The sequence below is a fragment of the Aegilops tauschii genome, chromosome 3, assembly GCF_002575655.3.
Source record: "Aegilops tauschii subsp. strangulata cultivar AL8/78 chromosome 3, Aet v6.0, whole genome shotgun sequence".
NCBI classification, from domain to species: domain Eukaryota; kingdom Viridiplantae; phylum Streptophyta; class Magnoliopsida; order Poales; family Poaceae; genus Aegilops; species Aegilops tauschii.
The window spans coordinates 623,858,567-623,930,655 of record NC_053037.3 but is presented as its reverse complement, the minus strand read 5'-3'; the positions used below and the strand labels follow the sequence as shown (position 1 = coordinate 623,930,655).

Here is a 72,089-nt window from a genome sequence, read left to right as displayed (position 1 = left end):
ATCAGGAGACGCCTATGTTATGTACTGCACTTGTTGTTGTTTTTTTAAGGGAAATGTACTGCACTTGTTGATGACTTTGGTCTCGTTGGCTTGCATCAATTTAATAAAGATGGTTGTGTGTATCGTATTGATTACAGCCTCTTTTTTGGAACAATAAAAAGAAAACAGATAGACCGGGACTACAACCTCCTTTTTGCAACAACAAAAAGAAAACAGAACTTGCTTAAAATCAAACCAATAATTTGTCAAAGGCGTGGAAGAAGAGAGGGAGAGAATGTTCGGCCGCGCGTGATCGGGAGAGGACGCTGCATGCACAGGGTGGAGAAAGCATAACGTGTTGCAAGCATGGCGCCAAATGAGAGATTCTGCTTTCCACTTTGTGCATAAAACAATCGCAGTGCATATGATTCTGTGTTTGCCCACGTCCGCGTCCGGCAGCTCAATCGCTTTCATCTTATATTAAACTGATGCAAAGTCCACATGCCGTGCCAGCACGACGGATACGAATCAAATTTGGCAAGTCGTGCCAGCAGGCCCGATATGGCAATGGGCAATTATGAGACGTGCCATAAAAGGAAACTCTGCGCCCCTCCTTCAGCTAAGAAACTCAAATGGCCATCTCACTCGCCTCGGAGCTCCTCTCCCTGCCGCAACAATGGCAGCTCATCCTCCTCCCCCTCCTCCCCATCCTCCTCGCACTCATCTTCTTGACAAGGAGACCGAGCTACAAAGGGCTCAGGCTGCCGCCGGGCCCAGCCCAGGTGCCGATCTTGGGGAACCTGCACCAGCTAGGCCTGCTACCGCACCGGAGCTTAAGGGATCTGGCGCGGCGGCACGGGCCAGTGATGCAGCTGCAGCTCGGCACGGTGACGACCGTGGTCGTGTCGTCGGCACAGGCGGCGCGGGAGGTGATGAAGACCCATGACGAGGATTGTTGTACCCGGCCCGTGTCTCCAGGGATGAAACGGCTGTCCTACGGCCTCAACAACGTCGGGTTCGCGCCGTACGGCGCCTACTGGCACGCGATGCGCAAGTTCCTCGTCGTCGAACTCTTTGGCGCGCGCCACGTCAAGGCCGCATGGCACGCACGCCAGCACCAGGTATGGCCACTACTATTTAATTTAGAATGAATGTGACTGCTCGATCGAGGAAGACCATATAGTTATGGATCCTATTCATGATCAGGTGGAGAAACTGATGAGCACCTTGAGCATCTTGGCCGGAGAGCCGGTACCGCTCAAGGAGCACATCTTCAGCCTTGCCGACGGCATCATCGGCATGCTGGGGTTTGGCGACATGTACAACAGTGACAAGTTCCCACACCACAAGAACTTGGAGCACGTGCTCGAGGAGGCCACACACGCGCAGGCCAGCTTCTCCGCTGAGGACTACTTCCCCAACATCATTGGACGCCTAGTCGACCGAATCACCGGCCTCGCCGCTCGCCATGAGAGGATCTTCAAGCAGCTTGATACCTTCTTCGAGATCATCATTGAGCAGCATCTTGACCCTCGGCGCGTCGAGCCTCATAATGGTGACCTCGTCGACCGCCTTATCGGCCTTTGGAAGGACAATAGTGGCACCCTCTGCATCACGAGAGACCACGTCAAGGGCATCATCTTTGTATGTTACATTATTTGTTTCTACATCCTGTCCTGATCAACGAAGAAAAGATCAACTAACTGACGTCACTCACCACCATGGATACATGCAGGGCACGTTCATTGGTGGATCGGACACGGCCTCGGTGACGATCCTATGGGCGATGGCGGAGCTGATCCGGAAGCCGCCACTGCTGAAGAAAGTGCAAGATGAAATCAGGGCCGTGGTGGGCAGCAACGAGAGGGTGCAGCCAGATGACCTGGCCAAGCTGGGGTACCTCAAGATGGTGGTGAAGGAGACCCTACGGCTGCACCCACCAGCGACGATGTTGCTGCCAAGGGAGGCCATGCGGGACATCCAGATTGGCGGCTACGACGTGCCAGCCAAGACGCGGATCTATGTGAACGCGTGGGCCATTGGCAGGGACCCAGCAAGCTGGCCTGATGATCCGGAGGAGTTCAAGCCAAAGAGGTTCAAGGAGAGCAAGGTAGACTTCAAGGGTGCACATTTTGAGCTAACGCCATTTGGCGCGGGGCGGCGGATATGCCCTGCGCTGTCTATGAGCATGGCTACCGTGGAGTTCACGCTGGCCAACCTGTTGTACTGTTTTGACTGGGCGCTCCCAAAGGGGGCCGTACTGAGCATGGAGGAGGAAGGCAAGCTTATCCCCCTCCTCAAGACCCCGCTCGTGTTGGTGCCCACCCCATACCGGAACATGGAAGCACAGTGGGGCGTGACATGACACACCCGAGAGAGATCCACTCCAAATTAATTTGCCCCCATGTATGGAGTAAACATGCATGTAATCTTGTAACTATATTAGTATTGCACTTTTTTTTCGATACAACCCCTTTGAACACTTCAATGGGCGAGATATATTCATACCTCTTCATAATAAAGGGTTGGATGGTCTTTCTAGAAAATACGCCGCGGAGATCTGTCACGTTCTAAGTCCACCTTGGGCCGGCCCATTAGAGAGAGTATGTGCGGTAGCACGGATCGAAAATCCAAAAAATAGTGCAGTTGTTAGGCATCGAACAAAGGACCTCCAGGGGTTGGGAAAAAGCTAATAGCCACAAGAACCATCTTGATTTGGTGATACTTATGTAGTGCAGTTATTTATCACCTAGACAGGCCGTAGGTTTTTTTTTTACTAAAATCACTCTAGCAGATCAAAATTGGTACTGTCCAACTGGGCCGGACAGCTAAAGCGTTTTTTATAGCTAAAAATCCTAATGTGTTTTTCATCTTTTGGAATATTTTTCAAAAACATGAATATTTATAAAAATAAGAAACGTTTTTCAAAATTTGGACTTCTTTTGGAAACGCGTTTTTTTTCAAATTTCTGAACTTTTTTTATGAAAGATACTTTGATTTTGTGAAATTTTTGAAATTTTAAGAACAGTTTTTCAGAATTGTAAACATATATCTGAAACTGCAGACATTTTATTGAAAATATGAATAATTTATCACATTTGTGAACATTTTCTTGAAAACATAAATAATTCTTAAATATCTGAACATTTTTTAAAAGCAAACACTTTTTCAAATTGCCGAGCATTATTCAAAAACACATTTTTTTTTAATTTACGAACACTTTTCCAAATATACTAGGGCCTAAGCATTTTTTGTCGCAATTATTTTCGTTTTTCTCCTTTTTGTTAATTCATTTTTCTACTTTTGAACTTTATTATTCCTTGTGAAACATGTTCAAAATTTGGAAAAAATGTTTGGCATAACATAAAATGTTCTTGTTTTCAAATATTGTTTAAATTATAAAAAATATTCTGGAATTTCATAAAATGTTCCAGTTTTCGAATTTTGTTGTTCACAAATTTAAGAAATGTATGTGTTTCAAAAAAGTTGACAATTTTTTTAAAAAGTACATGGTTTGCCATTTTTGTTCTAAATTTTCATCATTCTTTCGTAATTTTTTAACAATTTTGGAAAAAAGTGTTCAAGTTAGTAAAATTTTCATACACACTTTGAAATTCCAAAAAAATTGACAATTTTCAAGAAACTAGTAAATGCGCACGTGCAACGCATGTGTAATCTTAGGATTTGTTTTTGTTTATTCTAGTTAGAAGTCATATATTTATCATCGTGTTGAGGGTCTAATAATGTAACGAAATCCCACTGGCCGAAATTCATGCAAACATAATGTAGTATACTACTTGACCTACAATTCTCAGTGTAAATTTACAAATACAGTATGCCGGCTACTATAGTAAACCTTGATAAGTTTAAACTACTGACATAGTGACATATATATATAAGACATAAGCAACATCTGGCTCTAAGTAATGAATACACAACAATTTAAAACATCAAGCAAGAAAATTAACCATTATTGCTAGATTAATCTACCTTTTTATTAATCCAGCACTGATTCCTCTTAAACCTGAAAAATCATCAAAATCTTCAGTGTCTGCATCCCCTATTCCTATTTGTCGCTGTCGTCAAGCTATGGTGTTTATGTCCTCTTCGTGGACCAATGTTGCCAAAACCTCCCATATTTTCATTTACTGAGTTGTGGTGTTTGCAGACCAAAATTATGGCGGTAGCTGCGTTTGCATTATGGGCGCAGAAGCAGTAGCAGCATGAAGACAGACCTGAATCCTCTTTAGAAAAGTAGCACCAAAAGGCATTATCTATCTCACACCACCAGCGGCAACTCCATCTCTTCATACAAATGGGTTTAAAATTATACTGAATCCTATGTGGTTAATTGTATAGGCAAGTAACCAGATGAGAGGGCACATACCTCGTCCTCAAGCTGCGAGAGGGCAAATTTGAAAATGTAAGCACAATACATTCAAATTAGTTCAACTGATCCACGACCCAGCTGCTACCAAAAGTTCCAATTCGGTGCTTAAAGTTGGAAAATATGTTTTAGAACACCTGCACCCAGGCCCGTCTATCCTAGCCATCCATTTTTCGCATCGCGATTTGTGCAAGCACATTTCTCTTTTTTGTTTCTCTGACATAGAACATGTTTTGAACTTCAAACCTCCACAGCACAGCACAGCAAAGCTTTCTATCTAGAATCTGGGATAAAACTTTCAGATTTTTTCGTCCAATATAAATATACGAATTAAGATTTTTTGGTTAAAAATCTTATTTTTAGAATTTATGCCGGACCAAAAAATATGAAAGTTTTATCTCACGTTCTAGTTAGGAAGCTTTATTGTGCTGCAAAGTTTGAGATTCAAGACATGTTCTATATGAGAGAAACAAAAAAGAAAAATTTGCATGTAAAATGTTAGTTATGTTCATAGATCTCAAAGCAATATTGGAAAGCTAAGATAGATGAGCGTGGGTGCAGGTGCTCAAAAAATCTGCGTCCGCCTAAAGTTCTAGTTTTATGGAGCATCATCTATGAGAAACCACTAATTCTGCAGCCGTGGTCCCCTTGCACGGCCAAGTAATTAGGCTAATGGTACATAAGATATGATTCGGATCAAACCTGAACATGCTAAAATAAAATGAGCACACCTCCAGATCACATTCAGTCAATGAAATAAATATACTACCAAAATAAGCCTGTAGAGTAGAATATTTGGAGTTACATCTTCTGTAAAATAAAAGGGAAAAACATGAACGAATTGTTTTTCAACATCTATTAGCCTACCTTGACGAACATAGTTACCTCAATCATGGGTGGCATCGAGCTGCTGAGGCGACGGCGATGTCTAGATCGTGGCATCGACGTGACGGCGATGGTATTAAGGCCACCACATCAGCATCCAGGCGGTGGATGTCATGCGGCCCGACGACAGGCAAGGCGTTGTAGGCGGCGTCCAGGCGGTGGATGTCATGCGGCCCGACGACAGGCAAGGCGTTGTAGGCGGCGTCCCCGAGGGCTGGCTAGGCAGTGTAGGAGGTGGCTTCCCCGACGGCCGGCTGTACGGAGATGTGTCGTTCCCGACGGCCGACCAGGAGGAGTAGGAGGATGCGTCGTCCCCGACGGCGGGCCAGGCGGTGTAGGGAGGCGGCGTCGCCCACAGCGAGGCGAGGCGATGGGTTGGAGCGACATGGAGATGTGAGGGGGACATCTTTCAAGGTGCGGCTGCTCGAGGCGATGGGGGAGAGGTCCTCAAGGTCCGACGGATCGAGGCGATTGGTTGTGGAGCGATGGTGTGGCAGTTCCTTTCCTTTCGTATGTGGCATTTCCTTCCCTTTTTTCTACATGGGCGTTACCTTTCTTTCGTGCCCAAGGAAGGGGATCATCGGGAAGGGGTAAAATTATTTAGCGCTAAACGTGTTTAATCGCTCACCATCAGGACAATATGGACGGTTGGATTAACACAAATGGATGACCGAGATCGGTTGGATCTGCCTCTTTGGGTCTTTTTATATTGGTATAGATTGTTAGGAAAAAAATAAAATGTTTATGTTGAGTGATAATGGCGGGAATTACAAATAAACTCATCTAACTTGTATATTTTAGGCTATCGATAAATGATCCCACATTCCTGTAAGAGCCTGGCATGGACATATGAGGCATCCATGCCAGGTTTGAATGACTTCCGACACCCTTTACATGTTGTGACACGTCCTACTATAAAATACAAAACTTTTCAAAAATCTAAACAATTGGCATTGTGCCTTGAATTGGTCATAGAAGCTCGTGAAAAATATTTGAGGTTATTTGACGGATGTCGATAAACAACGAGCTTTCCAACGGAACCTTCTGCCCTATCAGAACACTCTCCGTTCAACATAGTCTATTTTTGGAAATCCTTAAAATGAACCCCACTTTTGCAAGAAGGTATGCATGCCCATGGTAGGCACATGCCTGGTTTGGAAGATTTTCGACACCATATGCAAATGGTGACACATCCGGTCATTTATCGGCCTTCTTAACCAAGAAAACTTCAGAAAATGCAAAATTGGACGAAACCAAAACAATTTGTGGGGTGCCTTGAGTTGGTCATACAAGGCCATGAGAAATGGAGCTCCCAAACTGATCCTTCTGGCCTATTCGAACACTCTCCATCGAACATGGTATTTCTTTGGAAATATGGACTGCCCCCAAACTTTTGCAACCAAGTGGGCATGCCCATGTTAGGCATCCATGCTTGGTCTGAATGACTTCCGACACCGTATGCACGTTGCGACATGTTCTGTCATTAATTGTTATTTTTTCACCGACAAAACTCCAGGAAATGCAAAACTTGTTGAAAACCCAAACAACTTGCCATGATGCCTTGAATTGGTCATACGAGGTCCTTGAAAAGAATTGGAGTAATTTCAAGGATGTCGAGAAATAAAATGCTCTCAGAGGAGCCTACTGCCCCGAGAACACACTTCGTTCAACATGGTCTATTTTTATACATCCTTGAAATGGTCCCAACTTTTGCCACCAGGTGGGCATGCCCCTCATAGGCATCCATGCTAGGTTTAAACAATTTCTGACACCATATGCAAGTTGCGACACGTCCTGCCTTTTTTCTGCATTTTCTTATCGAGAAAACTCTAGAAAAATACAAAATTTGTCGAAAACCAAAACAACATGTCATGGTGCATTGAATTGGTCATACGAGGCCATGAAAAAATATTGGGGGCATGGATGCCTACCATCGGCATGCCACCTGCTGTCAAATGTTGGGGTCATTTCAAGAATGTCCAAAAACAAATACCATGTTCAATGTAGCATGTCCGACTAGCCATACATGCCAGGTTTGAAGGAAAATGTATTTAAATCATAATTTATATAGATACTTAAAACTGTCATTTTAAGTTTCTAACATAACTAATAAATACTAAATGATGGAATTGAAAACAACAGATGCTTTTTTAAAAGCATTTAAGAAATATTGAAACAAAAAGAGAATTAAAATCATAATTTAGAATAGTTACACAAAACTGTTATTTTGGTATTTCAATTTTTTGAACAACTTAAAAAACAATAAAGATTAAAAAGGAGAAAAGATAAATTAACAAAAAAGAGAGGAAAACGAAAAAATAGAAAAGAAAAAAATTAGGCCTTGCCCAACTAAGCGACGGCATCACTCCTGTCGGGCGACTACTGGAATTTGTTCGGAATTTAGAAAATGTTCTCGTTTTCAAACAAATTGTTCACAAACTGAAAAAATGATCGTGCAAATTTAGAACACTTTTTTGATGTCATTTATTTAGTCTCATTTCTGAAAAATGTTTTGGAATTTAAATTTTTGTCCGTGCTCTGACAAAATGTTCGTTTTCACAATTTTATTTGTGCTTTTCAAAAAATTATTCGCATTTTGACATTCGGAACATTTTTTTAAAGACACAAATATTTTTTCAAATTACCTTACAATTTTCGAAAATGCAGATATTTTTTAATTTATGAATTTTTTTTGGAAATAATGAACCGTTTGAAATTTTGAACAACATTTTGAAAGCGTGACCATTTTTGGAAAAGAAAGAAGAAACGTAGCAGGAAAAGGAAAATAAATAAATAAATAAATAAAAAGAAATTATGAAAAAAAGACCAGTTCAGAAAGTGTTACTGAAATCTTTTTAAAATTCCCAGCCTGTCAATTACTTATTGTTTCTAACTTTAGATCGTTCAACAAAGGCATGCTGTCGCAGTGGTTTTGCACGCAGTTAAAGTTTGAAGTGGTCGTCGGTTCGATTCCCTGCTTGATTACCCTTTATACGTATTGCGAGGGTGGTTGTACCGAAGCGGGACTCATTAGTATTACCACTTTGTATGCCCTATCTATGAGCACGGCCACCGTGGAGTTCACCCTGGCCAACCTGCTGTACCACTTTGAGTGGGCGCTCCCAGAGGGGACAGCTGTGAGCATGGAGGAGGAAGGCAAGCTCATCCCCCTCCTCAAGACGCCACTCGTTCTGGTGCCCACTGCATACCAGCAAGCAAAGCAAGTCTGATTCAGTAATGTGTCCAATGGTGGCTTTGTAATTATACTTTTAAATTGGTCAGCAACAGATATTGTCTAGCCATTGATACTGAATTGTGTATTCATCACGTACTGTTAATTTCATAGGTGGAACTTGAAGCATGCACCATCACAGATTTTCAAATAATACCTGAAAAATGAAGTGTGGCAGAAAGGCGAGTTCGTGGTTAATGAATAGTTACCGTAAGGTCTGCATAGGTCCTGTGAACACCCTACTCCACAGCTACGCATGTGAGAAGCAGGACTTCATCTAATTGTTTGGCTTTGAGCCTTTGACTGGTTTCTGTTTTCTGCATAGCTTGCAGCTGCTTTGCTGACATCCGGAACATTAGATGAATTCTCATGATCTCCTGAAACAGTTAGAAAGAAAATCAAAAGCACACATATTTCTTTCTTTGCGTAGAGCAGCTCCCCTGAATTATCATCAATTCTTAGTTAATACAGATCCAGTATGATAATTATGGTTCATGATAGGCTTCATCATCGAGCGATTTCTGCATGTAACAAGCAATCATCATCGTCCAAGACACAAGATTGCGGTTCCCATGGTTATAAGGCGTTGCCATGTCATTTATAACCAACCTCATAGCCAGCATGTACAATAGTAAATTTTAAATGCTTACTACTTTATTAATTGTTGGTCCATTTTACATCCTCACAAAGCGTCTTGGGTCTTGTGTTGCAGCTGAACCAAGAGCCCGCTTCTTTTCTCTCATCTTCTCTCTCCTCCAACTAAGCAAAGATATAATACTCTATTCCTTACAGCCTGCTTATGTCATCTTATTGTACTTGCTCTAAGCGTATGTGTTTTTCTCTTTTTTTTTCAGGAATTTTAGAAAGTGTTCATGAATTTTTTGTATTTCGTAAAGTTTTAATTTAATACAAAAAATAAATAATAAAACATGTCTGAAATTTGGAAAATGTTCGTGAATTTTCGTAAAAAACATAAATTTGTAAAATTGTTCACAAATTTTAATAGGTATTCATGAATTTGAAACATTCTTCAAGAATCCAAAAAATGTCCATGAATTCATAAAAAAACAGGAATTTAAAAAATGTTCAGGAATTTAAAAAAGTTCACATATTTGAAAAATAATGATCTATAATTAAAAAATTAACCAAAATGGTAAATTTTAGAAAATTTTCACAAAATATTCAAGAGTTAGGAACATGCTCGGGAATTTGAAGAAAATGTTCAAAAACAATTCGTGAAAACTAAAAATGTTCATGACCTTGGAACTTGTTCAAGAATTCAAGGAAATGTTAAAACAAAATAAAAGTTCTTAAATTCCAAAAGTTATTGATGAATTTAGAAAACCTGACACTAGGAAACATTTGTGGATTTTAAAAGGGTTCAAGAATTTGGATTTTTTTTGCAAAATTTAAAATTGATTGTGAATTTGAAAATTGTTCATGAACGCTAAAAAAGTTCATCAATTTTTGAAAAGTTTGTAAATTGTAAAAATATATTCATGAACTTAGAAAACTGATTATGAAACTGAAAAATTCTCATTATTTGAGCTCAAGAAAGATAACCGTTGAGTTAAATGAGATTTACCTCACCATGATGAAAATTGTCAAACTTATTGTAAGAAAGTACCTGCTTGGATTGAACTGTGCAAAAGGTAATGGTGTAGCCGGTGTAGCTGCAAGCGAAGGAGCAGAGGATGGACTACTCCGACGATGGACCACCAGGCACCAGCGCCTCCTTGAGCTACGCTGGTGGTTAGGTAAGTCATCTGCCCATTCCACAACCGATTTCATTCGTTTTGTCTTATGACATAGCAAGATTTTTTTAAGTTTTAGTTGACATTCAATCTTTAGACTAAGGTGTAGACTAGATTTCAAATTAGGTTTTTTGAAAATAGAATATGTAGGCTTCATCTAAGTGATGTTCAGAAACATTAAACCCATGTTAGCCTATAGTTTGGTTAATGTTTAAGTTAATGCTTATGCTAGCCTACAATTCAAATTTGGTTTTCTGAAAATTTTAGGTTAGTTTTCAGAAACGTTGATGTAGTTTTGAACATCACGTTGCAAGCGACAGAAGCCTCGTCCCCGCGACCGAGCGCATTTGTTTTTCAACCTTTTAACGAATTTTTAAAAGTGTTCACGAATTTTATATATTTCATCAAGTTTTGTTTAATACAAAATAGTAAACTGAAAATATATAAATTTTGAAAATATTCGTGGATTCATAAAAATTCATAGTTTGGAAAACATATTCACGAATTTTTAAAAGTGTTCACGAATTTTATATATTTCATCCAGTTTTGTTTAATACAAAATAGTAAACTGAAAAAAATATAAATTTCGAAAATATTCATGGATTCGTAAAAATTCATAGTTTGGAAAAAATATTCACGAATTTTAAAAAGTGTTCATGAATTTGAAAAACCCATTGTAAATTCAAAAAACTTTCAAAACTTCAAAAAATGTCCAATAATTACAAAAATGATGGTGAATTTGAAAAACAATCAAGAATTTAAGAAAGTTCACAAAATTGAAAAAAATTCAAGAATTAGAAAACGTTTAAAAAATGGTAAATGTTATTGAATTTTGAAAATGTTCAAGAACTAAGAAAAATTATTAGGAATTCGAAAGAATATTGGCAAATTTGAAAATGTTCAAAATTTCGAAAAAATTGGAAACGAATTCCAGAAATGAAAATGAAAATTGATCGTGAATCTGGAAATTGTTCAAGAATTCAAGGAAATAGTAAAAAAAATTCAAAGTTCTTAATATATTCGTGAATTTTAAAAATGTTCATGAAACTGGAAAAGATTCGCAGATTTCAAAATATTCAAGAATTTGGAAAATGGTCACAAATTTGAGAGAGTGTGTGCAAATTTTTAGAAGTTCCCAAATTTTCCAATAAATGTTTGTGATTTTTAAGAAAAAAAAACATGGAAATGAAAAAATTGCAAAATTGAAAAATGTTTGGCAATTCGAAAATTCTTCATGAGTTCAAAAAAATCACAAGTTTTAAAATTATATTCATTTAATTGGAAGAAAATTTGAGAAATTGAAAGATTCTCTTTTTTTAGATCAAGAAAGATACCATTGAGTTAAATGAGATTTACGGAACTATGATGAAATTTGTCAAGAACTTATTGTAAGAACGTTCCTATTTGGATTGGACCGTGCAAAAGGTAATGGTGCAGTCGGTGTGGTTGCAAGCGAAGGAGCAGAGAAGGGACTGCTCCGGCGACAGACCACGTGCACCTCCTTGCGCTACGGCGACGACTAGGTAACCCGTCCGCCCGTTCCCCGACCGATTTCCTTCATGTTGTCGTACGACATATCAAAAAATAATTAAGTTGTAGTTGACGTTCAATTGTTAGACTAATGTGTGGACTAAATTAGGTTTTCTGAAATTAGAATATCTAGGCTTGTTACGTGTGATGTTCAGAAACATTGAACCCATGTTAGCCTATACTTTGGTTAATGTTTATGTTAGCCTATTGTTTAAATTTGATTTTCTTAAATTTTTTAGTTAATTTTCATAAATGTTGATGTAGTTTTGAACCCATGTTAGCCTATAGTTTGGTTAATGTTCAAAAGCATTGATGTTAGGTTCAAAAACCAGTGAGCCAGCCTATAGTTTTGGACCCATATTAGACCGGTATAGGAAATGTGTTTTTCGCAAGAAAAAAGGTATAGAAACATGTGTGTATTTTCAGGCATTCGATTTAGATGTATTTATATGTTGTGGTCAGAATAATAATGTTGTAGTTCCAACCCTTCATGCCTCCCCCCTTCGATTAAGTAGATACTAGCAAACATGCAGGTGCATTGCAACGGGGGAGGAAAAACACCCCTCAGACACACACTCGACGACAACAGCATATCCCTTAAAACTTTCACGATAACACATGACAGATAACATGATAAGTGATGTTGCGCAAAAACATAAAGGTGGGATGATTTTTGAAGTGTACTCAAGATGTTTTCAATTTATTACACAACCAAAATATCTACCGAGTCTTAGGTAGATATACGCCTTTGCTATCGTTCTCCTCCATGATTGCCAACAAATATAGCAATAGGATGAAAAATAGAAATATATATTTTAGTATTCAATTCAATAATAGCATGTGCATAAGAGCATTTTTTGTCTTGCTAATATATGTGTTCGCATTTTTAATCCAAGTCAAGACTAAATTTAGTAGCAGATATATTAGACAACTTCATTAGAAACAATCAATATGTAAAGACAAGCCAAATATTCAAGTTTGCATATCAACATCAATATTCATTCAGAAAATCTTTATGGGTAAAATTTGGAAATCAACGTTAACCCACTGGCTCGTATCAGCATAGTGTACATTGGATAAGGGTTGATTATTTTGCACTGTGCGAAATAGAGAGAATGATATTATGTACATGTTGTAATCTTTAGCATATGGTAGTTGTTGGGAACAACATCCCCTATGATGCTAATCATATAGTTTATGAGAGCATCAAACTATCATATATACTGAATTAAATGGGATAGGAAACATCATGGAAATATGCCCTAGAGGCAATAATAAAATGGTTATTATTATATTTCCTTAATCATGATAAAAGTTTATTATTCGTGCTAGAATTGTATTGACCGGAAACTTAAATACATGTGTGGATACATAAACAAATACCGTGTCCCTAGTGAGCCTCTACTAGACTACACTAGTAGAAAAAGGGCCTATTGTCCCGGTTGGTAAGGGCCTTTTGTCCCGGTTTTTGAACCGGGACTAAAGGCTCGTTACTAATTCCCTAACCCTTTAGTCCCGGTTCTTACAGGAACCGGGACAGATGGGCCTCCACGTGGCCGGTGCGGCGAGCCCAGGAAGGAGGGTCTTTGGTCCCGGTTGGTGGCACTAACCGGGACCAATAGGCATCCACGCGTCAGCATTTCAGGGGCTGGGGTTTTTGTTTTTTTAAAGGGGGGGGGGGGGGGTTGGGGGTTTTGGGGGGTTAATTTAGGTGTTTCATATATTGTGTTAGCTAGCTAATTAATAGAGAGAAGTGTCCTCTCGTATCTCCGTGCTTGGTCAACGCTACGTACTATATACGTATGGAGAGGACTAGACACGCTAGCTAGTAATCAAATGAAGGAAACAGAAGATCGTCATGAACATATGCATACAGAGAGAAGTGATATCGACCACCTCTCCTTCTCCGAGAGATTGGTCGAACAACAAGTTCTCGTATATCTATCCGACACTACCGGCTACATATATACAATAATTATCTCTTACAATATAATCTCCTAATTAAATTGTAAGAACAAAGGGTCCACATAGTATTCTCCGTTTTCAGCGATCACGTGGTCAAGGAAGAATGCCGCCAATTCGTCTTGAATTGCTCGCATACGATCTGGTGCTAGGAGTTCATCCCGCATCCGAAAGATCTAATTTGAAGAAGGGGGTCAATACATATATATATATATATATATATATATATATATATATATATATATATATATATATATATATATATATATGAATAAATGAAACTCAACACAAATGATGGTAATAAAATAAAATTGTGAATATTATTGCTTACGCACTTCATATTGTTCGTCAGAGTAGCCCCGCTCATAGGTCGTGTAGCGGATGGACTCGCAAACGTAGTATCCACAGTAATTATTCCCGGGTTCCTGCCACAACCACTTTACAAGAAATAGAGGTCAATCAAACTGATAAGCAAGCATGCTAAATGGTATTGATGAAACTAGCGCTTGAATCACTAGGAGATGCGCGGAACATGCTACTATAGTACTTACTTTCGGGTGTCTAAATTGCAGCTTCTTCGGCAGTCCCGGAGCTTTTTTGGTGAATTTTCTCCAAACCCTGCCAGACAAAGAAAATAATTACTTGATATGAGGAAATAAACAAAGTTGCTGATATGGTGGATAATGATCGATTTAACTTACTTCTCGAGCATTTGAGTCATGTCCGCATAGTCCTGGGGATCTTTTCGTCTCGAGTCTAAGACGGTTACTACTCCCTGCTCAAGCTTAATCTCTAGGAAAATATAGTGGAAGCTGCGCACGAATGCATAAGTCATCAATTACATTACTATAACCTGGACTAATAAGGGAAACCGAATATGCACAAGACAGTAACACTCACTTGAAGTTGTAAGGAAAGAGTATTATATCTTTGTTTTCATTTATTACCAACGATCGTAGCAAGTTGGCCTTTGTATTTTCAGCATGATACTTAACCTCAGTTGCATCTATGAGATTTGTGTTAATGAACCCAATATCACCGATTTGTCTTTTCTTCAATTCGGCGATCTTCAATCTGCATAATATAGTGAGGATAATTATAAATACATGCAATGAAAGAGCTGACCTATATAGAGAGACTTAATGACAGAAGTAGTACTACTTACAGACAGTAATAAGTGATCGTTGATTTATCGAGGGCCTTTTGATTGAAAAACTGGAAGAACTCCTCAAATGGAACATTCAACAGTTCAATTCCAACGAGGTCATGCTCCGGTTTAATTCTAAGCGTCAGAGTATTCCTCCCCCAGACTCTCTGCAGGTTTTCATGTACCAATCATGTAATCTTCGCATCATCGTTGTTAGAGATCTTTCATCTTTGACGAGAGGCTTCCCGTAATGGTATTTATGTTCGCCCACCTCCAAGATATCATAATGTACATCGTCGGGCAGGTAATCTCCAAGATTGCTATAATCGGGCACCATTCTCGGATCATTAGCGACGATGTCGCTAGACACCTTGAGCGGGGGGCACGATTGGTTCGCTTGTTCGCCGAGTTGGGCAATTTTTTTCCCAGCTCGTCATTCTTTTAACCTTTGATCACTGACAGTACTTCCCGACCGCTCCGTTTCGGCAAATGTCTTTGCAATAATGCGCTCATAGTTGCCTTTCGGCGGAGACTTTGGTGGTTTTTTCAGGGCAGCCAGAGTGCGCTTCGCTTTCACCGGATCTACCTTCTCCTCCGGAGGTGGATGTTTATTTGCTTTCACCCCTTCAAAGAAGTTCGTCACTTCGGCTCGCACGATCTTCGTGGTTTCCTCCTCGGTCCTCTCATATGGTAACTTCTCTCGAGTCTTCAGAGAAGGACCGAATCTGTATTGCCTCCCGCCTCTGGCTGTACTGCTAGACGCCGGCAGAGCAGACGGAGCGGCTGCGGCTGTCTTCTTTCCTTGCTTACGAGGCGGAGGAGAAGGACTACGACGCGCCAGAGCAGCCGGAGCGGCGGCTGATCTCTTCCGCCCTTGCTGACGAGGCGGAGAAGGAGGAGGCTGGCTGCTCTGGCGCGCCGGCACAGGCGAAGAAGGAGGCGGAGTGCCGCCAAGCGCCGGAGAAGGAGGCTGAGTGCCCTGATCACTCGCCGGAGGAGGAGGCGGAGTGCCGCCACGCGCCGGAGAAGGAGGCTGAGTGCCCTGATCACTCGCTGGAGGAGGAGGCGGAGTGCCCTTACTCGCCGGAGGCGTCCAGTTCGGAAGGTTGATGAGCTCCTTCCGCCATAGGCATGGAGTCTTCAGAGAAAAACCCAGCCAAGTCTCCCCTTCACCGGTAGGGTGGTCAAGCCGGAGGTCCTCAAATCCCTCCGTTATTTCATCCACCATCACCCTAGCATATCCTTCTGGAATCGGCCGGCAGTGGTAGGTTGCGCCGGGTTCAGGAGGTAAAACAGAGCCAACAACCGCCTTGACTTTGAAGTTCTGCCATTGCGTCATAAGGTGGCAATGTTGCGACTCCATGATAGCATCCACGGGGTAGCTAGCAGGAGTCGTCAAGACATGCTCCGGCTGAAGCAGCTCGGTGGAAGCCACACTGCTTCTCCGCTGAGATGGCGGGGTAGCTTCGGGGGTAGTTTCGACATGTCGATTGCCGTCTCGTTCCTCTAGCGCTTGAACCCTTTCGTGCAGCTTCTGAATTTGGGTCTGCTCCACTTTTTTCCTCATCTCCTGGCTTTTGTAACCGCCTGCGTCCGGAAAACCAGCCTTCCATGGAACGGAGCCTGGCGTGCCTCGTGTCCGTCCAGGGTGCTTAGGATTCCCGAGGGCCATTGTGAGCTCGTCGTTCTCTCTGTCTGGAACGAACGTCCCTTCCTGCGCTGCATCGATATAGTGCTGAAGCCTCTTGACTGGTATTCTCAAAAGCTCGCCCGTCCAAACGCACCTCCCTAATACAGGGTCCAATTTTCCGCCAGCCCCGAAGAACCAAGTCCGGCAACGGTCTGTCCAGTTCATTGTCTGTGGTTCGATCCCTTTATCAAGCAGATCATTCTCAGCCTTGGCCCACTTAGGCCGGGCTTTGAGGTAGCCACCTGACCCCGTGCGATGGTGATGCTTCTTCTTCGCAGCATTCTTCTTGTTTGTCGCTGACATCTTCTTACTCTTTTCCGATGTCTTGCGGGCCACAAATGCGGGCCAGTGATATCTGATCTTCTCATACCGGCCGATGAATTCTGGTGTCTCTTCTTTGTCGACAAACGTTTTCAGCTCATTCTTCCACCTCCTGAATAGGTCTGCCATCTTCTTAAGAGCATGAGACTTTATTAATTGCTCTTTAACTGGCTTCTCCAGATCCTCCTCTGGCGGTAGGGTGAAATTTGCCTTCAGCTCAGTCCAAAGATCATCTTTCTGCATATTATTGACATAAGACACCTCAGGGTCTTCCTTCTTAGGCTTATACCATTGGTGGATGCTGATCGGGATCTTGTCCCTAACAAGAACCCCGCACTGAGCAGCAAATGCATCCTTTGTCCGGATGGGTTCAATCGGTTGGCCGTCGCGCGCGATTGTTGTGATCTCAAACCTTTCATCCGAGCGCAACTTTCTCTTTGGGCCTCGTCTCTTTACCGAAGTTGTGCTCGATCCGGAGGGCTAGAAAAAAGAAGAAAGACGAGAGTTAATTAATATGTGTACATACCAAAACAATGAATGCATCAATTAGCTAGTCAGCACAGGCTTAACTAATATATTTACCTGGCCGGACTCTGTTCGGTCACCGGAGCCGTCACCACGGGCTCCTTCTTGCACCAGCATTGGGTCACGGGAGCCATCATAATCATGTCTTTCCTCCTCCACTCTTCGATCACCGTAGCCTGCTTCTTCACCCTGTTCTTCCAGACCATCATTGTCGTTAAGATACGACAAGATATCACCTCCGGCTAAGATTATGTCCCCCAACACCTCTTCTGCTTCCTCGTCTCGTCCGTGCTCCATTGTTTTTGCAAATATTACAACATGGCAATTATTACACAAACATGACAGCAGGTGGATATATTAGTGCAAACGTAGATCTAGCTTATTCCGGGTTTGGGGTGGCCTCGGCAACGCTTCAAGGGAAGGGGCGCGGCAGGAGGGGGTAGGAGACCGACATCGTTTTTTCTAGGGTTTGGGTGTCCTCGAGAGTTTTGGTCGAGCGAGAGGGCCGGGGGGGTGCTCCCGTGGTATAAGTTATCACGGTCGAAGTTATCCGGGAGGGGGTTATATCGACAACGACGACATCCATACATCGGAAAATAATGTTATCGGGGGGGGGGGGGGGGGGTAGGTCGAACCCCCCCTCGTGTTGAAGTTATCGGGACACGGGGTATATCGACAACGACATATCCAATAAAAAATAAGAAGACGCAGAAGAAATAAAAAGAGGAGAAGAAGATATTAATAGAGGAGAAGATTGAAGAAAAAAAAAGAAAAAAAAGAGGAGAAGAAGAAAGGAATAGAGGAGAAGAAGAGAAAATAGAATATATTCTATTCTATTTTCTCTTCTTCTCCTCTATTCCTTTCTTCTTCTCCTCTTTTTTTTTCTTTTTTCTTCTTCTTATTTATTTCTCCTCTTCTTCCTCTCCTCTTCTTCTCCTTTCTTCCTCTACTTGGTAAATATTCTATGAACATCGTTTCTCATATATATATCAATGCATACATCCATGGATCATCATTGCTCATATATCCATAGTCATATATAAAAACTTTCTGTATATGAACAAAAAAACATTTTTTGACATATTTAGCACATTCTAAATTTTCCTAACTCTTTTACAACCACAAAAATTACTCCAACTTCATGACAGTACCCACACTCCATTTCACCAAAAACCTTCTGATCCATAATTTTCAAATTTCATTCAAATGAAATTTGAACCAGATTCAAATTCCTTGCTGAAAAACTATTCTAAACCAATCCAAAAATTCTGAAATTTTGCCATCACCTTTGTCTTGCATCAGTACCTCACCACAAAAAATATCATAAATTCTAAAAATGCCCAAAGCCATGTAGCATTTGATCAAACACCCTCTATATGCACTGTTCATATCTGTAAAAAAAATCAAAAATTTCAGAAAATTGGACGGCGTCTTGCTGCTGCTCCACTCCTTCTCCTCTCCTTCTGCTCTTCAATGCGTCGGGGCCGGCGGTGACCATGGAGCAGGGGCAGAGAGCAAGGGGCACTCGGGCGCAAGAGCGGCGCTCGATTGGGACCATGGGAAAGGGGGGGCTCACTTCGAGGGGGGCGGCGATGGCAGGAGTCCGGCGACGAGGACGGCGGGCTCGGGGCGGCACGCGGTGATGGGGACGGCGGGCTCGGGGCGGCAGGCGGCGACAGGGACGAGGAGGGGTGGGCTCGGGGAGGCACGCGGCGACGGGGACGACGAGGACGGCGGGCTCAGGGATGCCGGCGACGAGGACGGCGCGGGCTCGGGGAGGCGATGGCGTTGGCGGCGGCGGCGTAGACGCCGAGGTGGAGCAGCCTGACGGCGGGGGGGGAGGCAACTGGCGATGAAAACTGAAACTTTTCACAAGTGTTTGTTATATAGTCCAAGCATTAGTCTCGGTTGGTGCCACCAACCGGGACTAATGCCCCCTTTAGTCCCGGTTGGTGCCACCAACCGGGACCAAAGGCCTCTTTTCAGGAGCCCAAAGGGCGGGAAGCGGCGGCCTTTGGTCCCGGTTGGTGGCACCAACCGGGACTAAAGGGGGGGCATTGGTACCGGTTGGTGGCCAACCGGTACCAATGCCCCCATTTAGTCCCGGTTGGTGCCACCAACCGGGACCAAAGGACATGTGCTGCCCGCGTCGCGGCCAAAGTTTAGTCCCACCTCGCTAGTTGAGAGAGCTCGAGAGTGGTTTATAAGCGCTGCTGCGCCAACCCACTCGAGCTCCTCTCCATTGCAGGCTTACGGGCCTAATTGTCACTGCTATGCCTGATGGGCCTACTAGGCCTTCTGCGGGCCTGAATCCTGGCCCATGGATGGGTTTCGAGGGGGGCGGCGATGGCTCGAGAGTGGTTTCAAGATTTCATACGGAAACTCGTCTGTTACAAAGGGATTTCATTTTTTAAAACTTATTTGAACTCCTGACTTTTTGTGTGTTCAAAATGCACCATTCAAAGCCACATCATCAATTTTCAACCCTTTCTGACTTCATTTGTTATTATTCATGCATTTATTGATTATTTTGAGCTATAAGACCCTAAAATTGAAAAGCATTTCAAATGAATTCTGAAAAGGTTGAAAGTTGGCATGGTATCATCATTTCATCCACATAGCATGTGCAAGAAAGTTGAGAGGGTTACGGCAAAAACTGGATGCACTTCGTGTACAAAACGGACAATGGTATCATACTCGTCTGTTACAAAGTTGGCATGGTATCATCATAATAGTTGCGGGAGAAAGTCTTCACTTTTTCTTCGCTTGTGTCATTTGCTTATTGCACCGTAACCATGGATAATCTTCATCGTTTATCAGGATGCTTGGGTCAGCCTTGACTTTGAAGGGAGGAATTTCATGAAACTTTTCATAATCTTCAGACATGGCTGTCTTGCCCTCCACTCCCACAATGTCCCTTTTTCCTGAAAGAACTATGTGGCGCTTTGGCTCATCGTATGATGTATTCGCTTCCTTATCTTATCTTTTTCTCGGTCTGGTACACATGTCCTTCACATAGATAACCTGTGCCACATCATTGACTAGGACGAACGGTTCATCAGTGTACCCAAGATTGTTCAGATCCGCTGTTGTCATTCCGTACTGTGGGTCTACCTGTACCCCGCCTCCTGACAGATTGACCCATTTGCACTTAAACAAAGGGACCTTAAAATCATGTCCGTAGTCAAGTTCCCATATGTCCATTATGTAACCATAATATGTGTCCTTTCCCCTCTCGGTTGCTGCATCAAAGCGGACACCGCTGTTTTGGTTGGTGCTCTTTTGATCTTGGGCGGTCGTGTAAAATGTATTCCCATTTATCTCGTATCCTTTGTAAGTCAATACAGTCGAAGATGGTCCCCTGGACAACGAGTACAACTCATCACAAACAGTGGTGTCACCTCTGAGACGTGTTTCCAACCAACTGCTGAAAGTCCTGATGTGTTCACATGTAATCCAGTCGTCACACTGCTCCGGGTGTTTGGAGCGTAGACTGTTCTTGTGTTCATTGACATACGTGGTCACCAAGGTAGAGTTCTGTAGAACTGTGTAGTGTGCTTGAGACCAAGAATGCCCGTCCCTGCATATTATTGAGTCCGCTCCTAGCGTGCCTTTTCCAGTCAGTCTCCCCTCATACCGCGATTTAGGGAGACCTACCTTCTTAAGGCCAGGAATGAAGTCAACACAAAACCCAGTGACATCCTCTGTTTGATGGCCCGTGGAGATGCTTCCTTCTGACCTAGCGCGGTTACGGACATATTTCTTTAGGACTCCCATGAACCTCTCAAAGAGGAACATATTGTGTAGAAATACGGGCCCCAGAATGACAATCTCGTCGACTAGATGAACTAGGACGCGCGTCATGATATTGAAGAAGGATGGTGGGAACACCAGCTCGAAACTGACAAGACATTGCGCCACATCACTCCTTAGCCTTGGTATGATTTATGGATCGATCACCTTCTGAGAGATTGCATTAAGGAATGCACATAGCTTCACAATGGCTAATCGGACGTTTTCCGGTAGAAGCCCCCTCAATGCAACCGGAAGCAGTTGCGTCATAATCACGTGGCAGTCATGAGACTTTAGGTTCTGGACCTTTTTTCTGGCATATTTATTATTCCATTTATATTCAACGAGAAGCCAGTTGGGACCTTCATACTGAGCAGGCATTCAAAGAAGATTTCTTTCTCTTCTTTCGTAAGAGCGTAGGTGGCAGGACCTTCATACTACTTCGGAGGCATGCCGTCTTTTTCGTGCAAATGTTGCAGGTCCTCCCGTGCCTCAGGTGTATCTTTTGTCTTCCCATACACGCCCAAGAAGCCTAGCAGGTTCACGCAAAGGTTGTTCGTCACGTGCATCACGTCGATTGAAGAGCGGACCTCTAGGTCTTTCCAGTAGGGTAGGTCCCAAAATATAGATTTCTTCTTCCACATGGGTGCGTGTCCCTCAGCGTCATTCAGAACACCTAGTCCGCCGGGACCCTTTCCAAAGATTACGTGTAAATCATTGACCATAGCAAGTACGTGATCACCGGTACGCATGGCGGGCTTCTTCCGGTGATCTGCCTCGCCTTTGAAATGCTTGCCTTTCTTTCGACATTGATGGTTGGTCGGAAGAAATCGACGATGGCCCAGGTACACATTCTTCCTGCATTTGTCCAGGTATATACTTTCAGTGTCATCTAAACAGTGCGTGCATGCGTGGTATCCCTTGTTTGTCTGTCCTGAAAGGTTACTGAGAGCGGGCCAATCATTGATGGTTACAAACAGCAACGCGTGCAGGTTAAATTCCTCCTGTTTGTGCTCATCCCACTTACGTACACCGTTTCCATTCCACAGCTGTAAAAGTTCTTCAACTAATGGCCTTAGGTACACATCAATGTCGTTGCCGGGTTGCTTAGGGCCTTGGATGAGAACTGGCATCATAATGAACTTCCGCTTCATGCACATCCAAGGAGGAAGGTTATACATACATAGAGTCACGGGCCAGGTGCTGTGATTGCTGCTCTGCTCCCCGAAAGGATTAATGCCATCCGCGCTTAAACCAAACCATACGTTCCTTGGGTCACCTACAAACTCATCCCAGTACTTTCTCTCGATTTTTCTCCACTGCGACCCGTCAGCGGGTGCTCTCAACTTCCCATCTTTCTTACGGTCCTCACTGTGCCATCGCATCAACTTGGCATGCTCTTCGTTTTTGAACAGACGTTTCAACCGTGGTATTATAGGAGCATACCACATCACCTTCGTAGGAACCCTCTTCCTGAGGGGCTCGCCGTCAACATCACCAGGGTCATCTCGTCTGATCTTATACCGCAATGCACCGCATACCGGGCATGCGTTCAGATCCTTGTACGCACCGCGGTAGAGGATGCAGTCATTAGGGCATGCATGTATCTTCTGCACCTCCAATCCTAGAGGGCATACGACCTTCTTTGCTGCGTATGCACTGTCGGGCAATTCGTTATCCTTTGGAAGCTTCTTCTTCAATATTTGCAATAGCTTCTCAAATCCTTTGTCAGGCACAGCATTCTCTGCCTTCCACTGCACCAATTCCAGTACGGTACCGAGCTTTGTGTTGCCATCTTCGCAATTGGGGTACAACCCCTTTTTGTGATCCTCTAACATGCGATCGAACTTCAGCTCCTCCTTTTGACTTTCGCATTGCGTCCTTGCATCGACAATGACCCGGCGGAGATCATCATCATCGGGCACTGGTTCCTCTTGATCTTCAGCACCTTCCCCCGTTGCAGCATCATTGGGCACATCGTCTGGTTCCTCTTGATCTTCAGCAGCTTCCCCCGTTGCAGCATCACCGTATTCAGGGGGCACATAGTTGTCATCGTCCTCTTCTTCTTCGTCGTCCTCCATCATAACCCCTATTTCTCCGTGCCTCATCCAAACATTATAGTGTGGCATGAAACCCTTGTAAAGCAGGTGGGTGTGAAGGATTTTCCGGTCAGAGTAAGACTTCGTATTCCCACATGTAGGGCATGGACAACACATAAAGCCATTCTGCTTGTTTGCCTCGGCCACTTCGAGAAAATCATGCACGCCCTTAATGTACTCGGAGGTGTGTCTGTCACCGTACATCCATTGTCGGTTCATCTGCGTGCATTATATATAATTAAGTGTGTCAAAATCCATTACAGAACATCATGAATAGATAATTAAGTGACCAAATTAATAGAAGTTCATCATCACATTAAAACCAAAGTACATACATAGTTCTCATCTAACAACATATAGCTCTCTAGAGCATCTAATTAATTAAACCATACATTGAAACTATGTAAAACATTTTCAATGCGAAAACAAATGCGATCATAATCGCAACTAAGGTAACAATTGATCCAACGGCATAATGATACCAAGCCTCGGTATGAATGGCATATTTTGTAATCTTTCTAATCTTCAAGCGCATTGCATCCATCTTGATCTTGTGATCATCGACGACATCCGCAACATGCAACTCCAATATCATCTTCTCCTCCTCAATTTTTTTTTATTTTTTCCTTCAAGAAATTGTTTTCTTCTTCAACTAAATTTAACCTCTCGACAATAGGATCGGTTGGAATTTCCGGTTCACATACCTCCTAGATAAATAAAATCTATGTCACGTTGGTCGGCATAATTTTCATAAACAATAAATGAACCAATAGTTATAAAGATAATATATACCACATCCGAATCATAGACAGGACGAGGGACGATGGGGGCGGATGCCAAAACCATCGCACTATATAATAACAAGCAATAAAATAGTAACAAAATTAGACAAGTACCTATCTAAAGTAAGAATTTTTTTTCTTTCAGAAAGAAGATAAGAACAAGAGGCTCACCACGGTGGTGCCGGCGACGAGATCGGCGCGGGCGATCGACGGCGGTGAAGACGGGAATGGGACGTGACGGGCCGCTAAACCTAGACAAATCTCGAGGAAAATGGAGTTTTGAGGTCGAGCTTCGAGAGGAGAAAGCTTAACTAGTGTGGCTCGGGCATTTCATCGAACACCTCATGTGCATAGGAGGTGAGCTAGAGCACCACAAAGCCCTCCCCTCGCCGGCTAGAGAAAAACAGAGCACTGGAGTGCTCTGCTCGCGGGCGAGGGGTATATATAGGCACCTCATTGGTCCCGGTTCGTGGCATGAACCGGGACTAAAGGGCAGCCTGTGGTCCCGGTTCAAGCCACCAACCGGGACCAATGGTGGTGGGCCAGGAGCGAGGCCCATTGGTCCCGGTTTGTTCCACCAACCGGGACCAAAGGGGCCAGACGAACCGGGACCAATGCCCCCACGAGGCCCGGCAGGCCCCTGGCCTCACGAACCGGGACCAGTGCCCCCATTGGTCCCGGTTCTGGACTGAACCGGGACTAATGGGCTAACCCGGCCTGAACCAAAGCCCTCTTTTCTACTAGTGCTAGCTCGTTGATCAAAGATGGTTAAGGTTTCCTAACCATAGAGATGAGTAGTCACTTGATGACGGGATCACATCATTAGGAGAATGATGTGATGGACAAGACCCATCCGTTAGCTTAGCATATGATCGTTCAGTTTATTGCTACTGCTTTCTTAATGTCAAATACATATTCCTTTGACCATGAGATCATGCAACTCCCGGATACCAGAGGAATACCGTTTGTGCTATTCAACGTCACAACATAACTGGGTGATCATAAAGGTGCTCTACCGGTATCTCCGAAGGTGTCTGTTCAGTTGGCATGAATCGAGATTGGGATTTGTTACTCTGTATCACGGAGAGGTATCTCTGGGCCCTCTCGGTAATACAGCATCACAAGAAGCTTGCAAGCAAAGTGACTAAGGAGTTAGTTACAGGGTGATGTATTACGAAACGAGTAAAGAGACTTGCCAGTAACGAGATTGAACTAGGTATGGAGATACCGACGATCGAATCTCGGGCAAGTAACATACCGACGGACAAAGGGAACTACGTATGTTGTCATAAAGGTTCGACCGATAAAGATCTTCTTGGAATATATAGGAACCAACATGGGCTTGCAGGTCCCGCTATTGGTTATTGACCGGAGAAGCGTCTCGGTCATGTCTACATCAGTCTCGAACCCGTAGGGTCAGCACGCTTAACGTTCGTTGACGTTATAGTATGAGTTATGTATGTTGGTGACCGAATAATGTTCGGAATCCCGGATGAGATCACGGACATGACGAGGAGCTCTGGAATAGTCCAAAGGTAAAGATTGATATATGGGATAATAGTGTTTGGTCTCCGGAAGGGTTTCGGAATTCACCGGAAAGGGTTTCAGATGTTTCCCGAAATGTTCTAGCGCGAGAACACTTTATTTGGGCCAAGGGGTAAAGCCCATGGGGCTTTAGGAAGGTGCAAAAGACAGTTTTGCGGAGGCCAGGGGCCAGACGCTAGGGACCATGGCGTCTGGGCCAGATGCCGAGGACCCCGGCGTCTGGTCCTGGAATCTGAGAAGGACACTTGCCCTACATGACAAACAGACTTTGAGGGGGCTCTTTCTCCAAGAAATGACCCCAAGGCTCAACATATAAATATAGGGGCAGGGCTAGCACCCGGAACACATCAAGATTCACCAAGCCGTGTAACGGCAACCCCGTCCCCTCTAGTTTATCCTCCGTCTAGTTTCCATTGTGCTTGGCGAAGCCCTGCTGAGATTGTTCTTCACCACCACCGTCACCACGTCGTCGTGCTGCCGGAACTCATCTACTACTTCGCCCCTCTTGCTGGATCACGAAGGCGAGGACGTCATCGAGCTAAACGTGGGTTGAACGCGGAGGTGCCGTACGTTCGGTGCTTGATGGGGACAGGTCGTGAAGGTGTACGACTACATCAACCGCGTTGATAAACGCTTCCACTTAGCGATCTTCAAGGGTATGTAGATGCTCTCCCCCTCTCGTAGCTATGCATCTCCATAGATAGATCTTGCATGTGTGTACAAATTTTTTGTTTTCCATGCAACGTTCCCCAACAAAACATATATAATAGGTATTTACAAATGTCTCATATATAAGAAGGTGTTAATTAATAGGCATTTATAAAATGCCTCATATATAAGAAGGTATTAATTAATAGGCATTTGTAAAATGCCCCATATATAAGAAGGTATTAATTAAGGTTGCATCCTAAACTTAATTTTAAAATGATTAACATGAAAGAGAATAGCATTTTTGGAATCTATACATTTTTCTAAAAGATTTTCATATATAACATGTTGGATTTGGAGTTAGCGCTTGAAAGATATAAAAAATTAAAAAACATTTGAATCTGCCAACTCTAGAGGCAATTCCATGATGGACAGGCAGAAGCAATAATATCTTTATTATTACTAGCAAAAGGGCCCATACGTTCCAAAGGAAAAAATCTTAATCTCCAAAGGCCATGATCATATTTTGCTGCATCACCGAGAAACACTATCACTCTCATTATCGTGAAATCCCGAACAATTTTTAAAATCAGGAACATTTTTATAAACTCATGAACATATTAGAAATCTTGAACATTTTTTAAATTCGTGAACACTTTTACAAATTTTTGAACACTTTCTAAGATCAAGAACATTTTTTGAATTCATGAACATTTTATACTATTTGCAAATATTTTTTTAAAATGTGCACATTTAAAAATAATCTTGATTGGCAAACATTTCTCAAATCGACGAACATTTTTTTGGAAATTGGTGAAACAATTTTTGAAATGCTTGATCATTTTATGAATCAGCGAACATTTTATGAATTAATAAACATTTTGTAAGTCACAGACAGTTTTTCAATTTTTAGGGTATTTTTCCATTCATGGAATTTTTTGAATTTATGAAGTTTTGCGATTTTATTAACATTTTGTAGTACATGAACTTTTTACAAAATCATGAATTTTTTTAATTCCCGAATATTTGTTTTCCAAATTTGAAACATTTTCTGGATCAGCAAACAATTTTTTTTATAAAATCACGAACATTTTTTCAATACACAAACATTTTATGATTTATTGAACATATTAGTTCAAAATTCTTATTTTTCTAATTTTCAGAACTATTTTGAAGTCCCAAATTATTTAAGGTTTTAAACACGAATGAAAAACGAAATTTAAAAAACTGGACTCCTGGACATGGGCCAGCCCAAACGGGCACGCTGCATCTTCTCTCAGCGCGCATAGCGCAGTATAGGAGGTCCCTACTGCATGGACCGGCCCAGGCAGGGGATTCCCCTGTGTAACATTTTTTTTATCACTTATAGGTGGCATTGGTGGGTAATATTTTGCAACTTTGGGGGTAATTTTCATGACGTACTGCCTGAAGCAATAACCTCTTTATTGCTAAGTATAGATATAGACTTCCGTCAAAAAAAAAGTATAGATATAGACTACCAAACACGTGCATGCGTTGCAACCGGAGACAAAAATATTACGCCCTAGCCAAATAAGTATGGCTCAATACCCTGACATATGAGCACCCTTTATTTTAACACGGTGGCCCACCATGTTGTCACTTATCTTTCTTCCCACCCCTCTCTCATGATGGCCACGATGTTCACATGATCACAATGCATTCAACGTGGTAAATCCCAAGGCTATTATGAGCTTCCCACTGGACGCCACACTTGTCATTGTGCCACGCATGGGAATATTTAAAACTCCAAAAACAAATCTCATCAAACACGAACTACTACCAAGGCAAAGACATATAAAGACTTTCCAAAAACTAATCAAATCCTAGACATAAAAGACTTCATGAACACCTACTACGAACATTTGTTATGTTGAGACGAACATGTTTTGAAACGCGTCAACAGTTTGCGAATTCATGAACATTTTTTGACTCAACAAAGATTTTTTTGAACCGATAAACTTTTAAAAAAGTTGGGGAACTTACTTTGAAATTTGCGATATGTTTTGGAATTTTTGTGAACATCTTCTAAAATTTCATGGAGATTTTTTCAGATTCATGAATATGTTTTGAATACCTGATCATTTTTTCAAAATCATGAACATTATTGTATTCCTCGACCATTTTTTCCAATCATACAAGATGGTATTTTTCAAATTTCATGGACATTTTTTCAAATTCCCGGATATGATTGAATACATGAACATTTTTAATAATCATGAACATTTTAATTATGCGAGAATTTTTCCAAAATCATGACTTGTTTTTGTAATATACAGAGACTTTTTCAAAATCTCGAACATTTTATCGTTGCCCGAGCATTTTCTGAGTTAACGAACATATTATGATTTGTCATTTTTTTCGAAACTTGCACTTTTTAAATTTTAGAATTTTTCGAAATCCCGAAATAATTTAGATATGGATTGAATTAAATAAGTTGACACCTACTGAAATTTCTTTGTAAATGACTGATAAATCAACTGTTATACTCATCGTTTTTAATGAGGATGTGCCTATTGTGGTTGCAAACGTTACTATCTTAACGGACTTTGTTATTCTTGATATTCCTGAGGACGACAGTATGTCGATCATCCATGGTAGACCCTTTTTGAATACTGCAGGGGCTGTTATTGATGCCAACAAAGGTAATGTCGCTTTTCATGTTAATGGTAATGAGCATACAGTACACTTTCCGAAGAAACAACCTCAAGTTCATAGTATCAATTCTATTGGAAAAATTCCAACTATTACTATTGGAGGATTTGAATTCCCTCTTCCTACTGTCAAAAAGAAATATGATATTCTTATTGTTGGGGACATGCATATCCCCGTTGAGGTAACCTAGTGTTATTTGAAAATTCTCCGGTTTCATGTTATTCGAAAGAGGTTTGTTAATAAGACTTGATCAACCTTGTTAATGGATTCCTTTTGATGAGCATGAGATGGATGAATTTTGAAGGCACAACTTTCTGTACCTATCTTTTATTTTCTTTTATTTAGATTAAATAAAGCAAAAATAGTACTTTTTGTCTGTTTTCTGAATTATCCGTGTAATAAAAAAAATACCCCGAAAATAAAAGTTCTCCAGATGCCCTGAAAATTTAGTAAGATTTTTTATAGAATATTTGAATATTTTTGGCACTGAGAACACACCAGGGGGTCTCACCAGTGGGCCACAAGGGTGGAGGGCGCGCCCCCGACCTTGTGGGTCCCACGTGAACCCCCTCCACTTATTCCAGCACCCATCCACTTCGTGTTCCTCCAGAAAAAAATCACCCCGTAGCTCAAACCCGTATTCTTGCTCATTTTGCTGCCATTTTCGATCTCCTTGCTCAAAGCTCCATTCACAAAACTGCTTTGGGGGATTATTCTTCGGTATGTGACTCCTCCAATGGTCCAATTAGTTTTTGTTCTAGTGTTTTATTTACTGCAATTTTTTGTTGCTTAGGTGAACCTGTTCTTGAGCTTGCATGTCAAATTTCTATGATCCAAAGTAGTTTTGATGCATGATATAGCCTCTAGATACTTGCAGGAGTAGTTGCTATCGATTTTGTTGAGTTTGGTTCACTTTTATTTTGAGTCACTAAAATTTCAGAAATTTTCAGAGGAAGAAAAATGTCTAGGAGAATGTACCAAGGTGGTTCTTCGAGGAAGCAAGCACCGAGGCTCGCGATACGTGAGCCGGACATAGAACCACCAAGGGAAGCTCAAGTGCAGCCTGCTGAATGGTCGTCGGATGAATTTATGGTTCATGCAGGTTTCAAGGATGAATTTGATGCGTATGTACGTAATGCTGATCTTGAGGACTTCGTATCAGATAAGTGCCGACAATACTATCACCTCACCGATTCCTTTGTGCGGAGGTTTGAATTTTCATCTAAGCGCAATACCCATACTATTTTATTTGATCTTTATGATGAATCATATACCATGGACCTTGAAGATTTTAATACTGCTTGCAAATCCCACAGTGGGGTCTTCTTAGTGAACCTCACTGCAACGCTGTCCCACAGTGGGGACCCACTGCAGCGCTGTCCATGTTACTCTTCCTGCTCCTGCCTTCTTTAACTTCCATGTCAGAGGGAGATATTTTATAACTGGAGAGGAGGCAAATGAATATGAGAGGGAGACGGAGGCTGCTCGCCTCCATGCTGCAGCCCTTCAGGTAGTAGCTGCTGCATCTCAGTACAACCCCGAATACAACTTTGGATATCTGCCAGGCCAGCCGTGGCCTTAGACCAACTTAGGTCAAAAGCCTAAGCTTGGGGGAGTACGTATTTCTCACCTACATTCATGTTCACACACTCATTCCAGTTGTCGGTGTTCATACTTTTTCATTGTATTATCCATGTTAGTTTATTTCTTTTTCTTACTTTCTTCTTGTGTGTTGGAAAAACCTTAAAAAAACCAAAAAAATTAGTTGTAGTTTATGTCATTTCTATGCATGCTTAGTAGTAGTATTAAAAGAAAACCCAACTAGATTTCTCGTTTTTCTTTTGCTAGTTGGTAGCTTTCCCGTGTAAATAGTTTTGCTCGTTCTTGTTTTACTTTCTTCAGGAAAACAAAAACTCCAAAAATATTTGTGTGTTTCTTTGAAATTCTTTTCTTTTCTTTGGGGGTCGAGAGGAGAAGACCACGATGAAAATGTTGAGTGGCTCTCATATGCATTATTGTTGATCTAACGAAGAGCCCATATTACCTTGTCTTCTCCTTTGAATAAATGTTTGCAGATTCCAGCTTAGTCCAATGCACGTGCACTATTATTATTATCCACATCGTTCGGTCGTGCAAGTAAAAGGCAATAATGACGATATATGATGAAATGATTGAGATGAGGAAAAGCTGGTATGAACTCGACCTATCTAGTTTTTGCAAATATGATTAGTTCATCGTTCCTGATTCAGCCCATTATGAATGGAACATGTTTGCAATGACAATTAGAGATTATAGTTACTCATGCCATGCTTAATTAGCTAGGAGTTTATAATGGTTTACCTTGCGTGCCAACATGCTTTAAAAATGGTTGTGATGTACTATGATAGGATGGTAACCCCCTTTGAATGATTTGAGTGGCTTGACTTGGCACATGTTCACGCATGTAGTTGAAACAAAATCAACATAGCCTCCATGATATTTATGTTCATGGTGACTTATATCCTACTCATGATTGCACTCAATATTGGTTAATCTCAATGCATGTTTATGACTGTTGTCGCTCTCTAGTTGGTCGCTCCCCAGTCTTTTTCTAGCCTTCACTTGTACTAAGCGGGAATATTGCTTGTGCATCCACTTCCATAAACCCAAAGTTGTTCATATGAGTCCACCATACCTACCTATATGCGGTATTTACCTGCTGTTCCAAGTAAATTTGCACGTGCCAAACTCTAAACCTTCAAATGAAAATCTGTTTTGTATGCTCGAATCGCTCATGTAGCAACTAGGGATGTCCATATCTTCCATGCTAGGTGGGTTATTCTCACTATGAGTGGACTCCGCTCATCATTCACGAGAAAATGTCTGGTAATCGGGATGCCCAGTCCCATGCCCAAATCAAATCAAATAAAAATTATATCAAACAAAACTCCCCCAGGAGTGTGCTTGTTGGTGGTGGGGGAGTATAAACTTTACCATTCTGTCTGGGAACCGCCTATAATGTATGTAGCATGGAAGATACCGATATCTCTTGGTTGTTATGTTGACAATGAAAGCATACCGCTCAAAATATTATTTATCTCTGTTTCAAAAACTCGAGCTCTGGCACCTCTGCAAATCCCTGCTTCCCTCTGCGAAGGGCCTGTGTATTTACTTTTATTGCTGAGTCATCATCCTCTTATAAAAAACACCAGTTAGAGAGCACCACTGTCATTTGTATGCATTGTTATTAATTGATATTGAGTATGACTGTGACTGGATCTCTTTTTCCATGAATTACAATGTCTAGTCAGCCCTTGATCTTCAGGGGTGCTCTGCATTTATGTTTTGCGGTCTTGGAAAGGGCTAGCGAGATACCATCTTGTTATATCATATCATGATTGTTTTGAGAAAGTGTTGTCATCTGAGATTTATTTGTATTGCTCGCTAGCTAATTATGCCATTGATATGAGTAAACGTGAGACCTAAGTGTTATTGTGAATATGGTTAGTCCATAATCTTTGCTGAAAACTTGAATGCTGGCTTTACATATTTGCAACAACAAAATCAAACAGAGTTTGTAAAAGTTTTTATTTATCACTTTCAGTTTGTCAACTGAACTGCTTGAGGACAATTAATGGGTTAAGCTTGGGGGAGTTGATACATCTCCATCGTATCTACTTTTCCAAACTCTTTTGCCCTTGTTTTGGACACTAATTTGCATGATTTGAATGGAACTAACCCGGACTGGCGATGTTTTCAGCATAATTGACATGGTGTTATTTTTGTGCAGAAATAAAAGTTCTGGAATGACCTAATACTTCACGGAGATCAGTTTTGGAAAATATTGGCGAAATAATCAACCAAAGGGGGCCCACACCCTGGCCACAAGGGTGGAGGGCGCGACCACCCCCCTAGGGCGCGCCCTCTATCCTTGTGGGCTCCTTGGACCTCCACCGACTTCAACTCCAACTCCATATATTCACGTTCGGGGAGAAAAAAATCTGAGAGAAGGATTCATCGCGTTTTACGATAGGGAGCCACCGCCAAGCCATGTTCTTCCTTGGGAGGGCACATCTGGAGTCCGTTCGAGGCTACGGAGAGGGGAAATCGTCGCCGTCGTCATCATCAGCCATCCTCCATCACCAATTTCATGATGCTCACCGCCGTGCGTGAGTAATTCCATCGTAGGCTTGCTGGACGGTGATGGGTTGGATGAGATTTACCATGTAATCGAGTTTGTTTTGTTAGGTTTGATCCCTAGTATCCACTATGTTCTAAGATTGATGTTGCTATGACTTTGCTATGCTCAATGCTTGTCACTAGCACTCGAGTGCCATGAATTCAAATCTGAACCCTTTATGTTTTCATGAATATATTTGTGTTCCTGATCCTATCTTGCAAGTTATAGTCACCTACTACGTGTTATGATCTGGCAACCCCGGAGCGACAATAGTCGGGACACTTCCCGGTGATGACCGTAGTTTGAGGAGTTCATGTATTCACTAAGTGCTAATGCTTTGGTACGGTACTCTATTAAAAGGAGGCCTTAATATCCCTTAGTTTCCAATAGGACCCCGTTGCCACGGGAGGGTAGGACAAAATATGTCATGCAAGTTCTTTTCCATAAGCACGTATGACTATATTCGGAATACATGCCTGCATTATATTGATGAACTGGAGATAGTTCTGTGCCACCCTAGAGTATAACTGTTGCATGATGAATGCCATCCGACATAATTATCCATCATTGATCCATTGCCTACGAGCTTGTTTCATATTGATCTTTGCTCCATAACTTTTCCGTTGCCACTCTTACGATTACTACAAAACTGCTACTGTTACTTTTGCCATCGTTACCATTACCTCCATACTACTTTGCTACTAAATACTTTTCTGCAGATATTAAGTCTTTCAGATGTGGTTGAATTGACAACTCAACTGCTAATACTTGAGAATATTCTTTGGCTCCCCTTGTGTCGAATCAATAAATTTGGGTTGAATACTCTACCCTCGAAAACTGTTGCGAACCCCTATACTTGTGGGTTATCAGGTTACAATCTCTAGAGATAAGCATGCTGGTTGAGGCACGCTTAAAGTGAACACCAAGTCTTCAGGAGATCTACGTCTTGATCGCGCTGAGGGCTAGGGATGATATGGCCATGTCAACTGTCTTCAATGGTTCCTCGGCCCAACCCGCCACCGGTGGGCCGACGTGGCAAGCACCCCTTAATCTAGGACACCAACAGTAGCCTCTGAACTAGTCTTCAAGACGTGAACATCAGACGTCTTCTTCGAGATAATTTGAAAAGTTTGAGTCTTTGGCTTCGCAGGCGAGTTCCATCGTCCACCTCCGAGGTTTTCTTGGCTTCGTTGATCGCAACCTCATATCCCCGTGGTTCTCGGAATGAGGGAAGATATCTTGTGATGAGACCTCCTCCACGACGTGATTTATTGGTCCGACAGGGTCGAAGTAAGGCCCGAGCACAGCCGCAGAAGGTCTTACCCCGAAAGGCTTGACTAGGTCAAACCCTGGCAGCTTTCCCGGTCAAGGGTTAAACCATCACCTCCTATGGCAGAATCAAACCACTTAATCCACAGTCTTTATGAGGGACATCACCCAAGGCCGTTTTCACTGGCACGTCCTATCAACAAAGGAAGCGAGCCTTTGGTCTTCCAGCGGCCTCATTAAAACGCACTTGATTTTTACGCACATTAACTGCACGATGCTTCAGGAAGCATCGATCTGTTCCCTGAAACAGGGCGACCCTGGGCCTTTGATTACCCTATTAGAAGGCGGAGGAGGGGGGAGCCATCAAATCTATCTAACTTCCCCCTTGTTCCTTAACCCAAATGCTCAAAAATCCCAATCAGCGACATTGCCTTGAGATCCATCTCTCTTCTTTCCTCTGCCGCTCAAGTTGGACGATATGGAGGAGAGACTCAGGGTCAAAACCCACCGTGGAGGAGGACGGTGGATGTGCTCCACCGTCACCGCCGGTACCCTTGTCGAGCTCAAAGCCTCCGAGTACCTTGCCCCCACAACCAAGTGCCGCTCTCCCATAGAAGAGGGCGCTAGCCTTTCGGCATCTGCAATCCCCGCTCCTCACGAAGGGGAACGGGTAATTTCATTTCACATCTTGTCCGTGGTGTAGGTTTTCCCCTTCACCCTTTGTTCGGGGCCTCCTCTTCTATTACGGGATTAACTTTCACCATCTGGCCCCGAACTCTATTCTCCACATTGCGGCTTTCATAATCTTCTGCGAATCTTTCCTCCACATCGAACCCCATTTCGGCCTGTGGCTGAAGGTGTTCTGCGTCAAGCCGTGCTCGGTTAGTCATGAACATGCGTGGTGCGAATGGGCTATGATTATCCATCCCGCAGACGCGGTCTAGCTCGATAGTTCCTTCGCCGATACGGCAGAGGCCCGGAAAGAGGAGTGGTTCTATGTGGAGGACCCCTCTATTGGCGGCCACGAAAGGTTTCCCTGCTTCTTGGCAAATCCGCCGAGGAGCTTAGTCTCCTGGGCGGCCGAGGGCCTAGACTGCTAGGGAGACGTGCGAGAGGTCAAAGTTCTTCAGAGCAAGCTCAAGGCTTGGTCGGCAAGGACATTTGTCTAGCGGACACAGTCCATGTGATGCTCTATCGTCGAATCCTCCCGCTTCAAACCGAGCACTCCCAATGTGGGAATTCAAGCCCGAGGATGACGCGGTGGTGAAGGAGTTCTTCCATGCACATCAATGAGATGTGGAAGCTCCTACTTGAACATGGCGATGACTCTCTTTCCACTCGACCGAGGATATTGGCTTCTGCCAAGCCCTTCCCGTTGCCGAGGCAAGTTTATCTCAACCGGGTCTCCATTTTCATATATAACCACATTTTTTTACTGTTCGACAGATGACTTCGTCTTTTCTTAATTCGGACTTGGCGTGTTCGGGCAAAGAAGATGAAGTCCCCAGCCCCACTACCGTGGGATCCCAGGACTCCGAAACTAGAGAGGCTTCTTGCCGAGGCACCGTCAGGGGGAAGGAGCGGAAAAAATAGGAGAAAGAAACCATCCACTCGAGGAGACACCCCTGGCAGTGTACAAATCAAGGAAAGGAAGAACATTATGAAGAATCTGTCTTTCTAGGGAGACACTGCTACTTGTGATATGCGTTAGCATTTCCTTGAAGAGGAAGAGTGATGTAGTACAGTAGGAGAAAGTATTTCCCTCGGTAAAGAACCAAGGTTTATTAAACCAATACGAGATTCACACAAAATGACGATCAACAGTACCTGCACACGCACAAACAAAAACTTGCACCCTATGCGGGCAAGAGGGTTGTCAATCCCCTTGTACTCGTTAATTGAAAGGATTAATTCTGATAGTGGTAGATATATAAATTGCAAAACTAAATAAAAGTAAATGAATTGCAGCAAGTTATTTAGGGTTTTAGTAATATAAGGTGAATGGACCACGGGGACCATAGCATCACTAGAGGCATCTCTCTCAAGAATATAGCAAACGGTGGGTACACAAATTACTGTTGGGCAATTGATATAATCATGCATAGTTATGATGTTATTCATGGCATGATCAGTACATAAGCATTACGTTCGTGACGAGTAGACCGACATTCATCTGCATCTATTATTATTACTCCACTTCAAGAGTGCTTCTATGCTTGCTTCTCTACTTATTAAGTTCGTAACAAACAGAGTAATGCATTAAGTATGATGACATAATGTAGACAGAATAAGATCAACTAATATGATCAAACCCCATCGTTTTATACTTAGTAGCAACAAAACAAATACGTGCCTCGCTACCCCTTCTGTCACGAAGTGAGGACACCGCAAAATTGAACCTATTACCATGCACCACTTCCACTGAAGATCTAGTCATCAACTTGGCCAAAGATAACTCATATATCGAAAAAACATTACATAGTTATAACAATCACACATCATAAAGTTTAGAAATAACTCAATCATTTTCAATAAATAATCTGATCATAAATCCACAATTCATAGGTTCCCAACAAACACACCGGATAAAAGGACTACATAATATCAATCTCCAAAGAGAACGTTGTATTGAAGAGAGAGAGAGAGAGAGAGAGAGAGAGAGAGAGAGAGAGAGAGAGATCTACTGCTATGCACTCATAGGTCCGGCAAGAAACTACTCACACATCATCGAAGGTGCAGTAAGATTGATGTAGAGGCCCTCCATGATCGATACCTCCTCCGGCAGAGTTCCGACGGAGGCCTCCAGATGGGATAGCGGTAGAACAGAGATTTGCAGCGGCGGAATAAATGTTTCGAGTCTCGCTCTGTTGGTTTATGGATTTTAGGGAATTTATGAGCCCGGAATTAGGTCAAACGGAGTTGCGAGGTGGCCACAAACCCAGGCCCCTCTCGCAAATTAACTTCTGCTAGCCCCAAGGAATGTTTGTTTGTGTTCAGACGTCTCAAGATGAACCATACTTCTGAAGTTTTTTTTGTGCCAGCGCATACATAATCTTCTCCACTTAAAAAGGCTTGCAATCATCGGCAAAAGCTTCCACTGCTCTGCAGTAGAAGCACATTTTGTTTATTTTCAGCTAGGGTTTGCTATATACATGAATGTATTAGTTGGTTCATCTCTGAATTATTATTTTCGGGAAAGGCAAAGGGTGGATTTTGTATTGACCCAAAATGAAGTATCAAGGTAACCTGTACTCTTTAACTCTTTCACGGTCAGAATATGGGTGGACAGGCTGATGAAAGCAGGGGAAGACGCCGGCCGATTCGATATTTCTACAAGTGGAGCTGTTGTATTCATTACTGTATATACTAGTACACGACATCCTGCAAGGACAACTAGGTGCATATGTATTCTCATTCGACATACTGAAGGGCGCCATCAGAGAATGTATGTACCTTAGAAAAAACAGAGCTGTGCTCCCGTTCAGACCTCAAGATGAACCAGACCTATGAGGCCATCTTCACATTTTCTCTAGATAAAGGACAGCATGTGACTTCTTGATTTGTGTGTGACATCTAAGGGCCATGTCCACATCGTTCTAATTTTAACGGATATACCAGAAGGGACACACATAATCTTCTTAGTGATGTACATTGTAGGTCCCCAAACTATTTCAGTGGTGTCATGTACGTCCTCAAACTATGAAATCATCATGCAGATCTTCAAACTGCAATAAGTGTGTCATTCAGGTCCAAAATGAGCTCAACGCTAAAGTAGTCTGGGGACCTATAATTTGCCTAGCATGACACATACTGTAATTCAAGGACTTGGATGACGATTTTCATAATTTGAGGACCTACGTGATACTCTTAAAGAGCAGTTTTAACATGCTCCCTCTTACCTCCTCTTTTTACATGAGAGGTAAGAGTATATAATAAATCTGAACCGTTGATCTCATTAATTAGTGGTCAGATTAAAATTTCCCGCCCTTAAAATAGTTCAAGGACCTGCTGTGCACTTCAATCTAATCTTCTCGAATATGATTTTAAAAAGGTTTGCAATTTACCACCGACATTCTACTATTGGTGTGGACAGGTCATGCTAATATTTGGATGAGAATATTATACTATTCGGAGTTCTCTAGCATCCGGAGAACGCCGAAGAGGAGGATGGTAGAATTCGGACCGGAATGGAATACTGGCTGCAGCGGCTGTATGGTGGACGCTGGAACCCGAAGGTGAGTGCTTTTTAGTCCAGGTGCTGCTACCGATTGTCATCATCCCAGGTGGCGCAAGTATTAGAGAGCAGTTTTAGCATGCTCCCGCTTACCCCCTTTTTTCACATGGGAGATAAGAGTATGTAGTAGATCTGAGCCGTTGATCACATTAAATAGTGGTTAGATTAACTCTTACCTTCTTACCTCATATGTAAAAGGAGGGGGTAAGAGGGAGCATGTTAAAATTTGCCATTATTAGAGACTATTAAGAGCCACCAAAGGGCGGCCTCCTAGTGTGTCTACGTGTCGTGTGCCAATACTCGATAGGTTGAGCTTGATTACACTTGAATGATTTGCCCATGCGCCTCTCTGACATACTGTGTGTTGGTCTCGGGTAAGTTAGACTAGAATACCGCGATGCCACACGTTAAAAAATTAGACCACACCAGACAATCCATCAAAACGAAGAGCAATTTTCATTGGCAGCTTTAACGATGCATGGCAAACCATCAAGATGCCCCCGCGTTGCCCTCCTAGCCTTCGCATGTTCACCAGTAGCGAGTGGACAGAAACGAGCTCCGTGTTATTAGCAACCACTCCTCCGGCAATGTCCTGGGGCGCAGCGAGCTATTCTCGCAGAACACACCCACGCATGCCCCCCATGATGGCCCAGCCTAGCTTCCTCCTCCTCGCCGCAGCGGTGGTCCTCTCGCTGTCACTCTGCGACGCACACAACAAGCTCGCCAAGAAGAGCGATGATGTTGTCAACGGCCCCCTCCTCACCTCTAAGCTCAACGCCAAGCGCACGCTGATCGTCGGCCCCAACGACGAGTTCAAGACCATCCAGTCTGCCATCGATGCGGTGCCGGACGGCAACTCCGAGTGGGTTGTCGTCCACCTCCGCGCCGGCGTCTACGCGTACGTCTGCATGCACGCACAATTATTTGTTCATGTGGACGCAGCGCAACTAGAAGAAGGCATGTGTTTGTTGGGTGTGGGTGGGTTTTCACAAATGCGCGTGTTATCGTATGGATGCAGGGAGAAAGTCGTGATTCCGGAGACGAAGCCGTTCATCTTCGTGAGGGGAAACGGCAAGGGCCGGACGTCCATCTCCTACGAGTCAGCCTCCCCGCACAACACCGAGTCGGCCACGTTCGCCGTGCACGCAGACAATGTCATCGTCTTTGGCATTAGCTTCAGGGTGCACTCCTAGTTGCTTTCCTCTTATTTCTCTTCCTATTCTCGAATTGCCAGCGTGTGTAAAACTTCGTCCGAAGAACTTATTTTCATACGTGCGCACAGAACGCGGCGCGCGCGGGCCTGCCGAACAACCCGGAGATCCGCACTGTGGCCACCATGGTCAATGGCGACAAGGTGGCCTTCTACCATTGCGCCTTCTACAGTCCCCACCACACCCTCTTCGATAGTACTGGTCGCCACTACTACGAGAGCTGCTACATCCAGGGCAACATCGACTTCATCTTTGGCGGTGGCCAGTCCATATTCCAGTGCGCGGAGATCTTCGTGAAGCCCGACCGGCGGACGCCGATCCTGGGGTCCATCACCGCGCAAGACCGCAAGGAGGAGAGCGGCAGCAGCGGCTTCGTCTTCCTCAAGGGGAAGGTGTACGGTGTTGGGGAGGTGTACCTAGGCCGCGCCAACGAGGCCTACTCGCGCGTCGTCTTCGCCGACACCTACCTCTCCAAGACTGTCAACCCTGCCGGGTGGACCAACTACAACTTCTCTGGCAGCACCGAGTACGTTGCGTACGCACAAACAAATTCGAACAACGATCAACCATCTGACCGATGAATTAATTGCAAATCTTGAAATGATCAATAATATGTATGTGCTTGCTTTGATTTTGCAGACATGTGATGCTCGGGGAGTTCAACTGCACGGGGCCAGGGGCCGACGCGTCGCAGCGTGTGCCATGGTCGCGACGGTTAGACGAGGCGCAGGCAGCCAAGTTCCTCACCGTCGACTTCATCAACGGCAAGGACTGGCTCCCAGCATTCTACTACTGATCGTCGGACCCAAACAATATTAAGTGCTTGTTGCTTGCTTGCTACTCCCTCTTGCAATGTTCATCTGTTATCAGTGTCCAAATTCTGACTAAGGCTACATGATGGATCTCTGTAGATGTAATTTTCTGATTCGTAGGTGTGCATGTTAATCTACATGTTAGTTAGTGAAGTAAGTGTAATGAGGCACCTTATCGAAAGTGTACGTGACACTGTCACCTGTATCATCGCTTAGTTGGGAATTTGTCATCTTAATCTGATGAACTTCATGGAGCCACACCCACGCATACTCAGACGGTCCAAGGGCGACTGCCAACATGGAATATTAGGTGCGATCATGCGGTGAGTACGTCGGTCTCCTTGCCCTTGTTTGCTTTCTGCGAACTCTCATTCTTACTAACTAACTAATAAGATGACAAAAAACTTTTGTCCATTTCAAAAATGAATTATCTGCACCACCGTACTGTATTGACATAGCAAACAAATATAGTGTATTGACATACGGTTTGGCTAATCGACTTTAGTGAGTTTGATCTTGTTGTTCGGCAGAGTCCTCCCCGGGCCCATAAAAAACTTGACTAGTAGGTGGATAGAAGCATCACCATCTTTGTATATGATTTCGTTAAAGCCTGAGGTTTTTGCACTTGAAATTCATGAGGTCCTGAGAAGATGTGTGAATGTGTTTCCCCATCTTCTTAAATATAAAATCTGAGACCTGATGAACAACATATAAGAATTAATTACAGACTAAATTGTTCTATGGTTATAGTTGATGAAAGAAGCAGCAGTGCAAGTGAGCTTCTCCAGTTTACGCGAGTTTCGCAGGTAAGGTTCCAGCCCCATGAAGTCATCGATAATATACCACTCGTCCAGGGACAAGGTCCTCAGGTTTCTCGAATACAAGAAACTTCCAATAGTCCTTACAACACATCAACTCTAACCCAAGCGGGTTTTTCCCTTCGGTAAATTGACTCCCATGTCACCTTGCTCTCATGACCTGGGAGGCTTAAACCTAGCCGCCTTTGGAATCTTCCTCATGTCCCGTGCCGCTAGTATCGGCAGCTTCTTTGCCGGTGGCGGCAGGCATTGTTCCCTAAGGGCGCGAGGGCCTCGGGTTGTCCTCCAAGACTTGAAACACATTGCATACTAAAATAGATGAGTAGATAAAGGATCTCCTTGCTGTAAACCCCTTGAAGGCTTGAAACACATTGCATAATAAAATTGACGCAATTCTCCCGGAAGCCAAGTTTCAACATAATCTCCTTAAGAAAGGCCACTCAACCCAATCATAAGCTTTTTGCATATCGAGTTTGATAGCACACAGACTCTCTTTGACATCTCTGCTCTTTTATATTTTATGGAAGCACCCATAAGCCACTAATACAATGCATGTTGTCATTCTACCGGGCACAAATGCTCTTTAGTTCGGACTGATAATCTCTGGCAGAAAAACCTTTAGACGAGTTACCACAATTTTTGCAGTAATCTTGTGCACCACATTACACAAACTACATGCCTAAATTGGGCAACCTTCTGAGTAGAATTACTTTTTGGGATCATAACAATCACAGTATCATTCCAACCAAACGGAATAGTGACATATTTACCGCTTGTAGAACGTCTTCAAACATATTGTCCCGCCAAATCTCTTATAAATAATAGCATGGAGTCCATCTGGCCCTGGAGCTTTCAGATCGACAAAAACAAAAAGGGCCTTACCAACAAATCTTCGATAGTGTAAGGGGCAAGGAGAGCATTTTTCATGTCAACAGACACTCTTCTTCAAACAAGGGATAAAACTTTGTGGCTCGGTTACAAAAGTTCTGAAGTGAAAAGGGGTTTCCCAGCGATGCTTGAACCCGCTTTCCTCTTTCCCATCTCATTTTCTGGACAAATGATGTATTTCCGTTATGTCGCAGTAATGGAAAGGGGTAATGCCTGGTTCAATAACAAAAGTTCTGAAGTGAAAAGATTAGTAAAATAGCTGGTAATGTGACCTTTCAATTCCGTACCGTGCCTCCAAACCCCCGAGTTATCCAGAAGTTTCTTAATAATATTCCTCTTTTTTCTGGTCATAGCAGCATTATGAAAAAAGAACTATTGTGATCCCATGCATCAGCCATTTTGCTCGCCCTCTCTGTCACCAGTTTTTTTTTTCTTGGTCCAAAATATTCTCAGTGAGAACAAGAATTTTCTTTTGCCTAGAGAGGGAATTGACATTCATAGAACCACGCCTCAGCTTCTCTAACTCATTTTCCTAATTTGTTAATTCTTCTTTTCTTGGCCTTTAGAATATCACAATCCCAAGAATGCAAATCCGCACCTCCCGAGTACGCGCCGCAAGAGACGGACCAACACCTGCCATTTTTGCCTTACCCCATGCTGTCTTCACAATTTCCTCAACAGTCTCTTCCTTAAGCCATCTAGCTTCAAAGTGCTTTACACAATACTAAGGTTTGATAAATAAGTTACCATTTTGTGAATGTACAAAATCAAAGGTCTGATGGTCAAAATGCACATGTTTACCATTGATAGCCGTGACATGTGGGAATTTATTTGCCAATTCCACATTACAAACTGCCCCGATCAAGTCTTTCCCCGACATCGCCTCTTCTCCAAGTAAAAGGATGGCCAACGAAATAAAATATTCAAAGCCACACTACATGAGACACTCACATAAATCTTTTATCATTGCATCGGGACTCGCATTGCCTCACTCTTTTTCGGACAAGTATAAAATTTCACTTAAATCTCCTAGAACCACGCAAAGCTGAGCTCCCTTTTTATGAAAATTACGGATATCATGCCAAAACAAATGAAGAGGACACCAAGCCGGATGACAATAAAAACTCATAAAGCCCCATTGTACAATGGTCTTAACCATAAACAAAATATCACTAAAATTAGCTGATGAATAGTTCAACTAAAATAAAATGAGGCCACCGGCCTGACCATCACTCTTCACTACAAACATGGAATCAAAAGATAAAGTACAACATAGCTCACCGTCCTGACAAGTCAAATGAGACACTGAAAGGAAAGTCAAATCCGCAACAATCTGACCTTGGAGCTCCATGAAGTCAAAATATGTCGTGTTCGAAAGCATACCATGGCAGTTCCATCCTAAGATTTTCATTTGTCTCGGCGATCCTCCAATACATCATTATTTGTTGACAGACCTGTTTAATAGAAGATCATTTAGACCTATTGAAAAAATAGCTTTCCTAGTATTTCATAGTCCCCACGGGACAAGCGAAGAAGCTACAGTCAAACGCAAAAATTTCTTGTTGCATAGCCAGTAAGAAGATAAAGAAGTAAAATGTATAATATCAATAGGATTTTGAAGAAAGAACCATGAAGCTTTGGGCAATTGCAGCTGAAAAAGAAGAGAGGGACAATCAGATATTCATGGAGAGGGTGGTTAAGGAGGCTCACCTCATAAGAAAAAGGGAGGAGGAAGAGGAAGAAGAGAGGAAGAAGAAGAAGGGAAAGGGGCCTTGCTCTACGCAATAGAGCTATGTCTCCTCTTCGATTTGGTTGTGAACTACTATGTGCCGTGAACTACTATGTCTCCTCCTCGATTTGGTTGTGTGAACTTCTATGTGCGGTGAACTACTATGTCTCCTCTTTGATTTGGTTGTAAGAACTACTATGTGTCGTGAAGTACGATGTGTTATGAACTACTATGTGTCGTGAAGTACTTGGGCGCTGCAATCTACCATGTGGCGCCTAGCTGCTGTGGCTCTCTGGATAGCTAAAAAATTCACTAAGTCCAAGTCCAAGTGCCTCAAACTGTAAAGTACCTTCTGTTCTGGCTGCATAGCTACAGACCAGTGCAGCGCCTAGCCAGGAGGTGCCACACTGTACAGTGCAGCGCCTGCGGGCTAGGCGCTGCACAAACACTTAGCGAAATTTTTGCCTAAACCGGAAGCATACCTTCTGTTGCATTCTGGATAGCTACAGACATGTGCAGTGCCTAGCACGGAGGCGCCACACTCTATAGTGCAGCGCCTGCGAGCTAGGCGTTGCACTGTAGAGTGCGGCGCCTCCAAGCTAGGCACTGCACATGTCTGTAGATATCCAGCAAGCAACAGAAGTATGGCTAGTTACAGACATGTGCAGCGCCTAGCACGGAGGCGCCACACTCTATAGTGCAGCGCCTGCGAGCTAGGCGTTGCACTGTAGAGTGCGGTGCCTCCAAGCTAGGCGCTACACATGTCTGTAGCTATCCAGAAAAGCAACAGAAGTATGGCTAGTTGCAGACATGCGTTGCACTGTAGCGTGTGGCGCCTCCAAGCTAGGCGCTGCACATGTCTGCAGCTATCCAGAAAAGCAACAGAAGTATGGCTAGTTACAGACATATGCAGCGCCTAGCTTGGAGGCGCCACACTCTATAGTGCAGCGTCTGCGTGCTAGGCGTTGCACGGTACAGTGCGGCGCCTCCAAGCTAGGCGCTGCATATGTCTGTAGCTATCCAGAAAGCAACAGAAGTATGGCTAGTTACAGACATATGCAGCGCCTAGCACGGAGGCGCCACACTCTACAGTGCAACGCCTAGCTCTCAGGCGTTGCACTGTAGAGTGTGGCGCCTCCGTGCTGGGCGCTGCACAAACACTTAGCAATTTTTTTGCCTGAAACTTGAGGCCTACCTACTGTGCCTCCTCCCCCCCTCTACTGGGTCTTTTTCAGCCACAGTTCAACAATTAGTATAACAAACATTCAGGTTCAAAAAGGGTTCACAAAAGACATCATTTCTTAGAAAAGAACCATCACAATAAGTTCCAGTTGACCATAGATCTACCACCACTCCAAGTTCAACGACATAAAAGGTACGACCACTCCAAGTTCAACGACATAACAATTCGCACTCGAAGTTCAACATTATAAAAAAACTAAGATGACTAGTGCTTTCCACGCTTGCTGGGTCCTCCCCCCCTCTTGACGCTTATCTTCTTCACCTTCCTAGGAAGAGGAACCCGCTCCGGCTCCGGCTCCGCCTCCGGTTCGACATCGTCATCCAAATAGTCATCCAAAGCCGCCATCCGCGAGGTGCCGACCGTCCTTTTGCCTCTTTGGGTGAAGTCTTCAGGTGTGTACTTGTTGATTCCCCTCCTAGGCTTCAACTCGTATGCAGACCGAGCCCGGTACGTCCCCAAGGTCATATCATCAGCAACCTATGCATCAACAAAAGATATGGAAAGACCGTGTGTGAGGATATAGTTAGCAATGCATCAACAAATGGATATATATCGTCATGACATACCTCTTGGGTGACCGCACCCACATCCTCATCCTCGAAAGGTTCACCATGGCTCTGCCCCGAAGCGGGATCTGATGGTGTCGCCGACCTAGACCGTTCTGGTGATACATACTCGGGGTCACGACAACAGAAAAGGTTTGATAGCCGCCTTAACTTTTGGCCCTGGCGCTGCAACATGTACAAGTGAATGAGACATGGAACGTACCAACAAATGTTAAGTGCTAGTTTGAAGGAGATGTGAACCTTAATGAATTCTCGAAGTGCACCTTCCCCATCGCTTTTGCCAGCCGGGGTTGTTTCCAGAATAGTCTCGGTCTCGTTAGCTGCTTTCTTGATCTGGGCACGCTATGAACAGAAACGGTATCAAAGTGTTAGGCAAGCGAAGATGTGAAAAGTGCGAATGGAAAAGCAAAAAGGGCTAACCACAAAGTTCATCATTGGAGCTGAAGGGATCACCGAGTTGCCTTTCCTGACTAATGCGTTGTACTGGTGCTGGGCTACCTCATCAAAAACGGTGGGTTCTTCCAGAATCTCCTCAGCATACGCCGGCTGGCATACCTCCACGCGGGTACTTGCAAGAAACCATGCGAGATAGTTGTTGAACGCGATCGGGCAGTGCTCACGAAGCTGGGCTCGTTTTCCAGCCCTTGCTTGCTCCACACTAAGAGCGAACTGCACGACATACTTCCTGTGATGGCTGGCCCAATCCTTGATCTTCCGCTGCTTTTTCCTATCCAACCTGCAAGTTAGAAACAGAATATTAGCATCATTGAAACTGTCGAGAAGCTGCTAAGTGCTCAAGGTTAATTATATCTTACGCGTGTAGCAACTTGTCCGTGTCCTCCCACTCCAGCGGGTGTGGCTGGAACAAACCAAACTGGCGGAACACCCGATGTGGCAGGTGAAGCTCAACCGCCCAGTTGCATATCAGTGGGCACCGCATATGCCAGAGATCCCTATCCCAAATGCACATCGGATTAAGCCTGAACTCTATAGGGTTACCAAAACTCTCTCCTTTTCCATACGGCTCCCATTCCACCTGCAAAATGGGATTGAATGCAAAATTGATATCGAGTGAAGATACAAGCATGATAATCACTTATGCAAGGTCGGTTCACCTGCTCAGGCGTGATCGCGTCCAGCTCGCTCTTGTACAACTTGTACATTACCGAGGGATCATCCGTCGTCTCATTTAACACATCCCACTTGTAAGCCCAAGTGGGGAGCCGTAGTGGGCCGTCTTTATTGTCCCAATCCTCGTACTTCACGGTCTTAGGTCGTCCAACCGGCAAACGCTCCCAGCTCCATATGGAAAGTGCGAGCAGACAACCACCAATACCTCCAGTGTGCCTACAACTGGCATCGTCCAACTGCACATAAAAAAGAACATGGTCAAATTTGCCGCAAGAGCGCATTGATAATGTATCAATGAAGTGAAAAGGAAACAACTTCATACCTGTCGATACAAGTAAGCTAGTGTCGCCGAACCCCAACTCCATTTGCTATCGAAGACGGTCAACGCCTTCAGCCACATCCATGGAGCATTCTTGCCTGTGCCATCAGCAAACATTGTCCTCGATATCACGTACCACATGTAGACACGAGCATATGTCTTCACCATGTCCTCATTAGCATCATCAGGGCAATGAGCGAAGTTCGATGATATCCACGTGAAAGTAGCGCCCGCTGCGACTCTTTCCTTCTTCTTATCTTCCCTTTCTGGCTCCCGAGGCTCCGGAGGAACCATACTGATAAGGGCATGCATCTGCGCGCGCCACCCTTCAGAATCGGTGTTCATACATAAAGGATTGCCATCGATAGGAAGACCGGTGATCATAGCAATATCCTGCAGCGTCACGGTCATCTCCCCGGTCCGAAGATGGAAAGTGTGTGTCTCCGGCCTCCAATGATCAATAAGCGCGGTGAGTGCTGCAGCATTGTTGGGTGGCGTCGACCGGCTGACCAACTCAATGAAAGGGAGAAGTCCTGCCTCCCTAACATAAGGTGTGTACCGCTCATCATAGCGCATCCCTCCAAGGCTGATCCCGTGAGACCGAAGCTTCAGAGGTGCAAGCTCCTACAAACAAACAAATCATAACAGTACATATGGGGCATTTGTGTTTGAAAAAACATATGAAATTCATAACACCGGCCACTTTCAGTATTACCCGCTGCTGCACCGACATAGCGTACGACCGGTCTTGGTGGTCCCAATGATCATCGAGAAGCCAAACCATCCTAACAATTTCAACAAAGCATTCTTGTCAACACGATTATCTTTTCAATTCAAAAAAACTAAAGTAGGCCTACTACATGCAAGATCCAAAGCATATGGTGCTTCCCCCTACTTGGGCCTACTTCATACAAATAACATGTCAATCTATGTATCCAAACTATAACATGTCAATCTACTTCTCCATAGAAATAACATGTCAATCTACTTCTCCATACAAATAACATGTCAATCTACGTATCCAAACTATAACATGTCAATCTACGTATCCAAACTATAACATGTCAATCTATGTATCCAAACTATAACATGTCAATCTACTTCTCCAAACAAATAACATGTCAATCTACTTCTCCATAGAAATAACATGTCAATCTATGTATCCAAACTATATAAATAACATGTCAACCTATCTATCCAAACCACACTCTAATCTAACAAGGGTTCCCCAAATCTAATATATGCAAGATTCAAACAAAAGTTGCCCAAATCTAATACATGCAAGATTCAAACAAGGGTTCCCCAAATCTTCAAAATATAATATTTTCTATGGATAGAAAGAAGGGGATCGGAGGAGAGTACCTTCTACGATGGATTGGTGAACAAATGCACGGACCAAATCGTCGGATCGGAAGGATTTGGGAGAGGGGATTGAGAGGGGGAGTGCAGATGGCCGCCGCCCTGTTTTTCTGTAACTGCCAATGGGGAGGGTGGGGGAGGAGAGGGCTGGCGCGTTTGCAGATAAATCATAGTGCAGCGCCTAGCGGCTAGGCGCTACACATTACAGGTGCAGCACATAGCTCGGAGGCGTTGCACTGCTGGGTGCGGGCCCATGGGCTGCCACGGTGGACAGAGATGCAACGCCCCGGAGCTAGGCGCTGCACCGTAGGGTGTGGCGCCGGCGTGGCGGGCGCTACACAAAAGGGTCAGGGGAGTGAAATATTTTCGCAACCAGTTCATTCTGTGATTTGATTTCGATTATAGGTCAAAATTGTCAAATTTGCCCAGCAACTATAACGCAAGAAATCAGTTTATGTCATTTAAAAACCACAGGATAAAATGGATGCCAAGAAGAGGTGGAACATACAGCGACCCCAAAATGTAACAAGTGCAGGCTTTTGACATTGCAGAGAGCGGCAAGAAGACCGGATTGGTACGCGGTTGTGGCGAGGCCGCAGCCAATGGATAGCTGAATGGATGCATCAACAAGAGACGGCATGGTATGTGGTTCGTTAGGAGCAACAATGGAATCAACATCATAGGAGGTGCCCAAGCGAAGAGAGACAAGAGCAGGAGCATCTATAATGAAGACGAAAAACTCATCGGCGCCGTCTTCATCATAGTTGCCGTCGAGGACCAATTTCTTGAGCGAGGAGGAGACGATCCTGATGGTAGCCGGTGGCCAAGAAGCCGCACTCTTGCAGTTTCAAGTCCTCGAGAGCAGGGCAGCGGGAGCTGACATGGCTAGCGAGCTCCGTCGGCTGCAGAGATGACACGTGGGAAAGATGCAACCTTTTGAGCCGGCAAGGCGATGGCTCGCCCAGACCTATGGCGCGGCGGACCCAAGGGGCGGACCACCCGAGGACGCCGCAGCACAGGTACACCCTCAGGTCCTCCAGGAGAGCGACCTCATGTCCGCGGAGAAGGTTGCCGGTAAAGTTGACGAAAAAAGGCTGATTGGCGGTGAACTCCCGCTCGTCGATGTCGATGTCGAGGCACGGCACGGCGCGCCAGAGGTGCCGCCACCTCGCGGACAGCACGCACGTACCGGCCGTCTCCAGGGCATTGAGGCGCGACAGGATTTCGTGGAGGAGGTCGTCCGGCAGGGCGCTCAGACGGTCGTTGTCCGCCTCTCCGCCGCCGCCACCGTCGCCATCTGCAAGGCGCGGACGCTTCGGCTTGGCGGAGGCGTCAGTGGAGGTGGAGCGCCCTGCCCCGATCATTTCCGTCGATTTGGATTGCAGCGGTAGGGAGGAGGGGGCCGACGGCTGCCGGATTCGGCGATCAGGCTGCTCGTGGTGGCTGCGCCGCCACCATGAGTGTGCGTGAGGAGACGGATTGGAAGCAAGGGAATTAGCCCTAGGGATCCGATCCGAGTCGAGAATGAGGAGAAGGATGGGCCTGGTTGACGACGTATTGGGTTGAGCTGGGGCCGGGCCCTACGAAACTACTAAAATTTGACACCAGCACGCAGGTGGGCTGCGGTCCATTTCACTTTCGTTTTTTATTTAACAGATTTAAGCATGATGTGTGGCTGGGAAATTTCTCCGTTAAAGCACGTTTTGGGATGTGTTTATCATTTGTCTTCACGTTTTGGGCACTTTATCCCAAGTTTGGGATGGTCACCAACTGAAATTAACCTTCAAGAGGTGTGTGGATCAAAATGGCATTGCCTTGTGGTATGAACTGGTTGATTTGGTTAAACCCGTTGTCCTCACATCTGCCCATGACACTACTAAATGGATGCTACATGCTACTGGTTTGCACTCGATCAAATCATTTTATGAGATGATGTACTTTGGTGGTATGATTTCGCAGGTTAAGTGTGCCTTTTGGAAAGTGTTGTGCTCCCCCCCCCCCCCCCCCCCCCCCCCCAACCCCCCAAAAATCATGTGTTTCTTTGGTTGTTGGTCAATAACAAAGTTGTAACTAGAGAAAATTTGGGCAAGCGTACGACTACTGCTAATGCCTCATTTTTATTTTGTAATGAAACAGAAACGGTGCAACACCGTTTTTTTTTCAATTGTGTGGCAAAGCATCTTTGGTCTGTGTTCGCTAAGTTTTTTCTTTGTGACATGCCAAGATCTCCTCTGGATATCATTCAGTTGTGGTCTCAAGATAAAAAGAATGGTATTTTTAATTTGGTTTGCTCTGCTTCCTTCTGGAGCTTATGGTCTTTGCGGAATGAATTTTGTTTTCAAGGCTGCACTGGACGAAAATGCATCAGACTGCTGGACCACCATCGAGGGGAGCTGCCCCGTGTTGCATGGGCTTGATTGTGCAGTGAATGCAATGGATGGAGAACAAACGTCAGACCCTAGTTGTGGACATCAATTGGTTTTGTTGCTAGACGCGTGCAAGGGTATGGCTTGGTGATATTGCGTTGTTCTTTGTAGTTTGTGTTTGTTGTGACAAAAACCATGTAATAATCTGCTCTTGGTTTAACCCGCTTTGGTTTATCTGGTTAGCTACTCATACTTGACTTTCTTCCTGTGGGTTTCATCCAAAGTTGGATGGAAGTGGGGGAAACCCCTTTCTTTGTAAAAAAGAACAAGGTTTTTTTTTTCATTATGTCTGAGCAACATGTATCAGAACTTCTTTTGATCATGCCAAAAAAATCATGGGGAAACCCCTTTTTTGATCATTGGAACTTATTTTGATCATGTTTGAGCAACGTGTGCATGCATTTGCGGCTCTCATGCGTGCATATATAGTCTATGGTTTATGACGATGCTTCCCATGGTTAATTAGTATATTAAAATTTTATTGGAACTTATCATGTAATTAATACCTCGAGAACTAAATGTTCTTATCTAGTGAAATTCTCAAATGGTTAGGTGTTTTGTGGTGGAACCAGCCCACCAGGATTGAAGTCCTAGACTTGGCAATGGTGTCGGCTCAGTATCTCAAAGGTTCTCCTAGGGATAGGGAGGGGGGGGGGGGGGGGGGGGGTCATAGGAATGATTGTATGCGCGTGTATGTGGCCATCTGCGCTTTACAACAACTAAAAGAAGAAATGTTCTTATCTGGACCGGCACTTTAAGCTATGTTTATTCTGATCTCTCCTTTGATTGTTATGGCTGACGTGCCTTCCTACTTGCCTGTCAAATTATTACGTCCAGGTTGCCTTTTTCTCCGCCATTTGCTTTAGGGCCCACTGCTCAAAATTGGTCTAATAAAGTTTTGGTAAGTTTTGCTGCATTCTTGCTGATTTTTTCAACGTATCTTATAGCGTTGGACTTATTAGAGGATATGTAAAATGATTATCCATGTGAATATCGAGTGGCGCGAGGCACACATTTAGTTCTTCTTTTTTGGACACGGTATAGACAGACGCTCACAAACTCGTACATACACTCACTCGTATGAACATCTTGAGATTGAAAAAGTCACCATAGTTACATTGTAGTTGACGGGAACGTCTCGTCGAAAAGACTGAAATAATAAATTCAGAAAATGTGAGCATCAGCGCCAAGACTACCACTTGAACTCTGATGGGCTGACTATCACTAGTAGAAAACTGGGCTTTGGTCACAGGTGCGGCCAGGGGCCTGCCGGGCCTCGTGGGGGCATTGGTCCCGGTTCGTCCGGACCCTTTGGTCCCGGTTGGAGGGACAAACCGGGACCAATGGCCACGCTCCTGGCCCACCACCCTTTAGTCCCGGTTCATACCACAAACCAGGACTAAAGGGCTGGTCCTAGTTGCGGCCAGTGTTTAGTCCCACCTCGCCAACCGAAGGGCGCTCACACCAGTTTATAAGCCCGTCCCTCTCTGCCTTGTTGAGCTCCTCTCAAAGTGAAAATAGATGCCCTTATACAGGGAATTTGACCTAAATTCACAGTAAATTTCTTTGAATTTCATAGAAATTTATTATGAATTTAGGTTGAATTTTCTCTATAGACGCATCTATGTTCATTTTTTATAGTAAATAAATAAATAAACCTTAATAAAAAAATAAAAATAAATAAACCTTAATAAAATAAAATAAAATAAACTATAGTAACTAAAATAAATAAACATTAATAAATTAAATAAAAATAGCAGTAGTAAAATAAATAAAAATAAAATAGTTAAAGTAAAATACATAAGTAATTAGAAATAAAATAAATATGTTTTTTGTTGTAAGTAGAAACAAAACAAAACAAATAAAGCAAAAGAGAAAACAAAAAACAGAGAAAAAAATTATGCCACCTACTGGGCCACCACGGCCTGAATACGACTTGAAACCCATCCATGGGCCAGGATTCAGGCCCGCAGAAGGCCCAGTAGGCACCACAGGCAGAGAGAACGGTTAGGCCCGAAAGCCTGCAGTTGAGAGGATCTCGAGAGGGTGGGCGCAACAGAGCTTATAAACCACTCTCGAGCCCTCTCAACTAGCGAGGTGGGACTAAACTTTTGACGCGGGGCAGCACAAGGCCTTTGGTCCCGGTTGGTGCCACCAACCGGGACTAAAGGGGGCATTGGTCCCGGTTCGTGGCACCAACCGGGACCAAAGGCCTTTAGTCCCGGCTGGTGCCACGAACCGGGACCAATGAGTTGCCTATATATACCCCATCGTCACAGCAGAGCACTCCACAGTGCTCTGTTTTTTCTGGCCGGCGAGGGGAGGGCATTTGGGTGCTCTAGCTCACCTCCTATGCACATGAGGTGTTCGATAAAATGTCTGAGCCACACTAGTTAATCTTTCTCCTCTCGAAACTCGACCTCCGAGCTCCATTTTCCCCGAGATTTGTCTAGGCTTAGCGGTCCGTCACGTCCCGTCCCCGTCTTCACCGCCGTCGATCGCCCGCGCCGATCTCGTCGCCAGCACCACCGTGGTGAAACTCTTGTTCTTATCTTCTTTCTGAAAGGAAAAAATTCTTACTTTAGATAGATACTTGTCTAATTTTGTTACTTTTATTATTCCTTCTTATTACATAGTGCGATGGTTTTGGTATCCGCCCCCGTCGGCCTTCGTCCTATGTATGATTCGGATGTGGTATATATTATCTTTTTATAACTATTTGGTTCATTTATTGTTTATGACAAATATACCGACCAACGTGACATAGATTTTATTTATCTAGGAGGTGGTTGAACCGGAAATTCTAACCGACCCTATTGTCGAGAGGTTAAATTTAGTTGAAGAAGAAAACAATTACTTGAAGGAAAAAATAAAAAAATTGAGGAGGAGAAGATGATATTGGAGTTGCATGTTGCGGATGTCGTCGATGATCACAAGATCAAGATGGATGCAATGCGCTTGAAGATTAGAAAGATTAGAAAATATGCCATTCATACCGAGGCTTGGTATCATTATGCCGTTGGATCAATTGTTACCTTGGTTGCGATTATGATCGCATTTGTTTTCGCACTGAAATGTTTTACATAGTTTCAATGTATGGTTTAATTAATTACATGCTCTGGAGAGCTATATATATGTTGTTAGATGAGAACTATGTATGTACTTTGGTTTTAATGTGATGATGAACTTCTATTAATTTGGTCACTTAATTATCTATTCATGATGTTCTGTAATGGTTTTTGACACACTTAATTATATATAATGCACGCAGATGAACCGACAATGGATGTACGGTGACAGACACACCTCCGAGTACATTAAGGGCGTGCATGATTTTCTCGAAGTGGCTGAGGCAAACAAGCAGAATGGTTTTATGTGTTGTCCATGCCCTAAATGTGGGAATACGAAGTCTTACTCTGACCGGAAAATCCTTCACACCCACCTGCTTTACAAGGGTTTCATGCCACACTATAATGTTTGGACGAGGCACGGAGAAATAGGGGTTATGATGGAAGACGGCGAAGAAGAAGAGGACGATGACAACTATGTGCCCCCTGAATACGGTGATGCTGCAACGGGGGAAGCTGCTGAAGATCAAGAGGATCCAGACGATGTGCCCAATGATGCTGCAAGGGGGGGAAGGTGCTGAAGATCAAGAGGAACCAGTACCCGATGATGATGATCTCCGCTGGGTCATTGTCGATGCAAGGACGCAATGCGAAAGTCAAAAGGAGAAGCTGAAGTTCGATCGCATGTTAGAGGATCACAAAAAAGGGTTGTACCCCAATTGCGAAGATGGCAACACAAAGCTCGGTACCGTACTGGAATTGCTGCAGTGGAACGCAGAGAATGCTGTGCCTGACAAAGGATTTGAGAAGCTATTGAAAATATTGAAGAAGAAGCTTCCAAAGGATAACGAATTGCCCGACAGTACATACGCAGCAAAGAAGGTCGTATGCCCTCTAGGATTGGAGGTGCAGAAGATACATGCATGCCCTAATGATTGCATCCTCTACCGTGGTGCGTACAAGGATCTGAACGCATGCCCGGTATGCGGTGCATTGCGGTATAAGATCAGAGGAGATGACCCTGGTGATGTTGACGGCGAGCCCCCCAGGAAGAGGGTTCCTGCGAAGGTGATGTGGTATGCTCCTATAATACCACGGTTGAAACGTCTGTTCAGAAACGAAGAGCATGCCAAGTTGATGCGATGGCACAGTGAGGACCGTAAGAAAGACGGGAAGTTGAGAGCACCCGCTGACGGGTCGCAGTGGAGAAAAATCGAGAGAAAGTACTGGGCTGAGTTTGTAGCTGACCCAAGGAACGTGTGGTTTGGTTTAAGAGCGGATGGCATTAATCCTTTCGGGGAGCAGAGCAGCAATCACAGCACCTGGCCTGTGACTCTATGTATGTATAACCTTCCTCCTTGGATGTGCATGAAGCGGAAGTTCATTACGATGCCGGTTCTCATCCAAGGCCCTAAGCAACCCGACAACGACATTGATGTGTACCTAAGGCCATTAGTTGAAGAACTTTTACAGCTGTGGAATGGAAACGGTGTACGTACGTGGGAGGAGCACAAACAGGAGGAATTTAACCTGCACGCGTTGCTGTTTGTAACCATCAACGATTGGCCCACTCTCAGTAACCTTTCAGGACAGACAAACAAGGGATACTACGCATGCACGCACTGTTTAGATGACACTGAAAGTATATACCTGGGGAAATGCAGGAAGAATGTGTACCTGGGCCATCGTCGATTTCTTCCGACCAACCATCAATGTCGAAAGAAAGGCAAGCATTTCAAAGGCGAGGCAGATCACCGGAAGAAGCCCGCCATGCGTACCGGTGATCACGTACTTGCTATGGTCAATGATTTACACGTAATCTTTGGAAAGGGTCCCGGCGGACTAGCTGTTCCGAATGACGCTGAGGGACACGCACCCATGTGGAAGAAGAAATCTATATTTTGGGACCTACCCTACTGGAAAGAGCTAGAGGTCCGCTCTTCAATCGACGTGATGCACGTGACGAAGAACCTTTGCGTGAACCTGCTAGGCTTCTTGGGCGTGTATGGGAGGACAAAAGATACACCTGAGGCACGGGAGGACCTGCAACGTTTGCACGAAAAAGACGGCATGCCTCCGAAGCAGTATGAAGGTCCTGCCAGCTACGCTCTTACGAAAGAAGAGAAAGAAATCTTCTTTGAATGCCTGCTCAGTATGAAGGTCCCGACTGGCTTCTCGTCGAATTTAAAAGGAATAATAAATATGCCAGAGAAAAAGTTCCAGAACCTAAAGTCTCATGACTGCCACGTGATTATGACGCAACTGCTTCCGGTTGCATTGAGGGGGCTTCTACCGGAAAACGTCCGATTAGCCATTGTGAAGCTATGTGCATTCCTCAATGCAATCTCTCAGAAGGTGATCGATCCAGAAATCATACCAAGGCTAAGGAGTGATGTGGCGCAATGTCTTGTCAGTTTCGAGCTGGTGTTCCCACCATCCTTCTTCAATATCATGACGCACATCCTAGTTCATCTAGTCGACAAGATTGTCATTCTGGGCCCGTATTTCTACACAATATGTTCCCCTTTGAGAGGTTCATGGGAGTCCTAAAGAAATATGTCCGTAACCGCGCTAGGCCAGAAGGAAGCATCTCCATGGGCCATCAAACAGAGGATGTCATTGGGTTTTGTGTTGACTTCATTCCTGGCCTTAAGAAGATAGGTCTCCCTAAATCACGGTATGAGGGGAGACTGACTGGAAAAGGCACGCTTGGAGGGGACTCAATAATATGCAGGGACGGATATTCTTGGTCTCAAGCACACTACACAGTTCTACAGAACTCTACCTTGGTGACCCCGTATGTCGATGAACACAAGAACAGTCTGCGCTCCAAACACCCGGAGCAGTGTGACAACTGGATTACATGTGAACACATCAGGACTTTCAGCAGTTGGTTGGAAACACGTCTCAGAGGTGACACCACTGTTTGTGATGAGTTGTACTCGTTGTCCAGGGGACCATCTTCGACTGTATTGATTTACAAAGGATACGAGATAAATGGGAATACATTTTACACGATCGCCCAAGATCAAAAGAGCACCAACCAAAACAGCGGTGTCCGCTTTGATGCAGCAACCGAGAGGGGAAAGGACACATATTATGGTTACATAATGGACATATGGGAACTTGACTACGGACATGATTTTAAGGTCCCTTTGTATAAGTGCAAATGGGTCAATCTGTCAGGAGGCGGGGTACAGGTAGACCCACAGTACGGAATGACAACAGTGGATCTGAACAATCTTGGGTACACTGACGAACCGTTCGTCCTAGCCAATGATGTGGCACAGGTTATCTATGTGAAGGACATGTCTACCAGACCGAGAAAAAGAAAAGATAAGGAAGCGAATACATCATACGATGAGCCAAAGCGCCACATAGTTCTTTCAGGAAAAAGGGACATTGTGGGAGTGGAGGGCAAGACAGACATGTCTGAAGATTATGAAAAGTTTCATGAAATTCCTCCCTTCAAAGTCAAGGCTGACCCAAGCATCCTGATAAACGATGAAGATTATCCATGGTTACGGCGCAATAAGCAAATGACACAAGCGAAGAAAAAGTGAAGACTTTCTCCCGCAACTATTATGATGATACCATGCCAACTTTGTAACAGACGAGTATGATACCATTGTCCGTTTTGTACACGAAGTGCATCCAGTTTTTGCCGTAACCCTCTCAACTTTCTTGCACATGCTATGTGGATGAAATGATGATACCATGCCAACTTTCAACCTTTTCAGAGTTCATTTGAAATACTTTTCAATTTTAGGGTCTTATAGCTCAAAATAATTAGTAAATGCATGAAAAATAACAGGCCAAAAATTAACAACTAGTATTATTGAAACTAAAATCATATAAGAAACCTCTAGTATTATTGAAACTAAAATCATATAAAATTGATGCAACTAAAATTATCGAAGTATTTTCTGTTCAAAATCATTAAAAGCAAAAAGAATTTTCATAAAGAACTTTTTTTGATAGAAACTTTAATAGCAAAAAGAATTATCATAAAGTAAAATAAATAAGTAATTAGAAACAAAATAAAATAAAATAAATAAGTTTTTTGTTGTAAGTACAAACAAAACAAAAAAGAAAACAAAAAAACTAAATACAGCAAAAAGAATTTTCATAAAGAACTTTTTTTGATAGAAACTTTAATAGCAAAAAGAATTATCATAAAGTAAAATAAATAAGTAATTAGAAACAAAATAAAATAAAATAAATAAGTTTTTTGTTGTAAGTAGAAACAAAACAAAATAAATAAAGCAAAAAAGAAAACAAAATAACTAAATACAGCAAAAAAAATTGTTGGGCCCTCCAACCCTCGGGTTTGCAAATACAGGCCCAGAAGGGCTAGAGGGCTCAACGGGCAGCGCGCCAAAGTTAGGCCCAGAAGCCTTCTAGAGGAGTTCGAGACAGCAGCCGCGCCGGGGCTTTTAAACTGGTACGGGCGCCCCTCGGCTAGCGAGATGGGACTAAACTTTTGGCCGCGACGCGGGCAGCAAGAGGCCTTTGGTCCCGGTTGGTGCCACCAACCGGGACTAAAGGGGTGCATTGGTACCGGTTCGTGGCACCAACCGGGACCAATTCCCCCCCTTTACTCCCGGTTGGTGCCACCAACCGGGACCAAAGGTCGCCGCTTCCCGCCCTTTGCGCTGCTGAAAAAGGCCTTTGGTCCCGGTTGGTGGCACCAACCGGGACTAATGCCTACCTTTAGTCCCGGTTGGTGGCACGAACCAGGACTAATATAAAGGCTTTGCTATATAAGCAAACACTTAGCAAAATTTGCAGATTTCATCTGCAGTTTGCCCCGACGACGCCGACGCCGCCAGGCTGCCCCGACGCCGCCCGCCGCCCCGACGCCGCCCGCCGCCCCGACGCCGCCCGCCGCCCCCGACGTCGCCGTCGCCCGTGCCCGTCGTCGCCGTCGCCGTTGCCCGCGCCCTCGCCGTCAGCCGCGCCCATGCCCCGACGCGCGCCGCCCCGGCCCATCCCCGTCGTCGCCGTCGCCCTGCCCCGCCCTTCGCCGCCGTCGCCCCCTACCCCGAGCGCGCGCCCACTGCCCCGTCGCCATCCTTGCCGCCGACCCCGCGGTCCTCCTCACCTTGGTCCGGCCGGCGCCCTCCCTAGCATTGTTTCTTGTTTTTTTTCATATATATATGCTTGTTTTTTTATATATATGATGATATATATGCTTGTTATCATAATTGTTTTTGTTCATATATATATATGTAATGATTTTTTTTGTAGAATATGATTTTTTTTTCATAGATGATCACATATATGATGTATGCATGGATGTGGATGAAATATGATGTTTTTTTGTTCATAGAACATGATGAAATATGAACAATGCATTAGGCAAAACCTTTACTTTTTTTCGAAATATGAACATGATGAAATATGAACAATGAAATATGAACAATGATGGTAGGAAGAAAGGAGAAGAAGAGGAGAGGAAGAAGAGGAGAAATAAATAAGAAGAGGAAAAAAGAAGAAAAAGAAGAGGAGAAGACGAAAGGAATAGAAGAGAAGAAGAAAAAATAGAATTTATTCTATTTTTTCTTCTACTCTCCTCTATTCCTTTCTTCTTCTCCTCTTTTTCTTCTTCTTTTTTTTCTTCGATCTTCTCCTCTATTCCTTTCTTCTTCTCCTCTTTTTGTTTCTTCTACGTTTTCTAATGTTTTATCGGGTCTGTCGTCGTCGATATACCCCTCTCCCGATAACTTCAACACGAGGGGGGTCGATATACCCCCTCCCCAATAATATTATTTTCCCATGTACGTTCATTGTCGTTGTCGATATAACCCCCTCCCGATAACTTCAACACGTGGGGGGGGGGTCGATATACCCCCTCCCCGATAACATTATTTTCCCATGTATGTATGTCGTCGTTGTCGATATATATAACTCCCTCCCAGATAACTTCGACATGATGGACGGTCGATATTTATACCCCCTCTCGACCGTGATAACTTATACCACGGGAGCACCCCCCGGCCCTCTCGCTCGACCAAAACTCTCGAGGACACCCAAACCCTAGAAAAAAACGATGTCGGCCTCCTACCCCCTCCCGCCGCGCCCCCTACCCTTGAAGCGTTGCCGAGGCCACCCCAAACCCGGAATAAGCTAGGTCTACGTTTGCACTAATATATCCAACTGTTGTCATGTTTGTGTAATAATTGCCATGTTGTAATATTTGCAGAAACAATGGAGCACGGACGAGACGAGCAAGCAGAAGAGGTGTTGGGGGACATAATCTTAGCCGGAGGTGATATCTTGTCGTATCTTAACAACAATGATGGTCTGGAAGAACATGGTGAAGAAGCAGGCTACGGTGATCGAAGAGTGGAGGAGGAAAGACATGATTATGATGGCTCCGGTGACCCAATGCTGGTGCAAGAAGGAGCCCGTGGTGACGGCTCCGGTGACCGAACAGAGTCCGGCCAGGTAAATATATTAGTTAAGCCCGTGCTGACTAGCTAATTGATGCATTCATTGTTTTGGTATGTACACATATTAATTAACACTCGTCTTTCTTCTTTTTTCTAGCCCTCCGGATCCAGCACAACTGCGGTAAAGAGACGAGGCCCGAAGAGAAAGTTGCGCTCGGATGAAAGGTTTGAGATCACAGCAATCGCGCGCGACGGCCAACCGATTGAACCCATCCGGACAAAGGATGCATTTGCTGCTCAGTGCGGGGTTCTAGTTAGGGACAAGATCCCGATCAGCATCCACCAATGGTATAAGCCTAAGAAGGAAGACCCTGAGGTGTCTTATGTCAATGATATGCAGAAAGATGATCTTTGGACTGAGCTGAAGGCAAATTTCACCCTACCGCCAGAGGAGGATCCCGAGAAGCCCGTTAAAGAGCAATTAATCAAGTCTCATGCTCTTAAGAAGATGGCAGACCTATTCAGGAGGTGGAAGAATGAGCTGAAAACGTTTGTCGACAAAGAAGAGACACCAGAATTCATCGGCCGGTATGAGAAGATCAGAGATCACTGGCCCGCATTTGTGGCCCACAAGACATCGGAAAAGAGTAAGAAGATGTCAGCGACAAACAAGAAGAATGCCGCGAAGAAGAAGCTTCACCATCGCACGGGGTCAGGTGGCTACCTCAAAGCCCGACCTAAGTGGGCCACGGCTGAGAATGATCTGCTTGAAAAAGGGATCAAACCACAGACAATGAACTGGACAGACCGTTGCCGGACTTGGTTCTTTGGGGCTGGCGGAACCTTGGACCCTGTATCAGGGAGGTGCGTTTGGACGAACGAGCTTTTGAGAATACCAGTCAAGAAGATTCAGAAATATATCGATGCAGCGCAGGAAGGGACGTTCGTTCTAGACAGAGAGAACGACGAGCTCACAATGGCCCTCGGGAATCCTGAGCACCCTGGACGGACACGAGGCACGCCAGGCTCCGTTCCGTGGAAGGCTGGTTTTCCGGACGCGGGCGGTTACAAAAGCCAGGAGAGGAGGAAAAAAGTGGAGCAGATCCAAATTCAGAAGCTGCACGAAAGGGTTCAAGCGCTAGAGGAACGAAACGGCAATCGACATGCCGAAACTGCCCCCGAAGCTACACCGCCATCTCAGCGGAGAAGCAGCGTGGCTTCCACCGAGCTGCTTCAGCTGGAGCATGCGGCTCCTGCTAGCTACCCCGTGGATGCTATCACGGAGTCTCAACATTGCCACCTTATGGCGGAATGGAAGAACTTCAAAGTCAAGGCGGCTGTTGGCTCTGTTTTACCTCCTGAACCCGGCGCAACCAACCACTGCCGGCCGATTCCAGAAGGATATGCTAGGGTGATGGTGGATGAAATAACCGAGGGATTTGCGGAGCTCCAGCTTTACCACCCTACCGGTGAAGGGGAGACTCGGCTGGGTTCTACTTTGAAGACTCCATGCCTATGGCGGAAGGAGCTCATCAAGCTTCCGAACTGGACGGCTCCGGCGAGTAAGGGCACTCCGCCTCCTCCTCCGCCTCCTCCTCCGACGAGTGATCAGGGCACTCAGCCTCCTTCTCCGGCGCGTGGCGGCACTCCGCCTCCTTCTCCGCCTGCGCCGGCTCGTCAGCAAGGGCGGAAGAGACCCGCCGCCACTGTGGCTGCTCCGGCGCGTCGTAGTCCTTCTCCTCCGCCTCGTAAGCAAGGAAAGAAGACAGCCGCAGCCGCTCCATCTGCTCTGCCGGCGTCTAGCAGTACAGCTGCCAGAGGCGGGAGGCAATACAGATTCGGTCCTTCTCTGAAGACTCCAGAGAAGTTACCATACGAGAGGACCGAGGAGGAAACCAGGAAGATCGTGCGAGCCGAAGTGACAAACTTCTTTGAAGGGGTGAAAGCAAAGAAATATCCACCTCCGGAGGAGAAGGTAGATCCGGTGAAAGCAAAGCGCACTCTGGCTGCCCTGACAAAACCACCAAAGTCTCGGCCGAGAGGCAACTATGAGCGCATTCTTGCAAAGACATATGCCGAAGCGGAGCGGTCAGGAAGTACTGTCAGTGATCAAAGGTTAAAAGAACGACGAGCTGGGAAAAAAATTGCCCAGCTCAGCGAACAAGCGAACCAGTCGTGCCCCCCGCTCAAGGTGTCAAAAGACATCATCGCTAATGATCTGAGGATGGTGCCCGGTTATAGCAATCTTGGAGATTACCTGCCCGACGATGTACATTATGAAATCATGGAGGTGGACGAACACAAATACCATTACGGGAAGCCTCTCGTCAAAGATGAAAGATCTCTAACAACGATGATGCGAAGATTACATGATTGGTACATGAAAACCTGCAGAGAGTCTGATGGGACGAGTACTTTGACGCTGAGAGTTAAACCGGAGCATGACCTCGTTTGAATTGAACTGCTGAATGTTCCATTTGAGGATTTCTTCCAGTTTTACAATCAAAAGGCCCTCGATAAAACAACGATCACTTGCTACTGTCTGTAAGTAGTACTACTTCTGTCATTAAGTCTCTCTATATAGGTCAACTCTTTCATTGCATGTATTTATAATTATCCTCACTATATTATGCAGATTGAAGATCGCCGAATTAAAGAAAAGACAAATCGGTGATATTGGGTTCATTAACACAAATCTCATAGATGCATATACGGTTGAAAAACATCCCAAAAAAGCCGAGGCCAACTTGCTACAATCGTTGGCATTAAATCAAAACAAAGATATAATACTCTTTCCTTACAACTTCAAGTGAGTGTTACTGTCTTGTGCATATTCGGTTTCCCTTATTAGTCCAGGTTATGGTAATGTAATTGATGACTTATGCATGCATGCGCAGCTTCCACTATATTCTCCTAGAGATTAAGCTTGAGCAGGGAGTAGTAACCGTCTTAGACTCGAGACGAAAAGATCCCCAGGACTATGCGAACATGACTCAAATGCTCGAGAAGTAAGTTAAATCGATCATTATCCACCATATCAGCAACTTTGTTCATTTCCTGATATCAAGTAATTGTTTTCTTTGTCTGGCAGGGTTTGGAGAAAATTCACCACAAAAGCTCCGGGACTGCTGAAGAAGCTGCAATTTAAACACCCGAAAGTAAGTACTATAGTAGCATGTTCCGCGCATCTCCTAGTGATTCAAGCGCTAGTTTCATCAATACCATTTAGCATGCTTGCTTATCAGTTTGATTGACCTCTATTTCTTGTAAAGTGGTTGTGGCAGGAACCCGGGAATAATTACTGTGGATACTACGTTTGCGAGTCCATCCGCTACAGGACCTGTGAGCGGGGCTACACTGAAGAACAATATGAAGTGCGTAAGCAATAATATTCACAATTTTATTTTATTATCATCATTTGTGTTGAGTTTCATTTATTCATATATATATGTATTGACCCCCTTCTTCAAATTAGATGTTTCGGAAGCGGGATGAACTCCTAGCACCAGATCGTATGCGAGGAATTCAAGAGGAATTGGCGGCATTCTTCCTTGACCACGTGATCGCTGAAAACGGAGAATACTATGTGGACCCTGTGTTCCTATAATTTAATTAGGAGATTGTATTGTAAGAGATAATTATTGTATATATGTAGCCGGTAGTGTCGGATAGATATACGAGAACTTGTTGTTTCACCAATCTCTCGGAGAAGTAGAGGTGGTCGATATCACTTCTCTCTGTATGCATATGTTCATGACGATCTTCTGTTTCCTTCATTTGATTACTAGCTAGCGTGTCTAGTCCTCTCCATACGTATATAGTACGTAGCGTCGACCAAGCACGGAGATAAGAGAGGACACTTCTCTCTATTAATTAGCTAGCTAACACAATATATGAAACACCTAAATTAACCCCCCAAAACCCCTAAACCACCCCCTTTAAAAAAAACAAAAACCTCAGCTCCTGCCAGCTGCTGACGCGTGGATGCCTATTGGTCCCGGTTGGTGACACCAACCGGGACAAAAGGCCCTGCATATTGGTCCCGGTTGGTGACACCAACCGGGACAAAAGGCCCTGCGTCCCGGTTGGTGGCACCAACCGGGACCAAAGGCCCCCCTGCCTGGGCTGGCAGCAGCGGCCACGTGGAGGACCTTCTGTCCCGGTTCGTATAAGAACCGGGACTAAAGGGTTAGGGCTTTAGTAACGACCCTTTAGTCCCGGTTCGAAAACCGGGACAAAAGACCCTTACAAACCGGGGTAAAAGCCCCTTTTCCTACTAGTGTATCCCATAGCCATCTAACCACATGTTGGTTCCCCCGATTCTAGTTCTTTAAAGGACCTTTGGGTCTTAGCACGACGACTTCTCGATCGTCTACTACAATATAGTTTGTACGGCTCCGATGAAGGAGCGGCGATGACGCGCGCATTCGGATCACTCCAGTACTTGTAGTCGTCTCTAAAAACTAAAACTTGTCATCCAAACAAAAAGTTGTCATCCTTGATAACTAAACTTGCCATCAAAAAACGTCAAGGTGGAATTGCTTCGTGCCACACGTGCGACACTTATCAGTTTCATTTTTATTACCTATAGTATTATCTGTAGTGACATGATTGATGAATAGATTGTAAGTTTTTTTGAAAAAAGAAAGAAGTAAAGTAATGTGCAACAATCTGGACGCGACACGACTTAGCAGTAGGAGTAGGCGAGCGGGTCCCATTTAAATTACGCAGTACGCTGGTGACGGTGACGTGAACGGCCGAGAGAGAGATTCCAAGCCAGGCGTAGGGCCGGACGCGCCAGCTAACGACAAACCAGCTTCGAATTGACGGCTGATATTTCTCCGAGGAGAAGAGGACACCCCACACGTAGACGTAGTAGGTCGGCAGAAAGCGCAGCCAATCGGCCATGCACAGCTGACTGAATCATTAGTGGGTGGTACGTACGCTTTCCCTTTGCCGGCGCATGATAAAAGGAGAAGTTTCTTTCGCTTATTCTGGAATCCAGACACCGAAGCACCATCAATGGCGATGGCGTCCAACCGCCTCCTTCCGCTCGCGCTGCTGCTCCTCCTGCTCGCCATGGCACACGCCGACACCCCACGGCTGGAGCCCACCGTCCGGCTGCCGTCGCAGCGCATGGCGGCCGGGCAGGGGGACGATGGCTCCGTCGGGACCAGGTGGGCCGTCCTCGTCGCCGGCTCCAACGGCTACCAGAACTACCGCCACCAGGTGCGCACGCTCTATCATGGATTCTACTCTTTGCTTGTTGGCGTCTCCTCCCGCGATCCTCCAACCTTTTTCTTCCTGTCGGTCAAGAGTATTCCTTCATGGGAAAGTAGTGGCTGAACCAGGGGGCGCTGCACCCGGCCGCTTGTCTATCCATGCTTGTTCAAGAGCTAGCTAGGAGATGGATGAGCAGTTTTGGTTTTGGAGCTACGGAGGGTTAGAGTTAGTACGCCGTTTTGTCTCGGTGTAGCAGTCTAGGTAGCCACTAAGTTGTCACTGGACTTGAACTGAAAGAACACCACGGTCCCGCTACTATGAAATACGCTCGTTAAGGTCATTGAATATGACTCACGATTGTATGGTCACCTGTCCATTATAGAGCGTCATATTTCGCCTACGTGGCACTCTGTTGACCGACCAAACATTCCACGTGGCAAGCAATACTGCCTTGTCAGCCGGCAGCTCTCTCGCTAGTCTCTACTCATGCAGGCCCCACCTGTCTGTGGGTAGAAGAAATAGATAAATGGAGCTAAACAAACTGCGATCATTTTGTTATCAAGTTATACAGAAATGGCCAAGTGTTCAAACATTATCATTACGGGTTAACCATTGAATGGAAGGAAGGAGTGCCCAAGTCCCAAATAATCCTGCATTTTTTAAATATCAATCTCGCGTACATACAATTTGCACAAATTACATCGCTGGAGAATCAGTCCGCCATGTGTCGGTGCTTTCTCTAACATCAGTACTGTGCGCCCATGAGCCGAGTAAGAGTGCGGGCCTCGATTACTGTTCACATAGGCCCGGGGGGACCCTCTTGGGGACCAAACAAGGCCATGGCCCGTCCTTTTTTCTGGACTTTCTTTGAGAATTTGATCTGGATTCGGCCCGATAACAAAAGATGGCCCACCAAGTAAGCTGTTGGCCCGTTCTTGGTTTTGTTTTATGCTCTTCCACTGCATAGACCTGCAGTCCCGGGCGACCTGGCACACAGATAGACGGTCTAGATAGAAGGTACAATGCATGGCCATAAGAATATGTTGGAAAAAAAGTTCCGTTTGGTGTTGCTGCATGTTTAAGATTTTTTTTTCCCTTGTAGTTCGTTGGGTTGATGACAATGAAGTATTGTGTTTAATCTGTGGAGCGAAACTTTGCACTGTGCAGGCAGATATTTGCCATGCCTACCAGATCTTGAAGAAGGGTGGTCTCAAGGATGAGAACATCATCGTCTTCATGTACGATGATATTGCGCACAACCTCGAGAACCCAAGGCCGGGCGTCATCATCAACCACCCCCAAGGTGGAGATGTCTATTCTGGGGTCCCTATGGTAATCATGCATGGGTCTTTGAGGAAAATTTTTCCAGTAATTATTGTTGATGTAGTAAAAATCTAAGATTAATATGGATTACCTTAGTGGATGATACATACTGTTTGATGGTTGCAGAAAAATGTGAATATGATATTCTAGAAATTACACGAACAAAAATTTCAATGGCAGTTTGTACCTCATTCAAAATCATTGAATGCCAAAATTTTGACCAGTCTTTATGCCATTTTCCAGTTGGTCTTGGATGTCAAATTTCTATGTGATAATGTCAACATCTTGATGGAATGAACCAATATATTTCTATGATCATGTATCCCTATCCAGTATCCACAATTTTCTGTCTGTTTGACTGAATCTGCATTGTAGGACTACACTGGAAAGGAGGTTAATGTTAAGAACTTGTTTGCTGTCTTGCTCGGTAATAAAACTGCTGTGAGTGGTGGGAGCGGCAAGGTCTTGGACAGTGGCCCTAATGATCACATTTTTGTGTTTTACAGTGACCATGGGGGTCCTGGGGTCATTGGTCAGTTTCAAAACCTGCAATTCTTTTATTGTCTTCTTTCGAGAATTTTAATATCTAAAACCGGTCCGAACAGATATTTTATATGCATGCATACATACATACAAATGTGGATATGCACAATTAACTTATTAGTGTCATGTTTTTTCTGTTCTGGTAAAAAATTCAGGGATGCCTACCAATCCATACGTTTACGGTGACGATCTTGTAGATGTCCTGAAGAAAAAGCACGCTGCTGGAACCTACAGAAGCCTGGTACCCCATCGTCCTTTGGTTATTTTTGCTCGGCATGGTTTGCTGGTTGAAGCAATGGCTTGAAATTTATTTGTAGGTATTTTACCTTGAAGCCTGTGAAGCCGGAAGCGTCTTCGAGGGGCTTCTGCCGAATGACATCAGTGTCTACACGACCACCGCGTCGAACGCAGAGGAGAGCAGTTGGGGAACGTATTGCCCCGGCGAGTACCCCAGCCCTCCGCCGGAATATGACACCTGCTTGGGCGACCTGTACAGCATTTCTTGGATGGAAGACAGGTATCCCGCTTTGTTCTACCATGCTTTCCATTCATTCACATGCTAAAATCGATACAGTCAGTTCGAACACACATGTGGCATTCATGTCAGTTAGTACTTTCCGGTACCATACAGGTGTGTTGTTTCAAAATGATTAACTAGTAACTAGTACGTCACTTATGAAACTGCACTAGAATAAAATGTCACCTACATGTTCTCTTGTTGGCTGCCATTGTAGTAATTGTAGCATTCACCATTTTATAGTTGAATCCTGAGTCAAACCTTGGGTCATTTGTTTGAAACGAACTAGGTTTTTCGTTATGGTTCATAGTCGTGGTCAAATAACGTGCAACTTTCAATGTTGACAGTGATGTGCATAACCTGAGAACTGAATCTCTGAAGCAGCAATATGACTTGGTAAGTGCTTAAAACTCCAATTTATTTATTTTAGCTTATTAATCTTGGAGGAGTTCTTTCCTAACATAACCAGTTAATGGTTGAGCAGGTCAAGAAGAGAACAGCAGCTCAGGACTCATACAACTATGGTTCCCATGTGATGCAATACGGTTCTTTGGACCTGAATGCTCAACAACTCTTCTTGTACATCGGCTCAAATCCTGCTAATAATAAGACTACATTTGTTGAAGATAACTCACTGCCGTCCTTCTCAAGAGTTGTTAATCAGAGAGATGCTGATCTTGTTTACTTCTGGCACAAGGTACAGTTTATAATTATTTCATGAGAAATATCTCATGTTGATTGGTTGTCACGTCATCGCTAGATCATTGCCATGCTTTACCCACACAAATAGAATATGCATAAATAATCTCAGTACAAAAAAGATGGATAACCTAACTGATTGATTTCTTTTCTTCTACATGCAGTACCGGAAATTGGCTGAGAGTTCCCCTGAGAAAAACGATGCCCGGAAGCAATTGCTCGAAATGATGAGTCATAGATCGCATATCGACAATAGCGTCGAGCTGATTGGAAACCTTCTGTTTGGTTCTGCTGATGGTCCAATGGTTCTAAAGACTGTTCGCCCAGCCGGTGAGCCTCTTGTTGATGACTGGAGTTGTCTCAAGTCTACGGTAAGGCTCTATTTGACTTTGCTTGGTCATTTATCAACATCTCTTATCTTACTTATGCTTCTGTTATCTATTGTTATTGCCTATTGGTTATGTGTTATTTCTTAATTGTCTGGAACTACAGGGACAAAATTCTGTAGATAAAATTGTTGTTATTAGTTGACTGTGACTGACAAATACTGTAGAATATATCCCAATAGTACCGGAAGAATGGGATATATATTCAGGACTAATATTGTCCTGAATATATCCCAATATTATTGAGGATCGATAATTTCTGGATTGAAAGTTTGAAACTTGCATGCTGTAACTAGTTTCTTCACTTCGACATATTGCCAGCTCTCCCTTGACTGTATGTACATACAGGTGTCATATGGCATAAAATTAATGCAGTTACAGCCTGTAATTTCTTCTGCCCCTGCTGTGCATGACTAATATTGTGTCCTCCCTTTCTTCAGGTTCGTGCTTTCGAATCACAATGTGGCTCATTGGCGCAGTATGGAATGAAGCACATGCGGTCCTTTGCAAACATCTGCAATGCTGGCGTCCTTCCTGAAGCGACGGTGAAGGTCGCTGCTCAGGCATGCAAGAGCATCCCAACCAACCCCTGGAGTGCCACACACAAGGGTTTTAGTGCTTAAACCGTAGGTGAAGCAACCTAGTCACAATTTCAGCTATTGCACCATATAGCAAAGTTTCTTCCTATTCACATAGGCTAGTACTTCGTAGTGCTTGAACGAACCTTAATTAGATGAAGAAGAATTATGCCATTATTTCAGCTATTCCACGACACCAAATTACCTTTGCTGTGCCAGCTTATAATGTACATATACGATAGTAGAAACGTGATGTCCTGTAATTGCTGTACATACTCATGATAGTTTGTGATCAGATGTGTAGCTCGCGATTCCATATATGAAGAATGCATGGGCTGCTATTTCTACTAACTGAGTAGTCTCATACTATGAGCTGCTAATTTCCCGTCCATTTTAAATCCTACAGCTACTAATCGACCTTCTTGTTCAGATGGAACAACATCATTTTGACATCCAGGGATAGCAAGCATCACATTCTGATTCACGTGTTTTGCTGTAACATGCATTTCTTATTTTCTGGTTGTGAAGTAGCGAGTATGGCACAACTATATATAGCTATTCTTGGAAATAAATATATCTACAAATATAATTAATGCATTCTGCTACCGCTGTCGGAAGTGGGCTATTTCACACACAGAAGAGTGTTGCACCGACTGTTGAATCCATCTGCAACTTGATCATTAGTAGGAATAAACCGAATGTCCAATAGCTTCTTGGCTACTCTCTCACAAACAAAATGATAGTCCACTTCAATGTGTTTTGTTCTTGCATGGAACACTGGGTTTGCTGACAGATAAGTAGCACCAATGTTGTCACACCACAATCGCGCAACTGAAGAATGATTTATACCTAGTTCAGCAAGCAAGGTTTGAACCCATATCAACTCAGCCGTGGCATATGCTAGAGCTTTGTATTCAGCCTCAGTGCTGGATCTGGACACAGTTGCTTGATTTCGTGCACTCCAAGATATAAGGTTTGGTCCAAAGAAAACAGCAAAACCACCAGTTGACCTTCTATCATCAGGACAACATGCCCAGTCAGCATCTGAAAAGGCACTTACCACAATTGAGGTTGATCTTGTGAACTTTAGTCCCGTACTCATACTACCTCTGAGATATCTCAAAATCCTCTTCACTGCAGACCAATGCTGAAGAGTAGGAGCATGCAAGAATCGACACACCTTGTTGACAGGAAAACATATGTCAGGCCTTGTAAGCGTCAAGTACTGCAAAGCACCTACCACACTTCTGTAGTTTGTAGCTGCCTCGGCTCCTAAAGACTCCCCTTCTTCCTTGGAAAGTTTTTCAGTAGTTGAAAGTGGCATGTTTGAAACTTTACAATTCATCATACCTGGCCTTTTTAATATATCTGACACATATTTTTCTTGACTTAAGACTATCCCATCAGTTACCTTTTTCACTTCTATTCCCAAGAAATAGTGCAGATCGCCAAGATCCTTTAGAGCAAAGTCTCTCTTAAGATCTTCTAATAGTGCATTGATTGCTTCTTGTGATGAGCTAGCCACAATAATATCATCAACATATACCAATATAAAGATGATTATTTTTCCCTTCTTATAGAAGAAAAGTGACGTGTCAGCCTTTGAAGGTCGAAAACCAAGCCTTTGAAGTTTATCACTTAACCTAGAATACCATGCTCTAGGTGCTTGTTTTAGACCATACAATGCCTTGTCAAGTTCAGAAAAATAATGATGCTTGTCTTTTACCTCATACCCAGGTGGTTGTTTCATGTAGACTTCCTCCTCTAGAACGCCATGAAGGAACGCATTCTGCACATCCAATTGATGAAGACTCCAACCATTTGATACTGCAACAGAGAGAACAAGTCTGATAGTAGCTGCTTTAACAACTGGACTGAATGTGTCCTCATAGTCAATGCCGTATCGTTGCTTAAAACCCTTTGCTACTAATCTAGCCTTGTATCTGTCTATTTCTCTAATGGCCTTTCTTCTGCCTCTATAAACCCATTTACAATCAATTATATTTATGCCTCTTGCTGGAGGAACTAAGTGCCATGTTTTATTTTTAATGAGTGCATTATACTCTTCATCCATAGCATTTTTCCAATTTCTATCTTCAAATGCCTCAATCAAATTTCCTGGCTCACCTGTAACAGCTAGGCCACCAAAGCGCATATTATCATACCTGACCGTGCCATCTGTACGAACCTTTGGCTTCAAAATCCCATGCTGTGACCTGGTTCTTTGGATTGGCACAGATAC

General features: G+C 44.1%; 3 protein-coding genes across 3 annotated transcripts; all 3 read left to right on the top strand.

Moving 5' to 3' along the window:
- The first annotated feature begins 525 nt into the window (after positions 1-525).
- On the top strand, positions 526-2,344 carry LOC109748981 (4-hydroxyphenylacetaldehyde oxime monooxygenase-like). Its single transcript, XM_020307985.2, has 3 exons — positions 526-1,100; positions 1,186-1,623; positions 1,715-2,344. Exons 1-3 carry the CDS (start codon positions 612-614, stop codon positions 2,342-2,344), a joined length of 1,557 nt encoding a protein of 518 aa, XP_020163574.1. The 5' UTR covers positions 526-611.
- A 36,913-nt stretch (positions 2,345-39,257) lies between these two features.
- On the top strand, positions 39,258-40,620 carry LOC109748980 (probable pectinesterase 67). Its single transcript, XM_020307984.2, has 4 exons — positions 39,258-39,511; positions 39,632-39,794; positions 39,896-40,350; positions 40,464-40,620. The coding sequence occupies exons 1-4, from the start codon at positions 39,258-39,260 to the stop codon at positions 40,618-40,620; spliced, it is 1,029 nt and encodes a 342-aa protein (XP_020163573.2).
- Positions 40,621-65,502: 24,882 nt separating this feature from the next.
- Positions 65,503-70,198, top strand: LOC109765815 (vacuolar-processing enzyme gamma-isozyme). Its single transcript, XM_020324585.3, has 9 exons — positions 65,503-65,807; positions 66,969-67,133; positions 67,500-67,656; positions 67,823-67,908; positions 67,985-68,184; positions 68,532-68,580; positions 68,669-68,881; positions 69,048-69,254; positions 69,710-70,198. The coding sequence occupies exons 1-9, from the start codon at positions 65,601-65,603 to the stop codon at positions 69,890-69,892; spliced, it is 1,467 nt and encodes a 488-aa protein (XP_020180174.1). The 5' UTR covers positions 65,503-65,600; the 3' UTR covers positions 69,893-70,198.
- Positions 70,199-72,089: the final 1,891 nt, after the last annotated feature.

What these genes read in the sequence shown, in the direction of transcription:
- LOC109748981 (XM_020307985.2), top strand. Translation starts at nt 612, where the DNA reads ATGGCCATCTCACTCGCCTCGGAGCTCCTCTCCCTGCCGCAACAATGG. An exon ending in GGCACGCACGCCAGCACCAG is followed by an intron (nt 1,101 to 1,185) that starts GTATGGCCACTA and finishes ATTCATGATCAG; the next exon opens with GTGGAGAAACTGATGAGCAC. An exon ending in ACGTCAAGGGCATCATCTTT is followed by an intron (nt 1,624 to 1,714) that starts GTATGTTACATT and finishes GGATACATGCAG; the next exon opens with GGCACGTTCATTGGTGGATC.
- LOC109748980 (XM_020307984.2), top strand. Translation starts at nt 39,258, where the DNA reads ATGGCCCAGCCTAGCTTCCTCCTCCTCGCCGCAGCGGTGGTCCTCTCG. An exon ending in CTCCGCGCCGGCGTCTACGC is followed by an intron (nt 39,512 to 39,631) that starts GTACGTCTGCAT and finishes GTATGGATGCAG; the next exon opens with GGAGAAAGTCGTGATTCCGG. An exon ending in TCTTTGGCATTAGCTTCAGG is followed by an intron (nt 39,795 to 39,895) that starts GTGCACTCCTAG and finishes ACGTGCGCACAG; the next exon opens with AACGCGGCGCGCGCGGGCCT.
- LOC109765815 (XM_020324585.3), top strand. Translation starts at nt 65,601, where the DNA reads ATGGCGATGGCGTCCAACCGCCTCCTTCCGCTCGCGCTGCTGCTCCTC. An exon ending in TGGGGGTCCTGGGGTCATTG is followed by an intron (nt 67,657 to 67,822) that starts GTCAGTTTCAAA and finishes TAAAAAATTCAG; the next exon opens with GGATGCCTACCAATCCATAC. An exon ending in GGAGTTGTCTCAAGTCTACG is followed by an intron (nt 69,255 to 69,709) that starts GTAAGGCTCTAT and finishes CCCTTTCTTCAG; the next exon opens with GTTCGTGCTTTCGAATCACA.